This window comes from Phasianus colchicus, chromosome 4 (assembly GCF_987193195.1).
Source record: "Phasianus colchicus chromosome 4, bPhaCol1.hap1.1, whole genome shotgun sequence".
Taxonomy (NCBI): domain Eukaryota; kingdom Metazoa; phylum Chordata; class Aves; order Galliformes; family Phasianidae; genus Phasianus; species Phasianus colchicus.
In genome coordinates this window covers 12,999,680-13,071,768 of record NC_143439.1, presented here as the reverse complement: position 1 = coordinate 13,071,768, position 72,089 = coordinate 12,999,680, and the positions used below count along the sequence as shown (strand labels likewise).

Genomic DNA, 72,089 nt, shown 5'->3' with positions numbered 1-72,089 from the left:
CAAAACAACTCTTAGCAAGGAGGGATAAACAGATGAATGCTGTACCTTTTAGATCTCCACTTACCAAAACTTGACTTACTTCTTTTCATCCTCTGTCTTCTGCTGGAAGCAGTCATCTGAGGAATTGCCTGGGGACATGAGTTTCTTGTACAGTCATTGGCATCAGGAAGGATTGGCTACTTGATAAGCAGAACCACATGTGTGATTTAGGATCATAGCCAAGATGTGCTGCAGTAAAACCATGTTCAGTCTAGTGTAGATTCAAAGAATGATGGAGATGTTGGAAGGAACAGTAGATCAGGTCAGCTGTAGTTCCAGCTACTCAGAATTGGAAAACTCCAGGGATATGAAACTCCAAACTGTCTGCACCAATGTGGTCTCCACAGCTTTTGGGAGACCGTATCACTCTCCCGGAGTAAAATAATATTTTCCTTATATCCAGAGTAAGGAAAAATTTGTATCTGTCATCTGCATGAACTATGCCGAGTCTGAGGCTGATCCATCCGCAGACATTTTCATGTTTGTCAGTGGTTTCACCAGCTTCTGTCCTGATCAAGCCTGTGTACCAATTTTACCATACCTATTTTGGTAATCTGGAAACAGAAAATTTGAATTAGAGGCAATTCATTGAACTGGTCATAATACCGGCTTTGGTTTGTAGGAAAGATGAAGTTTGGGATTCTAAAATAGATTTCTAAAATGAGTATCTCCATCTATACATTTTGTGGGTTAGTAGAGGAAGACTGACTTTGTTATGCTTTAAATATTTTCATTTTTTCACTTGTAACATCCAATTTCATATTGTGTTTAAAAAAAAAAAAAAAAAACCTCATTGCTCACTATGTAATTCAGCAAAAGTAGCATAATTATATGCTTTTAAAGCTATGTATTGTACCTAAATGCTAGGACAAAGATTGCTTAAAATGCTGTTTATAAAGCAGTAGGGTTATTTTTTGGCTTCAGCGAAAGAACACTGAAGACAGTTAAACATGCAAAGATTTGAGTCTAAAGTAGTGAAAAGTTGTGTGACTTTAATTCTAGTAATGCATTAAATTCACAGCAATACCTAAAAGGTAATTGAATTTAGCCCTTAGTACTCCACTTATTTTTACCTTCTTTCAGTATTTGATGTTTTTGCAAATGTAATATCCCGGTGTCAGATTTGAGTTTTCCGACTTTTAACTCATAAATCTCATTATTTTGCATTCATTTAATATCTACAGTAATATTGTAAGTAGTTTAATGCTTACTGATAATAAATAACACAATAACTTAAAAGTTGATCAATATTGGACACTTCCATTATGCACAGCTTTTTTTGTGAATTAGGATATAGCATCCTTTACCGGATCTCTTAAAATTTAGGTACTACACCACAGAACTGGAAATGCAGACATCTTTGCAGCTGACAATAAAAGTAACAGGAATGAGGAGTCAGACAACTAAACTGCTAGCTTAAAAAAGTTGGGATTGATAAGATTTCAAGAATGATACTAATATTTTTCATACAATAGTATGAATACAGAAAGAAGTTAATTTAATGCAGTGGAATTGCATCTATATACCTGAACATTGGATCTTATCTTCAGGCTTTCTGGAACTCCAGAACATCATCTAGACATACCCCACTGTTGCTTTCAACCTTCAAAGGAAAATTAATTGAACACCACATAAATAACTTGGAGTTTATGTCGAAAGAAATAATGAACTTCTTCAGTTAGCATGTACATTAAGTTTTGCCTTTTTTTTTTATTTATTTTTTTGACAAATTAAGTAACATTTGTAAAAAAAATTGTAAAAAATATTTCATCTAAATAAACCACTACAAACATTCTCATATATGAGCAAGTAAGCTTTTGTCTGGTGTTTTTTTGTATGCTGCCAAGCTGTTGCAAACCTTTCTGGTGCAGGTTTATTTCAAGTCTGCTAAAAGTGTATAGTTTCTGAAACTTACTAAAATTTACTTACTAAAACTTCAGTTTACAGGGTGCTGTGTAAATATATGTAGTATACTTTAAAATATCTTTTCCTGTTGGTGACTGCATGTATATATCCAAACGTCAAGCAGAGACTGCAATGGAAAATTTGAATGGGATTGATGGGATTATGTCACTAACATCACAATGGTTATTGAATATACACGTATCAGGGAAGACAATTGAGACCAGAGATGACTTCAAAATGAAATTCCTATCAGTTCATTGCAGCTCTTTCTGGGAAGAGATCCTGTTATTTTGATCAGTACTGTCATTTGCAATACAAGCATATACTTTAGTGGACCCTTCTAAAGCTGTTTATACTTACATATTAAGATTCACAGTCTACTTTCCTTTAAAGCCCATTTAGGGAGTATCTGCTGAATGTGCAAGTCCTTATGCTTTTTACTGAACACTGCATTTCCATTTCTTTTTTTCTTTGGTTGAACTGATCATGTGTTGATATGAGCTCCTATAAGTAGTAGAAAAACCAGTCATGCTCTTTGTAAAGTTCAGCCATACAGGAACAAAGAGGAAAGAAATGATAAAAAAGGTTTTGCTAAATAGTTTTGAATCATTTCTATGTCTAATGAATGCTTTGCACTTCTTGAAAACCAAAGAAATGTCACTATATTCATTCCCATCCTAATGTTTGTGAAGAAAATGCTAGGCTTCACTCAAAAAATCAAATTTCCTTCTCCTCTCTCCCCCATGAATATAAATAATCTGCCCACCTCAAACAGGCGATGTCTGTTCTCTTAGAAAGTTGCCTAGAAGAATGTTTAGTTCCAAACCTTATTTATTTATTTATTTATTTATTTATTTATTTATTTATTTTCCCCCATGGAAGATAAGCACCTTCAAAAGTTAAGAGAAAATGCTTTAAACTCGTACTTTAAATGGGACATATTCATCCATTGTGCAAAAGTGTGCAGGTAGCTACAAGATAATTCTTCCTGGAAAACCTTCAATATTGCTGCCAATTCTTGCAATTAGTTGATCTGAAGAGTTCAGTTTCCCCGGAGTTCTCAGACCATGGCTACTACAGCTATCCCTCTGCTAATTCGTTGTTGAGTAGAGGCACTTTTTATATAGCATCTTAATGTTGAAGCCTTTTCTAAATATGAGAGCTATGTGCGCACATAATTCCTCTGCCTGAGACCTCTTAATCCTGTTTATCCCATCTGTTCAGAGAATCCTAATTATCTTCAGCAAAGTGGGAAACATCCTGCCCTTATTTTTGCTGAACTTGGTCCATTATACTTAAAAGAATTCAAGACCTTCTGGCCAAAGATTACCAGAATTAACTTGGCTTTTGAACCAGTAAGAATTGTCTTGATACCTAGGGCTTATTTGAACAGTAACTAATCTATTCACATGCTGTCTACTACATGTGAAAATACATGAAGGAATTGGAACTTGGGTCTTTTTCAAATTAAATTTTTTGCACAAGGTAGGAGTTGCATCTAAAAGTGGTGATATCTAATTCGTACAGATTACACAGGTGGCATTCAGGCATTCTGGAATGCATGATTACATCACTAGATTATCCTCTCCTTGACGTATTAAAGTATTAATTTACGTACATTATTTCTAGGTAGCATAGGCTTGTGATGTTCCTGCTACGCTGTGATTTTTTGTGAAGATTAAAAGAAAAAAATTGTGATGCAATCCTACACTAAGCCCTAAGAGAAACGGCAGAGAGCTTCTTTTCTCATCCTCCTTTAAAGCTTTGTGAAACAGCCTTTTTTTTTTTTTTTTTTTTTTTCATTGCTTATTACTGAGCTGCCATTATTTTACTTCACAGTACTAGATCTAAAGCAATGCTACTTAGAGAGTCTCTAGCAGTTAAGAACTAGGAGTAAAGATCAAGTCATAAACTGATAGTACATAATTTTAGGCAGGAATTGATAAAATTTTTATATACAAACTTCTAAATTTAATTTTCCCCAAAATAAGATTTTACAGCTTTAAACACACAACTTTACTTCAATTTATGGTTTTATATTTCATGTGATAGTCACTGACATATACTGCATTGTCTAAAAGTAGTACTAAATTCTGAGTTGCCACCATATTTGAGGCAGTCTTAATTTTATCCATCAGTAGAATGAGAAGAGAGAAATACACTTAAAAAAGGGGGAGAATAATACTTTACAAAATCAAGGCTCTAAGAAGGCAAAGGGAATTAGTTTGTTATTCTTTCTGCTCAGCTCACAGTTGACAACCTAGAGGAGTGAAAAGTCAGTCATTGAATATTGTGTCAACACATGTGTCTCAACATTATCCTGCTGTTTTTACATTCTCAGAAGTGGACCTGCTAGGGAAACTTATCGTTATATGAAAATCAGACTGATCTAATAATGGTGATTTGACTTCAAGGTGTTCTGTATAATTGGTTATCTTTTCTGTACATCTCTATGTAACTTCCTCTTTTAAGTGCTCAGTTTTCACTTGTGACATTTTTTGTGTTTGTTTGTTCTCTGAATGCTTTTATTTTTTTCTAAAAATAAACTGTTCTCAACATTCATGTCTTAGCATTTGGAATTAGCACACAGAAGAAGAACCCCTTGCATTTTCTGATAAATTACAGGCTATTTAAAAAATTCTATTTATTCATAACTTTAATATAGAGAAGTAAAACTAAAGAGAAGTGACTTCTCAGCTCTTTTTGATTGTTATGAGACTGTTTATACTGCCTTCAGTGGAAAAAGTTTTTCTCTCTCCAAAAATTTACCTAGGATCAGAGACCACTGTAAAAACTAACTGAAAGCTTCCCCACTGAGGCTAGTTGTGGCAGTTTATTACGTCCCTAGAAGCACTGTCAGAAAAAAAAATATATATTTTGATCATTGATGGAATTAGGCCTTCAAGCAGCCACTGTAACCACTGGTATAATAAATTAATACAAGGAATTCAGGCCAGTGTTAAAACTTAAAAGCAAATGGTTAAAAAAAAAAATCTCACTAAATATGCTTTTTGGATGTTCATTTGTTTGTTTTTGGAAAATTCATACCCCACGAAGTATTTTTCATTTTCTTAAATCAGGTGGGCACAGGCAAATGCTATCAACCAGAAACTCCCAGATTTTAATCCCAGTTTACACTCAAATTCCATCTGAAATCATCAAAGGCTATTCACTTTTCTCCCAGTACTTAAAGTCTCATTTCCTAAAAGGGGCATGTCAGGATGTTATTTAATGAAGAGAATTTTGCATCTAAATTAATTGCCTCTGCAGTGACATATTGAGAGAAAAATGTATTGAGAGCTTATAATGTATAGCAATAGCACATGTTTTAACATGTGATTAGCAGTCCAGGCAGTGCCTGGTGGCCCCTGGCTCATCATGTTTCCAAAGATGGTGTTGAAAGTATCCTCCCCCTCCTTTTCTGTGTGCTCCTGTTTCTCTCTAACACTGGAACCATCCCTTCAGTCTGTCTGGCAGTGAAGAGGGAGGGCTGTCTTCTCTCCCCAGCAACACTGCTGCTATGATGAGGGGTAGACTTCTTCATATGGTCCTGTCAGGACTGCAAAATTTCAGGCCTTAAGAGCTACCAAAATTGAATGTTCAGCCTAGCCTTGACTCAAGCTATTGTTTATTAAATTATTTTATTTATTAAATATTTTATTATATTAAAAGTTTTAAATCTAACTTCAGCAAATAGTGACTAAATGGTGCAGCTGATGCTATATTCTTTGAGTAGCAGGGGCCTTGTAGTTTGTGTCTTGAGAACATCAGCTAAAACAAGTTCTGTATCATTGATATCTTATACCTTTACTCTTTTTATTCTCAGTCTTTTAATGTGACGACTGCTGAACCCTCTTGTGTTGACCTATACCTAGTATAGGAGCATTATACTGAGTAGAAGAAGCAGGGGAATTCAGACACCTTCTTGAGAGTGTAACAAGATCGTAAGAAGACTCGAGGGTCCATTACCTCTGTACACTATTTGTATTCATTTACACTCATTAATGATAAAAATCCCTTTTTCCTTTTCAGTTTCTGGACTCCTAAAGCGGGCAACTTGTCTTGATTCAAAACAGAATTTCACTAAAGTCCTTCTTAAAAGATCACTAGAAATGTTCCTAAGTCAACTTATTGTCATTAAATATTTAAAAAAAAGATTCATTTTAAAAAGCCATGAGTTGGCCACCACTTCATTTAATTAACATTGATTTTGAAAGCACAATATAAATTTTAGTGCTTTTTTTAATCACTCTTTCTTTATATTCCAGTTGCACTAATTCTAAAAGCTTATATGATTATAATCACCATGCACAAAGTGAAAGGATTTTTTCCCATGCCTTCCATTCCTTAAATTGTTTTTAGATTTCCCAAGGGGCACATATTGTGTAAGATTATGATGATAAAGATTTTAAGGCAATTATGTTTCTTTAGTTGGAAGCTGAAGTTAATGTTTTTGAAGGCTGCATTCCCAAGAGCCCTGATAAAAACAGAAGCCATGATGCTTCCTTTTACATCTAAGTCAACCAACTGTCAGAAACAAGGCATAAAGGCAAGCCTGCCTTTGTGAACCACAAGTCAATTTTTCACTTAATATATCTGTTTTTGGCCAACTATAAGATGTCTATAACAAAACATTAACAAACACTGTAATTTGCTGGGGTCAGCCAGGTCTGCAGCTTTGTGACTCTGAACTCTTAAAGTATGCTATCAGTTTTCAAAACCTTATTAGGTTTAACCCATTTTGGCGCCAGTGGCTTCTCGGAATCACCAATACACCTCTAATCAGAAAACCACAAAGAAACCAATCTGCTGCTATCAGAAACCTCAGAACAATTTTGTGTATTAATATTTCAGAAAGCATGTAGGAACACATGCTCCCTGCTGAGCATTACAACCAGGCAAGCTACAGGAACGGCAGAGACTGATCGTCAGTAAACCTGGCCAGAAAAACTTTCTACTGTCTCGTCTGGCTGTGGGTTTGGTAACCAGAGAAGGAAAAATGAAATGGGTTATTTGGCTCACAATTAATAAATTCCCATTACTGTCAGGTGAGATAACACACGTAAGCTGCATCTCTTACAGGAATAAAAAATATCTAAAACAGAATCTAAGCTCTACAGTTTTGCACTATTACCCCATGGCTGATATTACAGATCCCTTATATTTGCTTTCTCTTCCCATCTCTGGAGAAAAGAAATTAATGTAGTATTTCTGACATTTTTCTCACACATAAATTGTGCATCCTCAATAGGGATTAAGTCATTAACCTCTGAATATTAATTTGCAAGCCACAGGAAAGAAAAAGGAGAAAAAAATGAGAATGTATTTTTGATGGCTGAGAAACAAGCCATCTTGCCTTCCTCCCATCCATTTTTGTGTTTTTCTTAGGGCAGCTGTCCATGCAGAGGATGGGAGACAGGTCCAAGGAGAGATGGGAGAGAGTGGGGTTCACCCCTTAGTTTTGTGGTCCAAGGAAGAACTAAACTTGATGTAGCTATCTTAGAAATGATACTTACCATTTTCAGGGATGGTGAGAGGTTTTCATGCTGCTGAAATGCCGCCAAGAAAGTCAGGCCTCACCCTTTTGATCACAGTAGCTATGGCAGCTGTGGTGCAGGCAGAGCATGGCCATCAGAAACATGGAGGGCACTGGTGGCTCCAGGATCTGCCCTTTCACTTCGGCCACTTATGCTACAGTGATTATATTCAAAAATAAAAAAAATATATGGAGTCAGTATTTCAATGCCTCTGTTGTATTTGATGAAATGCTCTGTGCTTCTGTGAAGCAGTGAGACAAAGTACCAGCTGTTACATGGCCCAGCTTTACCTTGATAGAAAATCAGCCCTCTGAAAGCTCTCAAACTAAGAAGTAAATTTAAAAACTGGAATAAAATAATGCATGTTGGAGGGTATACCTAATGCTTTAGCATTTAGCATTCTGTCATCTACCATTCTTATCTGCACTAGATGGTAGAAGTTAACTGTTACTTGTGCCTTCATATGTGAAACTATGAAATATATACATATATGTTTTTTTTTTCTTTTAATTTCCTCTAAGTCATTGGTTAGTGCAAGCTTTTGTTCTTTGAGACTCTAGTAACAAGCTATCAAAAGAAAATAACTGAGTTTTAGACAGAAGCATGCCTATTGGACTTCATAGGTTGTAGAATTATACAGATCAACAAAACAGTAAAGCTACAATTTACATTAGAATCTAAAAATTTAGCAGTTTATACTGAGGATTGTGCTGAGTCCATGGAATCTGAATTCAAGATGTCACTAGAAGTTGCTTAAGCTTATAAAGCTGTACTTTATTTATCTCTAGTGACACCAATGCTATTTTATCCTGGTTATCCTGGGCAAACAAAAAATGCATGTTATACTCTAAGAGCAGAAATTGATGATACTTATAATAGTTTATAATCCTAAACCTCCAGAGCAAGAGCAGTACTATCATATCAAAACCTAGATTTTTTTTTTTAGTAAATATCTAGTTGTGTCTGAAAGACACTATTCTGACTAGCAACAATCTTCCTTTATGCTTTCATATACGTGTTTTACCCCTCACTGTCTTTGTGCAAAGATGGTGATTATGCTTGCTCTTTGTCCTAATGTTCTTAGATCATGCTAAGTAGAAATGTTTTAAAAAGAGACAGTCTGCAGGAATAGTTTAAATTCTGAACTATTACCTAAAAGGTAGTAAGTTACCCTTCTCATCACAGCCCTTATCCAGTCATTTGATAATTTGTACACATTCTGTATGCTCTCAAAGCTCTAATCAATGACTTAGAGTTTATGTCAATCAATTCTTTGGGTATGCTAGTATGTCATCCACCAACAACAAATGATTTGAAAACATTCGTACTGTTTGATTTTCTTTATATCTTTCAGAGTGGTTTGAGAGTTTACTGGCCCTACAAAACCACTAATGCCAAAACACATCATTATAATGTAGCAGAACAACTATAAAATCATAGACTTTTTTAAGTTGGAAGGGTCATCTAGTTCAACTCCCCAGTAATGAATAGGGACACCTTCAGATCAGGTTGCTCAGAGTCTAGTCCAGACTGATCTTAAATGTTTCCTAGGATGGGTCTTCTGCCACCATTCTGGGCAACTTATTCCAGTGCCTTACCATCCTTATTGCAAAAAACTTGTTTCTTATATACAATCTAAATCTCCCCTCTTTCAGTTTGAAACCATTTCCCCTTCTCCTATCACAACAGACCCTGCTAAGGAGTCTGTCCCCTTCTTTCTTATACTCCCCCTCTGGATACTAAAAAAACAACGGAATACTTTGCACACCAGAAAACTGTGGAGACAGCACAAGGAGAGTACAAACCTTGCAGGTCAGAATATGGAGAGAAGTCCCTCTACCATGTACATACATAGGTGAAATGATTGCCTTTGGTCCTAGACAGAATTACTTTTGCCCATTTCTATGCTCAAAGACAAAAGAACACAAAGAGTAAATCTCTGCACATGTAGCATATTTGTACCAAATTCAGTACTTATACTGTCATTATTTATTGTTTATATTTATCAGTTGAAAAAAGGAAGTTATAAGAATTAAAGTTTTACAAAGAATTTTGAAGGAAAGTGAAGAAGATTTAATATTTATTTTATATCTATCAATCCATTCAGAATCTAGTTTGACAATGACTAAATGAGGAATTTTTAGGTACTAGCTGATGATGTAAAAATGCGTAAGTAATACAAAACTTCTGATAAAGAGTGGTGGCATTAAGGAGAGGAGGAGCAACTGTCTAATTAACTTCATTGTTTGTTTGTTTGTATATCTGAACACGGAAGAGAAACAGCTTATCCAAAGTGATTTCCTACTTTTCCTATTCTCAGATAAAAACCTGTTCTGGTAGAGAAAGAAATGTTTAGCAAAACATTTTTTTTAGATGCAATTACTGAACAAAGATTAGATGTAACTTTCAGGAAATATGATGAGAAAGCTGAACAAAGGGTGCCTACTTTAATATTTAAGAGCTTTGAATTGTCTGTCTTATTTCTAATAGCACATATAAAATATAAAATTGGATCTACCAGTGCCATCCTGATTAGTTAGAAAAGTAAGATACTGTAAAGGGAAAGAGAAAGTTAATCTTTAATTCCACAATTATTCCACAGTATTATGAAGATAGCCATCTTAATGTCAATCTGGTGAAAGAGATAAAGCTGTCTTACTGTATTGCGATCTTTGTTCTCCAGAGTGAGGCTGGGCTGGGTGTAGTGGACTATTGCTTCTCACTGAACAAAGCTGAACCACCTTCTAATCTTTCATGCATAGATTTTCATGACAAGATTATGGAAATCCCCAGATCATCCAGTTGTCCAAGGCTGGATCACAGAAATTCTAAGTAAAACACACAGGGAACATTACTAGCTATGATGATAATCACAAAACTCATTTCTTGTGTCAGTAATCCAAATATAAGCAAGTAAACCTTTTTTTTTTCTTTTTCTTTTTTTTTTTTAAACCTATCTAAGCTTCCTTATCCCATTTTTCTGTAGTGGGAGTGCAAGCATAGATTAAAAGATGAAAGAAATGATGAAATGTATGAAATCTCTGATACCTGTCTTCTGGACAGGTCAAATTAATATCTTGAGAGAAATCCTAGTCTCTATATCTAATCTGATCAGTATCAATAAAATAATTGTTCTTATGACATAGACTGCAGAATATGTGGCTGAGGGAAGAGCTCCAGGCAGCATTCCAGCCACCACCACCTCACAGTAATTTTGTATTTGTGTACACAGAAAATTATCCCGATTTGAAGGTAAGATAGAAATTAAGCCACTTTTTAAAATAGTCTTGAAGCAGACACTTTTTGCCACATAATAAAATACATTTTTCTCAGTTAAGGAAAACATTCACATTACTTTTTTAAGCTAGCTAGGAAAGTTCATTGTACTTCCATATGAATTCAGGCAAAATCTTGTTTTGTTGAATTAAAAACCTAGGCAAACTTGTCTTGTTACAATGTGGTAAATTCCTTTTTCCCGATCTTTTTTAACCCTCAAAGGTCAGCATTTAGATGATGCAGTCTGCAGAGGGAAAGCTCTCATTTTATTGCATAAGCCTTGGTCTTCTCTAGGAAATCTGATTCCCCTGTAACTGGGTTCTCTTTTTTTTGCTGCTGGCTTCATCTTCCTAGAACAAGAGCAAGTAATACTGTCTCTTCTGCCAAAGTTTCTAAGCCATGCTTTGATATGCATTCCAGTTTACTTATCTTTTTTTTTCCTGCTCTCTGCTTCCTTGAGTTTTGCCTGGTATCCATTTACTTCCCAAGATACACTGGGAACACTGCTTTTAAAGAAAGACAGAGACTTTTTTTCCCCACTGATTAAATACCCCTGCTGCCTCACTAACATGCTTCCAGCAGTGCAAAACTGATGGCAATCAGTGGAAATCTTGTAGAGTTTTGCAGTATTGTCATTTCTTCAGTTACATTTCTGGAAGCCACCTTTCCAACTTTGTATAGTGATTACAGAATGAGTTTGCATTTCATTACAAGAATCCTGAGAAACAAGTGCTGCTGCAATAATGTTTTGCTATGTCTTTGTGCAATGCAATTACTAGATAAAACACCAAATTTGTGGTTGTGTCTGCTGTTATTAGTGTCTTGTGTACTTACACAAGCTGAGTTGTAATTCATGGGGAAAAAAATAGATATCCTCAAAAAGCACTTTGCATGTGTGGATTTTATGGATATACTCTTGATTGAATGTCAGAACTATGTTGGTATCTGGTTATAGGGACAGAAGTTAGGAGATTAAAGGATTAGTTAGCTATAAACCTGCCTTTGTAGATATACTGAAATTGAAAGAACAGAAAAATAGGTAAGAGCTAGAGTTTTAGGTTCATAAAAACTTTAGTAGCTAATTACTTGATTTTGCATTTCTGGATTCTTATTATTGGTGTCAACAGGCACATCAAAAATCTCCATATATTTGGGAGCATGGAATTAATTATGCATACATACGAATATAAAAAAGTAAATATGCCATGAGTGTGTTGCAAAAATAATGCTTACAGAAACAGAATATCAGCTGCTTTTTATTGAGACTAAAAGATTTGTGGGTAAAAACCAGTCCTTCTACTTAACTCATTTCTAAAGGTGGCTTTTTTTTTTTTTTTTTCTCCTGTTTAAAGCTAAAAGGAAAGAAGCTATTATTTTGGTGTAATACATTCAAAAAAAAAAAAAATTTTTTTTAAATTTTTTCTATGAATGAGTTTATTTAATGTAAGGTTTAGTTCCAATAATTGCCTTTTACACAGTCAGAAAGCTAAGATTTCATACAGATATCTAATGTACAACTTCTATAATGATGAGATATTTTCATACCCCTAATAAGTAAAAGCAATTTCAAGTAATAGAGAAGCATTGTTTTTCTTTTCTTCCAGAATTTTCTATAAGCTGTCAAAAAGATTATTTTGAGTGTTTTAAATAACAGTAGGAGGCTAGAATTTAGAAAAGTTTTGAGCCATCTTTCTATATTAAGCCTAAAGCATTTGTCTGGATGGTTTTTGATCCTCAATCACACTTAAAGGTAATCATTTTTAAGTTTTCAAATCATATATCAATACTTAGAGGTAGATTGGAACTTCAAAAAAGTTTGAGACAGTAAACACCTACATACATCTCTAAATATGCAAGTTAACACTAGAAGCTAGAATGATCCTCACCCAACATTTTTTTTCAAATTCCTCCCTACTCTGTTCCTCCTTCCCATTTATTTTTATTTTTGTATAACTGTGAAGCCTTTTGATAGTGTAGATGTTAAGATTTTTACTTTGTAATTTTACTGTGTGAAATAGTTTCTTTATGTGATGCGTTTATGATGTGTTAATTTACTGAAAAATAGGATATTGTGTTAAAATTAATTTGCATTTGCAGCGCATATGATGTGACTGTACAGCATCTGCTAGCCTGCTTTTCATTGTTAATTACATGACCAACATTTTTTTTTCTGATTGGAAAATGTTTCAATCGGATATGCTGTTCATGATCGCTTCAAAACAAACACACACAAACAATCCCACAACAAACTCTCACAAATAACAAAACAAGTTTTCTTCCTAGATGCTTCTTTGTTAGTGCAATTTTTCTTAGTTGCATAAAAACCATGGCCAGCTGTTATTATTTTTCCTGTTGAAATATTCTTGCTCTAGAACAACAGCTTCATGCTTTGTTGAGGCTTCCTGCAATCTGTTGACTTTCATTCACATCAGGAGAAGTAGAGTTCTGTGCAATACTCCAACAAAATTATTCAGTATTATTCAGTATAACCTTAAAAGATAATGTAACTAAATTTAGTAGCTGGCAAAAGTCTGAATAATTGCTAATGGTATCCTGTCAGAGTGAATCAGAAGCTCAATACTGGACAGAGCAGTAAGTGTTACTCATTTTTAACATTGCCAGCAGAAATAGCAGAATAAATGGAAAGGTGCAGTGCTGTGAGTTATCCACTTAATTGGCACCTCGTAAAGCTGACCTTTACATTTCAAAAGTATAATGTATATCTTCTGTACACATCAAGAAGAGAAATCATGAAATTGACAGACTGGACTCCTCATTATAAAAAATATATAATCCATTTTACATTGACAAATAATTTCTGGAGATTTTGGAGACCATCAAAAATCCATTTTCACATTTGCAGACAAATGGCTAACACTTGAATGATCAGCTATTTAAGGTCACAGTTTAAAGCAGAGATCTCTACTTGTTCCAAATGAAATTTCATGTTTTAAAATGAATTTAAAGTTCAGCTATATGTGCAGTATCTGGAAATATAATCTTCTAAAAGAAACAAATTTGCATATATATATATTTACAAGCACATCTCGTGATGTTAAGTATCATAAAATTTGTCAATTTGATTAAATGTATGTATAACTATGTAATAACGTACACAGTCACATGTGCATTATTTAATGTTTTAGTTTAGGAAAGGAATGCTAGTTGTAAAATGCTGCCATGACATACTGAAAAACACATGGTGTGTTTACCTAGATCATACATCAGAACTTACTTTATAATTCATAAATATTGGGGTGAAATTTTGCTCTAGGCATATTTTGATGTTTGCTGCATATGTTTTTTGGAAGGATGTTCCAAATGCTAGTCTGTCGTATTATGCCATCTTGATTTCTTGACTTAATAATTACAACAGATTTTTGTAGGTGTACTGCCTACTGAAATAAAAAGTAGAATCTTTGTCAATACATTTAAATAAATACAAAGGAAGCATTAGCTGTGTTTAATCTCATTCTCAGTATTACACAAAATTGAACCAATGCTTTATTACGCTCTGACAGTAATATACAAAATAGTACCTAAAGCAGGAGAAGGTATAATTCACAGAATTTCAGTGTTCTTAGGAAGAATAAAGGTAAAGCTTAAGAGAATTAATTGCAACCTTGGTTGTAGAGCGCTTTGGATTATCTCTCCTGATCATTTGATTGAAAAAAAATTCTACAATGCTTTCTTAATACAAGATCAGAATAATTACGGCCAAGTAAATGCCTCAAAAATGTGTTTCTACTGAATGAAATAATATGTTAAATTGCCCTTGTCCATGCTAATACTTTCCTTTTGTTTTCCCCAGCTATTTTAATGAATTGCTTAGTAGGAAGAATGTTTGCAGAAAGAATTGCTTTTTCTTAACGGTTTTCAGTAATTGTTTTTGAAGTTATCAGTCTCAAAAAACAGCAGTCAAGAAATATCATAACAAAAAAAATTGCTTGGGCAGTCATATTATAGATCACAGTGTATGCCCAGTCCTAATTAAAGACATAATTAAAGATCTCTGGACACTACTTGAAATGATTTGATAAAAGTTATTCAAATATGCTAACTAAAACTGCCACCACGCATTGAATAGGGCAAAATGGGTTAGAGGTGAATGCTGTATTCATATGTAGGCAATTTAATAGAACATTTCCTTAATCAGTTTTCTGAATAAAAAAATAATTGGTAATCATGTTCCTCTGGGATTATGGAATGACACTAGATTTTCTTTTGAAGTTTGGAGGAAAATTACAGCTCAGGCCTGTAGTGGGCGTCATCACCTCATCTAGATGTGAAGCAGTTGCGGTTTGAGCAGAGGACAGAACTAGGTGGCTTCCATAAGGCTTTTAGCACCAAAAGTATGCTCTGATTTTATCATTACCAGCTCCCACTCCCATAATGCAAAATACTATTTGTGATTTTACGTTGTTCTTCTGAATCTGCTTTTTTTTTTTTTTTCCCTTGGTTATTGTCACATTCACTCATCTCCAGAATTAATATTCTTACTTGACTGGTCTGCTGGTGGGACTTGCAGAAACAGTTGAGCTATGTTGGGCTCCTTGGAAACCATTTGCTTTAACCATAGTGATTACTTTCTCTTAGTTTTAGTTGTTGAACAGCACTCTGTTTAAAGTAGTGCATGATATACACTGAGAGGAGTAATCATATAATTTTAACTGAAGTCATCTAATGTAATTGCTGAAGACAGGATTTCCTCTAGCTTATGGTCCTTCAACAGTCTCAGGACTGCCTGTATTGGAAACAGGGCTCAGAGACCTTGGCAGTCTGAAGCTCCCTCAGATACATTGCAGTCTTAGACAATACAGTATCTTGGGGTGGTGGTTGAGCTATCTGTAAATAAGATAAGTGCCAATATATCTTTTCAAAAGAATGCATCAGCCAGGTGGAAATGAAAAGAAAATGCTACTGTAGACACAACCTCCTGTTTAGGCATAATTCTATATAACACACTGTTTTACAGGCAGTTAATCTCAAAGACCTTATCTACACCAGAATAGTATTGCTTCCAAATTGTAATGTGCTGGCACAAGAACCTGTTTAATTTGTTGGCTAGTGTGAGTTAGTTAAGAGTTGAATGGGGTGAGGTGAGGTCCATCATTTCTGGTGTCCCTGGTGGAGAAGGGGGAGATGGACATGCAACACAAGGCAGTAGCTTTTAAATCCCTTTCCTTAAACAGAAAACTATCTGGCTATACTTTCAAAATTCTTTAAATCTGCAATCTGCAGTAGGGTAAGGAAAGCTAATACAATTTTAGCTGTCAGTGTCAAAGCAATAAATGTGCGTGACTTTCTTTGCCATGATGAAGTGAAAAAACAAGCAGGATAATTTTTGTTGTTGTATTCTATGGATGAGTCACTAGGCTAAGCACAAAACTAACCATTAGTAAGTAAGAATATGAAGGTTTCATTAAGAGATATTACTATTATAGTTCTTAAAACTTAATCAGTGGAATAGGGAAAAAAACTATCTATAAAGATGATGATACTCTTAAGAAATATTTCTTGACAATTTTTACAGTAGAACTTGATATTAAAGAGGACTTTTTTTTTAACAAGATGATATGCAGCCTGCTTAATCTTTTAATATTAAAAGGAATAAGACATCATATGAAAAAAGAGTTACTAAATTTCTCATAACCTCATATCTTATGTACACCTTTTCACAGCGTATACAAAACAGTGTTAGATCATAATTATCTCCTTGTGTGAAACAGTGCTTATGTTTTATCATTTACACTTTGTCTGGGTGTAAATTACAATCAGTCCCAAAATGTTCTCTCAGGACCAGATTACAGGAAGAAAGCTTGAGAATGAGGTCAGAAAAATAGTAAACTCTTAATTCATAATTTGAGTAGCAATGTTCTGCTTTTGTTGAGAACCATGGTTGTTGTTTTTTTTCCTCCCTTGACAGTGGGGGAAAAAAATGAAAGTGAGAAGCTTGCTTGAACTGCCTGAATGGGACTATAATCAAAAAAAGAAAGGGTTATTCATAGTTTCTTAGGTTCTGTCTGATACAGTTAGTTGACTTCACAGTTATGTCCCAGTAGTGCTTTACAATTACTCTTGCTTCACATTCTACATATGGAGGTACACGAGTACTCCACTGGCAACCCTATTTGAAACTGTAGTGAAATTGTATATGCCATAGGAGGTAACATGTTAGTCTCACTGAATACATCGAGCAGATCACACAGGCTGAAGACCCTTTTATTTTTTTAGTTCACCCAGGCCCTCTTAGAGTTCCCCATTGCTAGAGAAATGCTTAGGGACAAACTGCACTAAAATAACAATAATAATAATAATAATAATAATAATAATAATAATAATAAAAAAATGCTGTCTTAGGTTCATACTGTAGTTTTTTCCTCCCTCCCTCCCCCCCCAGCTTTCTCACATAATGCTATGAAAATAACCATCCTTATTACTGGAAGCACTCTGTTCTTTATTTTCATTTTGCTTTTTGCATCTTGATTTTTTTATTTTAAAAGCCTCTATTATTATTTTAAAAAGAGACTTCATAGCTAAAAGGTGTTATTAAAGATCTGTACCAAATTTTGTAGTTTGCTCAATGGTGCAGCTTGGTCGTGGGTATAATTTTTTGTTCGTGTGATCTTTGCAATAGAAGAAACTCTAATGCACAAGAAGTATCAAAAAGTTCAGCAACATGTTCATGAAGAGCATGAAGAGTAGTTCTAGTTTTGTGAATAAGACATAAGTGGAAGCTGTTCTAGTTTTTGAGGAATTAGTTGCAACTAAGGAGGAGGTCACCAGTTAAGACGAAAATGACTGTGAAACATTATATTCTGAGAAAAAAAAAATGAAAAAGGTAGAACTTTGGCAGTTAAAATAAAAAGGAAATAAACAGATCTGTGAAGGTACAAAGTTGGTACATGAAACCATTTAATGAGGAAACTATCCTGTTGAGAGTAAAGGAAAGCAGGATTGCTGGATGGCAATTTTGGAATGGGAACATACTGAAGGCATGATAATGGTCTGTTCTGATATTGAGAAGGAGATCAAAACACTAATTACGTATTTACCGGGGCCTTTCATTGACCTGAAAATTGAAATATAATTAGAGAAGGACATGAAAGGAGATATTTATAGGAATAGATGTAAAGCAGTGACATAAGCACATGTGAGCAAATTAAAGAATGACGAGGACTCTAGAAATATTCTGAAATTGCATTTGAAAATAGGGGAAGACAATGGAAGGTATATCTCTATTGTCTAACTAATTGAATAAAGAAGTACTGGGTGAAATAAATGAGCCTGAAGTTTTTAACGCCTTTGCATTCACATTTAAATTACTGGTAAATGTGTGTTCAGTGCAATCACTATTAACTATTAAGACAACAAAAATAAGAATAGGAAACAAGTAAATCTGGAGTAAAACAAGTTTCTTAGAGTAAATAAACTGCACATCTAAATCAGGATAAAGTGATAGAATGTACCAGCTAGCTCTGGACTCGTTGAGAATTTTTGAATACTTAGTACTTTAAAACGATCATTACAACCATAGAGCTCTAGATGAATGAGGGTAATGTAGCACATCTACACAAGCAGAGGAAGGAAGATTAAAATTTTGAACAAGTCAGACTAATGTTGATAACAAGGAAACTTTTTACTTGACAGTTTAAAAGCTTCTGAAAGTGAGAAGAAACAACCCAAACTATTCTGCCAAAAGCATTACGTTAAAGAACTCTAATTTATTTCTTGACATAACATTGGCTTTAATGGGCCTATTAGAGAAAAAAAGTTATGAACTATTGTAACTACAGTATAGCATTCTTATAAGCAAAAAGGGGAAATAGTATCTGTATTGAAGTTAAATGCACAGTGATAGAAAATTGTATTCCTACTGTAGTTCCTATCAGATAAATTGCTGAAAATATTAAATGGAACATAATGAGGGGAGCTTTTATTGTTGTTATTTTTTTTCCCCTTAACTTCCATTACATTGATTACAGATCAGATAAAGTGTCTGTCAACGGTTTATGGGCTGGTTCGGCCCAGTTCCATGACTAGCAGGGCGGAGGGATTCCGCAAAATCCACCCCTCCGGAAAAAGGGAACAGGGTACCCCAAAATAATTAAAAACAGCGGCAATGATCTGAGGAGAAACAAACTAATTTACTAAATATAGTATCGGAATGCAAGATAACACACTACAATATAATATAATTAAAATTGAACTAATAAATCAAATATAATGAGAGAATCCCTGAAAGGTGGATAGGCCTCATCACAATGCTGAGGTGAGATGCACAGTCCAGTTGAACAGCAGGGAGATGGGAGGAGAGCCGATGAGAAAGAGCAGGCGAAGAAGAGCAGACAAAAAAGAGCACATCAGGTGACCTTGCCAGGAGTTATATCTCCTCTGTGTGACCGCAAAGTCCCCCGGGGAATGTAGTTCTTCTCTTCCGGGAAGGTACCCAGAACTTGAGCATTAACAATTAAATTCCCAGTGCCCCACATGATGTTATGATGTGGAATACTGAAAACCAAAAATCACAAAACCAAGTATTTTCTATATGAATATAACCTATAATATGCTTGCCAATATTCATATGTAGAAGACTGAGTATGATATTGAGAAGTGTAGGACAGTCAGGCAACGATAATTTTTAAAGTTGGAAAATACTTGACTGAGTCTCTAATTCAAAAAATTTTGAGCATACTTTGGTAATTGATTCATTGACAAGCAATACTTAACCAGTGCAAGCATATGTAAACAAATCATTCAGCATATTAGAATCATCAGTGACAGTTGAAGGCTTTCTTTCCACTAAGCTTTTCCTTGGAACATGCCTTTTCTCACATTCTCTTTATTTTCAAGTTTGCTAATTTTACTCAGATAACAGCAACATTTGTTGCTGTGTACAGTATGTGGTAAATGTGTGGCTGTATGTTTTTCTTTAAGATGGATAGATCTCCATTTATATTTGCAATGAGTGAGTACTTCCTGGTTTGCAAATCAGGTATGTGCTTAATCAGTGTGAAAAAAATGCTAATCTATACTACTTCTTTGACCCTAATATGGTACAAGTATTTTAGAGTTTTATGGGAAGACAAATAATAGAATAAAAAGATAAACTAATATTTACAAACTGAAGTATTCCTTGTAAACTAACAAATTGTTTTAATGTCTACTCATTTTAAGTAGTATAATTATCAGTTCTCTTGTAGTTTTCTGATCTATGCTCCTATATAGCTGAACCAAAGAATTCTTTAGAATGGTAAACCTATAGCTATGATCTTCCAGCTTTCAAGCCTGCCTCGATTTTCCACACTCATTTATAGCTATGAAGTGTGTAACAGAGTATGATGACAGTGCCATCTATTAGGAAAAGAACACACTAGTAAAGATATTCACTAATATTTATTTTAGAATACAATACAGGAAATGTGGCTCACCCTTTCCAAAGGTCCATGAAGCATGAAGAAGAGTACATCTTCCAAACAAAAATGCTGCTCCCTTGGATGCTAACCATTTAATGAGGATGAGGGGATGGTCCCAGGGTGCATTGCTGCACCTGAACTCTATGGGTTAGCCACACCATCTCACCTGGTGCTCAGTGACTGCTTCAGGCCATGACCTACCAATTCCTATACAATAGCTTTCTTATAAATAATTAAGAAGCATGAGTAGAATTTAAATTTATTTGCCTGCCCTGATCTTCATGCTAGCCAGAAGCTGGAAGGTGGATCAACTTGACCGTATTCATCAGAGAAAAAAACACATTGAAAAAGCACAGTGGACAAAGATAAATATCATTTATTTCCTTTGATGAAATGACAGCCCCAAGTGTCTTGCTCTGTCCCTGAGAAGCTTCATGTAAACATTGAACAAGAAAGGCAACAGAGTGAAATGGTGGAAAACCTTACTCATGAGAATCCTCTGAGCAGATGAGCAATTGTCCAACATCACCCTCTGAGACCTCCTATAGAGGAGAGACCAGAGTCACTACACTGATACTTGGCCATCCTTTTCAGCATCTGCAAATGAGTCAACAAAACTTAATGGTTCGTGTTAACAAAGGTTGCTGACAAATCTAGAATAATCAGTGTGGAAACTTGACCTCTGTATTTTGCCAAGAAGAGATCACAGACCAATTAAGCCAGTTCAGTCTTCGTACCTTACCTAGGCTGAAAGCCAGATTGCAAAGGGTCATGAAAGTCAAAGATGCCAGATGGTGTAACAGCTGTCAAACATAAACTTCTCAGTCACCTTCTTCACTATTGCAGTTTAGACACACGATGGCAATTGATAAAATTAGCAATACAAAGCTCTCATCTCAAATGCAGGTGTCTAACCAATAATTAGAAGAATGCTGGCATTTAGCTATTTTGTTGTACCGATGGGAAAAATAAAGTTGATAATGCTTCTGACTATTTGATTTTACATAGGAAGAATAATTTCATCCTGCCTCATTTTAGTACACCTATCAAAATTAAAATATCCAGAATTCTTGGAATTTAGCCATAGATTTCTTAGTACTAACAATGCATTTTTTTTTTCTATTGATACTGCAATCTTGAGTTAGAAGTCTGCATTTTTTTTTTCAGACTCAAATAATTTTGTCAATTTGGAGAATACCTGCTAGATGCTGTTTTAATTTTAGCAGTTCAGCTGGACAAAACAAAATCACATCTGTAATAGTAGAAAACAAATTAATCAATCATATCAATCATATGTATCACTATTTTGATGAATTCATTTGTCCATAAAATTACATTTGAGAAATAGTTTAAAAATACTTATTCATCACCAGTTTTCAAAACACAGAAATGCACACAGTTACTCTAATTTCTTATTCCATGACAGTGAAAAGTGAACTTCTTAAAAACAGAAATGTGATAAAAGCACATTTCTTCTGCCTGCCACTGCGATAAATAGTGAAGAACTGATGAAATTGGAATGGCTGTATTCCAGGTTGTTTTAGCCCACTGCAGTTTAAAGAGTTCTGGCCTGGAAATGTCTTTGTATTGTAGGTAAATAAAGCTAGACTGCTGCACATGCTCCAAAAATTTACAGTTCTATCTTATAGATGTTTAAGGTCATGTAGGATGTAGACACTTAAGCTGTAATTCCTAAAGTTTAAACCTCTTTAAATCTGCTGAGAGAGCTAATCCATTAGGCCTTGAGATCCTCAAGTCAAAGCTAATACTCACCAGAAGCACTGACATAAACCCAAAACAAAGCAAGGGATTTTCCCAGCTCTTGGAAAGTAACCTATTTAATAGAAAACCTGTTGAAGAACAAGAAAGCTGGGCTCCAGAATTTCCCTAGTATGAAGGAGAATGTACTGACCTCATCTATCTCCTTATGAAGATGCCCAAATTGCACAGCTTACGAAACTGCAAATTGAATCATCCTCCATTTTCTGCTGGTATGAGCAACTGAGTAGAAAGAAGTAGAAAGAAGTAGGTTGCGGTTTGAGCAGTAGTAATGAGCTAGGGAAAATCAGGTGCTGTCAGCATCATCACATCATCCTGGTGATCCCATCACAGCTTTGGAATTACTGTGAGTTTTACAGTTAAACAGTTAAAGCACACAAGCAAAATTTATAGTGTGAGCCTGAAGCCAGGAGGTGGCTACATTCAAACTTGGTATCAGTCTGATGACCTACTAAGGTGTTAAACTTACATAAAGGCCTTTTCTTACAAAGGCCTCTCAAGTTCTTTGAATTTCAGAGTAAGTTCTGTTCCTTTACAGTTACTTTACCATAGTTTGAGGATCTCTTTTGGAATACATTACTTGTACTCACAAATTTTCCAACAGCCAGCACAGAAATGGAGACACTATCAGACTACACTCCCCTAATCATTTTAGACTTAGTTGATACATAGATACAGTTTTAAGTTAAGAAAACTCTACTCAGTAAGCCATATTTTAAATAGGAATTCTATTTGTTTCTAGGTGTAGATGTGCAGAAATCACACTCAAAAATCAAAAATTCTCAGACAGGAAAAGGAAGGAGAAAAGACATTTGCTTTGCTATTTGGAGTGGTAAAGAAATGTGAGGTGACCATCACTTACTGATAAATGGAATTTTATTTTATTTTTTCCTCTAAACTTCCTTCTAGACTTTGCATTATCACAGTGATTAGGTGAACTGCAGGTATGTTCTTCCTTTTCTCCAGCTATCAATGCTATCCTTACAATAATAAAAAAGTGATTCACCCCGATGATGTAGAAAGCTTTAATGTACTTCTTTTCTTTTACTATCCCATGGAGCTAACAGATATCAGAGAGGGGCAAGAGATGACAGCTTTTGCACGCATGTTTTCAGCATTGCCTGTGTTCAAAAGAAAAATCACGGTGGGATTCTTTTTTATGTGATAATCTTTTGTTGCATCGATTGAGAAAGGGAGTAATCACTTGGGAATAGCTGCTTTATACAAGTTCAAAAGACTCCCAAAAGAGAAGAAAGTCACGCTTCTCTGCATAATACAACAAATGCCAGAAAAGGTGGGTCATTCTTACTGTGAGTCATAGGACACAAGAGGCCAAATTTAACCCTTGTTTAAATCCACTGTAGTGACTGAAGTTATCAGAGGAAACTAGGCTATCATCAATGAACAATAAATAAAACATTAAGACAGCTCTTTAAATAGGTGCAGTTTCATGTCAGTATTCAAAAAGGCTATCAAAAGGCTGTTGACTAGCCAAGCATTGCTTACTATTCTTTGTCCTCAACTGAGTGTTAATTAGCTGATGCTGTCTATTTTCTTTCTGTTCTGTAAAAGTAATTGGTTTCTTATAGGCTGGAGGGTATTACTAGTCCTAACTTAGGGTATCCAGCCTGTTTGTGGAAAGGCTAAGTGCAGTGACAGGCAATACATAAGGTCTCTTGTCCTTACTTTTCTGAGAAGAATAGATACTCTTACAAATCTGATGTTACTGTTGCTAGCTTCTAAGGCCTACATCAAGGTTGACCTGAAATTGAAAGAATTAAACAAGTAAATGATCAATATGCGTAGATCAGAATGGAAACCCAAAGGCAGTAAAGAGGAGAGCACAGCTATATATTCATGGAGATACTGTGTCCCAAGTCTTCTGTAAAAGCATAGGTGAGGTCTTGTAGATTTTGTTACAGCTCCTGTTCTTATGATAAGATTTTCAGAAAATGTAGTAGTTGCTTAATTAATATTTCAGTTGGAAGCACTCTGGTTTTGTCACTGATTCCAAAGTAAACAGAGGTTTCAAAAAAACCCAAGTGTTTCTAAAAACAGTCATTGTACGAACTTTAGGATCTGATCTTATGGTAGAATTAAATAGTGCAACAAGATGGCATGCCAATACACTACTGGAGAAAGCATGCTTTTAAAAATGATGCATTTAAAACAAAATAAATCCCTTTGTATTTCCATTTCTGTTTAAATAGTTGTTCTCCTATCAAGTCTTTAAAAAAAAAATGATTCAAACCACAAGTAAAATTCAGTAATTACTTTCAGCATTTTCTCACTAGACTTGTAAGTGAAGTCTTATATGTGAAGCATGAAGATTATCTGAGATAATCAGTCTTTCTCCAGGAGATCCGCTATAGCCTCTCTTTGTGCTAGCAGAAAAAAAGATGAGAATGTATTTAGCAGCAAGGCTCAATCATCTGCCTTCAGACCTGCCATATATCCTTATTGTTGTATTATTGTAGTTTGAGATAGAACCTTTCCACTTTGGCAACGTAATGGACTCACAAGTGCTACCAGCCTCACACTGGCCAAAGAATTCTAGTGAAAGATTTTTTGTGTTACATTTTTCTTCTACTCTTTTGAGAGGAAACATACTTTTTTTCTAGTTGTCTTAATTAGTCTTTTAGGAACTTCTGCTTTTTTTCCCTACAAATAGAAGAATGTTACATGTATTCATGCATGTAGCTCCGAATCTTTTCTCAAGTATTTAGTTTTAAGTTACTGTATCACTTTAAATGTCTTGCTTATTATGTTTACCTGCCACATTTGCTTTAATACACAGGGTTAGTAGCTATTAATCTGAAACTGCTGAATAGACATTAATTGTAGTGAATCAAATTCTTTCCTATTAGAATTTTGAGAAGGATATCCTTATTATGCTTGACTATTTAAATAATATTTACACTAGTTGCCATTTATTTGTTAATTTTATACTTTCAAAAAATGAATATGTCCAGGGAAAAATTTTGAACAAGGAAAGTTTCCTCAAGTGGAAGTATTGTGTCTTTTTATTTATTCTGTTGTAATATTCTGTCTGCTGGCTTACTTGAATTCTGAATGTAAAGACATAAATGCATATTGTAACCTCCCCTCATCGTTTACTAATGTACCCTATCAAAGGGTCTCCAATTTTGACTGCAATTTTCAACCCAGCTGGTTGTGGAGCATCCACAGGGAGCACAATGAAGCCACTACAGTGAGAACATTCCAAACTCCCTGTGGATTAAATGCAGTCTCCCTTGATTCCTGGCTTTTACTCTGAGTTGTATAGTACTTTTTGTATTATACAAATGCACTATAAATTCATCCCAAAAGCAGTGTTGTTAGCGTTGTTTTTATTTGCTTGTTTGGCATCTCAGACTTTAAGTGCTGTCTTCATTCTTCAAAGCAGAGCTTTTTTTTTTTTTTTTTTTTTTTTTTTACTTTTGGAAAGTTACATTCTGGTTTTGGACAAACTTACTATAAATGACAACTGATCGTTTATGATACTGTGGTTATCCATAATACAGACTGGTGTCCACTGTTCTCTAGTGATCAGGCGGTAAAACAGCAGATTGCTACTCCTTTCTTGTTTGTACCACATTTCTTCCTATCTGGTGATTATAAAATTTATTTCCCTAGCTCAATAACCATCATTTAAAGCAGTAAATTATTTATCAACATTAGTGTTCTTCTGACTAACTGTATGATGGTTTCTTCCTCTTTTTACATATGGGAAAGTAAATTGTAGTTAAACAATCTTCTTTAAGACCATAAACTGTGCTGTTGTTTCTTACTAAATATAAAATTAGAAAGTTTCTTTTACATTATTAGTATGTGTGAAATTCATTCAGATTAATACTCTGCGCATGCACATATCATACAGGCCAGTTACTATATGCTCAGAGACATTACATTCATTTTGCAGTATGTTGCTCCTATGACAACAGTTAATCACTGGAGATTGTTCTGTGCTTCTCTGGAGCTGAGGTTGTTTACAATGAGCAATGGGAAAGCTCTAATCCTCCCTCAGCACTCTCCATCTGCAGAAGCAGATGACTGTTCATTTCAGAAATTTGTCCTGATACAGGGCAGAGAGCACATCTGCTTAATCACCCAAATGGCCCATTTTTATAAATGCATGCTTTCTTTTATAACTATCATGTACATATACAAATACAGCCACAAACTCCACTGTAGTTTCAGTGATTGATTTCATTATTTTAATGGGTGATAATCCACATTATGGAATAATGTGGATTTTTTAGGATAAAGCTTTTAAAAACAACTTTATTAGAATATGCTACTTAGAATGGTAAGAGAGAACAACAGAATTGTTATTATTTTGTGTGTGAATGTATACATATTAAAGTATCTGAACTGACACCATCTAGCAACAGTTGATGGTAAAACATAAGCAAGGGAAGAATTATATACAGCATATGTTCTTACTCAAACAAGAGAACAGTACAGGTGGAATTCTTTGAGATTACTGCCAAAAAATCCAGTACCCAACATACTTTCAGTACTTCAGTGCTCAAAAGAAACCTTTTTTTTTTTTTTTTTTCTTTCTTTCCTTCTTTCTTTCTTTTCTTTTTTTTTTTTTTCCCTTAAAGTAAGAGTAGTATAATTTTATGCACATTTAATAAAGCTATAAAGTTTTTCAGCAGCCAGTACAGATTTTTTTCCCAGTGAGCAGATATTGGGAAAACTTACCAAAAGGTATCAGTATGTATTTCTGAAAGAATTCTGAAAGATTTTCCATGGACAAACATTCCTATACAGTGTAGTTTTCAAATTTTAGGATATTATTAAAGTACATCATAATTCCCCTACTGACAACATAGCCTCTCTCCCTGTTGTAGTTAAAGTGAGATTCACTTGACTGCTTGAATTTGAGGCTATATAGGAAACAGTTTGTATGTTGTGAACAATTTTTTCTTTCCAAGTATGATCCCACCTTTTTTTAAGGAGAGTGTGGGAGCTTACCAAGAAGTTGAATTTCATAGGCAAGGAAGAAAAATGATGATGAGAAAAAAGATGAAGCATTAATAAATCTTCAGACATATCAGATATCTGATAGTCAAGTACCTGTTCTGACATCCCAAGTGAAGCTCTTAAATGATTAACATGGTTTCCCTTCTTCCCCAGCGGATGTTATATCAAAGCTGACTTATTTTGACTGAAATGTTTCATTTTTTGGAAACTTGACATTTTTCCAACAGTCATAGTTTCATTAACACTTTTCCATTAGGAAAAATGATTCACTGAAGAGCTTAAGTGTGAGTATCATAGTATCTGTCCTGCAGCACTCAGAAGGAAGGCATAAAAACTGCATGTAAGTTCCTGGAATCTAGCATAATTACCATCACTCTGCAGGTATTCTGTGTGATGTAAAATGATGTAAAAATACAACACAATTAATATTTATAACTCTCTGATATATCATATTAATTTGATCATTCACTTTTAAAGAGCTAAATTAAAATCAGTGTTGAAACACTGTTTAAAACATCCATATTTATGTGTCTGATAACAAAAGCCCTGGATAACGATTTCATGTACCAACTTGTAGACCATATTTTTCTTCAGATCCCACACTTCCCTCTCAATTTGTCAGCCAAGTTATTCATCTTTGTATTGTGCTCTTTTGAATATTTACATGGAAAATCATAAGTATAGGAAAGTGCTTTATAGAAGTGCAGCTGAAACTGTGGAAAATGCCCAAGAGCAAGCTGCAATTCTTATTCATCCCACTTCAATCTGTAGCAGATGTACAAAACTTATTATGTCAGTGTGAGACCATCTGACATGGCCACTGAAATGACGTAGAGGCTTGACTTCATTCATTAGATGTAACCGCAATTTAGATTCAGGTGATATTACAGACTAATAGCACTCATTCTCCATCAGATATACTCAAAGGAATGTGGAAAGTACAAGATGAAACTGTCAGAACAAAATGAAGAAAAGTGAGAGAAAACATAATGGAGAATGGAAAAGTAATCGAAAAAACAAGGGGATGCCAGGTAATTGGCCAGGTAAATGGCATCAGAAAGCAAAAGGGTATGAAAAAGAAACAGAGAAGAGTAATCAAGATGATGAAGGAAGCATATGTTAAGACGTAAGACATCAAGTACAAATGTTTAAACATTACCTGTGTGTTCTGTCAGATATATCCAAAGGGGAATGTTTTATGCAGTCATATTTTCAAGTTTATGACTTAGCAATTACATAGCCTGACTGGCTCAGAAAAGTGAATTAATATACAGTATTTAAACTATGTTGAGCTGCTATCTCATCTGCCAGGTGTTAGGCATTTCATAGTAGCTTGAGGACCCTATTTGTATGTATTATATGGCTTAAATATTGTACAGATGTGAATACAATCACATCATTTTAAATGTGCACATTCAATGAGGCATCTGCGTTTTTCACAAACATCATAATTATATAAAAGAGGGAATTGTGAATGAATTCTTGGGTCTATGATTTTAACATAAATATGTCGTAAATATTGTTAGCTTTCTATTAAAGGGGACATGGGCTAAATAAAATGAGTATTGAGAAGAGCTGTAATTTCCAAGCATTTAGTGTTAAGTATCTGATCAACATGGGAAATTCGATCAAAATCTCAATAGTACAAAATGAATAGCTTTCTCTTTTTTTTTTTTTTTTTTTTTCCCATCACAAAAAAAACCACATTTCATTCTATTAAAAAAAAAAAAAAAAAAAAAAAGAGAGAGAGATCAAACATACCTTAATCCTAACCCTGATTCCTAAGAAATGTCTTTCAATGTCATGTTTTTACCAAAATTGAATTGAATACAATTCTAACTTAGATAGCTTTAAAGGATAAAAGTCTGTACAGTAAACTAGCTCGAGGAAATAAGGATGCTTGAGGATGTTGTGACAAGCTTCTCTAAACAGTTTTTTTTACACATGCATATGACTTCACACACTCAAGGCATATAGTTTTTGATACTGCAGCATGCTTAAATTCCGATGATAGGACCTCACATCTCATGATCACTTTGTCATACATAAATACCTTTTCTACTGTTATTTTCATATAGAAAGGTGTACCAGTGATGAGGGAAAATATAAAAGTTTCTGTAGTAAAATCTTAGTAACTAGTAATTTCAAGCTGGCTACAGATGAGATGCTGCACAAATTAGCAGTTATCATGGTTGTTTCTATTTAATATCGTCTTGAAATGTCTTCAATAACCATTAGTCATTTTTCTTTCAATATTATTACTATTTTTCAACATCAGTTTACACCAGATGTTTGCTCTTGTATGTACCTAGATCTATGTGATTATAGTAGTGGCTTCCTGGGAACTATAAGATTTTTCTAAGAAATAGACTTCTCTTGTAGTTAAAAGAAGAAAAGCATTATTTTGGTTTTGTGCGATCTATTAATCTTATTTACTCTATTTAGTCTGTCAAAATCTTTTAGAGATATCTCCATGACAAGTGAAACGTGTCCCATGAACCATAACAGTGAGATTCATGTGCTGAGTTATTTTGTGGTAACGTTGATTCTTTTGTAAGTTCAGCTAATACAGCTTCACAGGTCAGCTGTGGGTTGTAATTGTAATTGTAAAACAGAAAGCAACAAGGAAAATGTTAGCAGCTGTATGTGAAACATACAACACAGTAAGATCACTCATAAATAACTATAGTTTCAACTACTTTGTGTACTGTTTCATCTATAAAGGCACTATTAGCTGTTAGTTTAAATGTAGCTGTGTGAATGTATCTAGATAAGTGTTTTTATAGAAATAAAAGTTTTACGGATAAATAGATGTCTGTACACATGCAGTTACCTCAGATGATGCAAGTTTAATCAACAAACAGCAAACTTAACATACTTTGAATGAAGATGAAAGAAGGTATTGCAGGTGTAGAAAAGAAAATTTGTCTTTTGGCAAACAAAGGATTATATTAAATTAATCAAGAAAAATTACAGCATTTTAATGACTAGAACATGGTATCAGGGAAAGTCTTCCTAGTTTCATAGAAGTAGTTCTGTTTCTCATCTGTGATTTGCTTTTCAAGACTGAACATGAGATTTCCAATAGAAATGAGCTATGTATCATGTTGGAGAAGTTCTCAACTCCAGCAAGGTGTATCTTAAGATTGTTGTGGTTTAGTTTCAGTAGTTCTTAAAGATTAGTTTTATTAGCTGTTTGTAGAGAAGCATTGCAACAGTGCCTGCAGACTTTTGTCTCCATGGTGTGGTGAACCTATAATGTGGGTTGCTTAACAGTAAGAGCTTTAATATGATAAGTAGAAATTTCAGTGCTAGCGCTTCAGGGTGGGAAGACTTAGGCTTCATTACAGTGAGAAAAAAGGGGAGTACAATCCCTACCATGATGTACAAGCATGCCTGCTTCTAAAATATTTTGTACCCTTCAAGCTGTTGGAACACACAAAGTGTCACTCCCTGAGTGCTTTCAAAACAGGACTGCAGATGTGGTTTCTGCATGGCTTCTCAGACAAAGGGAAGATGCAGGCTAACCACACAATATGCAGGTAGGTGCATATCACTGAGTAGATGCGCTGGGCCTTCTCTAGGGCCTGCCAAGCGTCCAGGTCAGCAATGTCTTCCCGCATGCCTGAAATTACTGTACTCTGCCAGGATGACTGATCGCTGTGATGCTGGGGCTTTCTGCTTCATACAAAGCTTCTCAGCTTGTGCTGGAAACAGAAATTAAACCATTAAAACAACAACAACAAAACAAAGCTCTACCTTCAGGCACAGCATGGTCTAGAATTTGTAGGCTGGAGTCATAGCTACGCCATTCTAGCAGGCTATCTTGCTGAGCTTTAGATGATGAACTGTAGGGTGACATGAAAACATCTGATGTTAAGTCACAGAACCACTCTGGAGGCAGAATTATCTGGCTGCAGAGATGAGAATTGCCACTGCACTTTACTTTGGGCATTCTACCCTGAGGGCAGAGGCACATGTCATTTCCAACATGACAGTTCTCCTGAGACTGCCTTGCATGCCTGCAGTGCCTCACAGTCTTGCCATGGAAGCTGTTTCAATCGTGGAGATTTTCCAGTAGTACAGTAGGAAATACTCAGCAGAAGAATGTTTTCTTGATTCTTTTAAACTGTGTGGACATACGTATTCATACCACTATATGCTTCCAATTTTCAATGCTTTCATACTTTTGTATAAAATAATGGTGGATATTTTTATTATTACTTTTTTACTTTCTGTAATTAAACTCTAGATAGCGCTGTTTCAGGGGCTCTTAAGAAAACATCAAATGCAAATTGTAGTAGTGAGTAAAAGTATATAAGTACAGAACGTATTTTTTCAAGATTTAAGTGAAACTGTTTTTGCCAAAGCCATTATTTAAATTTACTTTATCAAAAGACTAAACGGTGGATGAAACTTGTTTGGTTTCCTGCATATTTATGTAGGCTGCACTAAATCACAGAATGTTATCAGGTGTTTTTCAGCATACACATCCAAAGCAGTGTCAGATATGAACATGAATTTACAATTTGATTTCTCTCTTAGAAATTGCTTTTTTTTTCTTCATTAGGCTTTGCTAGTAGAGGATTGATCCATTGTTAGATATGAGGTATCACCTTAGCATTACATGCTGTCAAGATATCCTTTTGCTGCTATATTATTCTGTAGTACTGCCTATCCAGTGGGCTTTTGCTGAGGCTTTTTAGCAGAGAGTACATTATGAATTATATGAGAAAATGTATTAGAATTCAACAAAAGTATTCTGAACTAGTGTTTTGTGTATTTCTAAAATTCCTTAAAAATTCTGGAGAAATGATGCAATAGAGTTATATCAATATATGACCAATATTTCTACAGGAACCAAATCGCATAACATAAAATTATATTTACATATTCAAATAACTAGTCCTAAATTAGTGAGTGGTCTGAAGTACATAGCCTTTGTACTCTGCTCAAGGTAACAATTGTGTTTCCAAACGATACTTTAGGAAGCCAAGAACCAATCTACTGCAGTGTTTTCCTGGCTTCATTGTTTGTGGTAATATGATTAGCATGATAAGGGAGAAGCAAATGGCTGCTGCGCTCACTTTTTGTCTGTTATGAATTCCTGTGCTGATTCCCCTGGTGCTCAGTTCTGCTGGAGTCCAAGCTGATTTTTAGGACTGAAGCTGCTCTTTTTAATCTGTAGATGCAAAGTACACTGTTCCACGGCATAGGGGTCCTTTTCCACTGAGATGCATCCAGTATGTTTTTAAATTGAGGAGTTCTTATGCGTTCAGAATGCGTATAAGTCAAGTAAGATTTGAAGCTAGATGGCTCTGATGCCTTCTAAATAATCATGAATCTTTAGCCATTTCTGTATATTGGAACACAGAGAAAACATCATCCCCAACACTATGGGTTAAATCCTTACTGTTAACAGCAACATTATTAAGGGTCAGGGCTTCTGGATTTTTTGTTTGTTTGTTTTGGTTGGTTGTATTGTCATTTGTGGTTTTCTTTTTCCCTTAACCTTTGTGGCATCTCATCTTGACCCCAAAGAAATGGGCAAATTTCTGATTTCTTACTTAAGCAAACTGACATTTCATATACATACCGATGGCTTGTTTTAAAATGCTACAATATTCATAAGAAAACTTTATCTATTGGTCTTGAGAAAGAGAGTTGTAAATCTTCCAATATAGATATTGGTAAAATCCATTCAAGCCCTGACAAACTGTGAAGGTAAAGTTGAAGTTCAGCCTTAGGAATTGACTGCAGACTTTATCTGCTATTCATAATGTTCAGCTAATCCTAAAGAAAAGAAAGGTAAATGTAATATGACGTAGGTAATGTCCCCTAACACTTAAAAATTCTACAAAGCATTAATGACATATTCTTGCATAATCTTTACAGTGATTTAAAGATCACAGATATTAGAAGTAAATTGATTTAAATCTTGTCAATGTGTCCTTCCATAGTTATCACTCAGAAAAGAAGTTTGCTTTTAACAAATTTCCCATTTCATTAACAATTTTAACTTGCTCAAAAAAGGAATTTTTATCGTTTTTTTTTCCAGGTAACATTTCTGATTGAACATTGCTGTATGATTACTTGATTGCTTGAATTTATATTCTCCTAAATTCATCTGATGTTGCAGAATTTTATACAACTTGTACCATGCCTAAACTTATAATCTATCAATGTCTTACATGTGTTTGAATACAACCAAAACTTTATCTGATTTATGTAGTTCTTTGCATCATATGCTAGCATTAAAGAGTTGTGAAGATTTTTTTTTAAGTTTTAAAGTTCTGAGTAGAACTTAAGTAACGATTCTATCAGTCACCTTTATTCATTGTCTGTTATTGCTATGTTCCTAAAAAAAAAAAAAAAGAAAAAAAGAAAAGAAAAGAAAAAAGAAAGGAAAAATAAAGTAAAAAAGTGAAACAAATAATTTAAACTAAGAGAGAGATAAACCCTTTCTATAAATGTTTGATTACCAAAGCCGTTTTTCCACATATTTGTAACTTATTTAAAAAAATTCAGCAGATATTTGTAATAACTAGAGGTCTCCTTTCTACAGTGAAGTTTTATTTAATTTTGCATTTGGATCAAATGAGGTAAAGATGTGACGCCGCAGTACTTCTTTGTAACTACGGTACAAGAAATGAGGTACTGAAACTAACAGAAACTACTGCTTGAATTAGTCCTTTTAAGTATTAAAGCTGAGAAAAAAATCTTAGTGCTTTTGTTTCAGTGCTTAGCTACATTCTATTCATCCATACTACTTACTTATAAATTTCAGTCATATATTTGGAACACATTACATTTCAGGCAAAAAACTTAAGAGCAAGTTTTGAGCAATATGCTTTTTATTTTAATTAAAAATGATAAGCCATGTATCTGCATTTTTATCTACTAAGAATGAAAGTGAAGAGTAGCATTAAGGTGTCCTGTAAGACAGAACTAAAAAAACCATAGAAAATCCTGCATATATTATTTCAAATCTGATTTACAGCTTGAAGGGTTATTATTATTATTACTTCTGTGAAGGGAAATAAAAGAGATTTATTTTTCGTGCCCTAAATCTTTCCTCTTCATCCGCTTAACATCAGTGTGGCAACCAAAGGGAAGAATCTTTTCATTACTTGGTGATCAGATTGTACTGCTTTTAAACAAATTGACCAAGCCAGATTCGCAAGAATTTTGGCACTTGGTACACTGAGCTAACACAAATTTGTCATTGTTAGCTGTATGATCAGAAACTATATAGATGCTGTGTAGAATACAGAGAAGCTTGGCTGTAAGATTATCATGTTGAAAAAGATAATCAGAGAAAAACAGAAAGCGCTCACCATTGTTATAGGCTCACAGAAAACTCCACAAGGAGCAATCTCCAGAGAAAGAGATCCTTCTTCAGTGGCAGTCAGCCCTTAAATGGGTTTAGGAGAGGTGCAGCCAGGCTCCACCCCTTCTGAATTGCCCTCACCTGTGCTCCCACAGCTGACTCAGTGCTCACCTCAGGTGATCAGTCAGGGTCTCAGTCCATGATTCAGCAGTTCCCATACATTTGCCTAACCTGCACATAGGAGACAACAAAGATATTAGTTTGACTTAATTGTCTTTATAATGCCATCTCATGTAAATACTGTAAGAATAGTTAAAACAGTTACTAACACCTGTGAAAATTTAGAAAAAGTGGTCTTTGAAAACATACTTGCTGTTGCTTTTCACATGTGTTTTGTACTACCATAATCTGAGAAAAATTCTAAGAAGATATATCAGCCATTCATTTATTTATTTTCATATTTTGATTGAATTGCAATTAGCTCTGGTAAAGGTATGCCTACTTATCTAAGATCTGAACTGCCATTTTAAATGAAGAAAGATTGCAGGAACCAATATACTTGAAAGAAACTAAAGATCTTGCCATGGGTGTATGTAGCACAATAAATAACATCCATTCACCAGAATGATCTGTTTCTTACCAGAAAGTTTTCTCTGTGCTTTACTGTAGTGCAAGGTTAAACCTTAAGTACAGCATCCCATTTGGTTTGGAGTAATAATTCCATATGCCTAGTTCCTCTAGCAAGTAAACTATTCTGGAGGATATATAGAATGTAATAACTGCTTATACTAATGAAGTATGGAAAATGGTTTCTATCACCCTGAAGGGGAAAAAACTTATTGTGCCTTCCAGCTTTGTGGTAGCCTGACTTTGTTTTTTCTGATACTGTCATACTTCTGCATTTCTTCAATTTGTCTATGTAATCTTCTTGCTTGTCTACTGTAACTACCAATATTTTCTACATATGCCATTGCACTTTTTACACACCATAATTTAGAATGTGACCAGAAAATACAAGAGAGACAATGGGATCATTTAATGAAATTGTTGAGATGCTAGCCATTATTATACAGCTTATGAACCTGTATCATCTGAGTTTATCCTCCAGCCTTAAAATCTCTGTATAAGAAATGATAACATCCACTAACATGCAAATAAAAATTCATTGAATATCTGAAATTTTTTAAGCTTAATTTGGCATTTCAGTAGATAGCTACATAAATGAGAGGTTTGTTTCTCTGAAGTGACCAGATGACAAGACTAAATTCTCTTTTTAAAGGTCAGACATATAAATGGTAAACTTCAGAAAATATTTTAGATATGGTCATTTCTCTTATCATCTCTATATTTGAAATGATAGAAGAAAAAAGTTAGCTTAGGGAATCTGCACTGGAACAGATGTTGAATCCCAAACAACAAGAGAAAAGTGAAATTCCCTGGTTTTACAAGGCATTTTACAAGTAGACAATAACACAATGGAAGCAATAGTAGAATATGCCAAAACCACACAATTCAGAGAGAGATCATTATAAAAGTAATCTTCTATTTTTGTGATAATCAAATGCTTAACCAGGCAAGATGAGTTTCTGCATGTCTGCTGATATCAGCATATTCATCCCAATTTTCACATACATATTAAGATAGAAGCTAGAAGGTGATCGTGATTTACATAAAAGCATATTGTTTATTTCTAAACAAGTTATAGGAAATAGCACTCCAGAAAAGGAAATTTCAACTCAAACTTGAGTTGAAAAGAAGGACTGAAGATTATTTATATCTATTTAATACTGAAACATAATTGTAAGACAATGAACTAACGCTCTTATTCAAGTAAGCAAAATCAAGAAAGATGAAAAGGCATCATGAGTATGAGAGGCTGAGGTATAACATCAGCTGAAATCATCTCTTGCATCAAGTCTGCCTGATCTTTTGAAAGAAGTCCAAGCTACCAGTCTATCGTATATCTTGAAGAGATGAAAGAAAAAATAAAACATAGGTTGTAAGGTTCATGTTTCATCCCAACATGAAGGTATGATATAGGGCACAGATCCAGATTTGAAGGGAAGAACTTCTGTATACGATGGGCCTAGCGGTCGTGACTTTTCTTGTGGGCTTTTTTTGGAGTCCTTGGTGTTAGATATACTAACTGACTGGCATAGTTGATTTGATACTTACCTAATTCTTCCTTCACATTTCTTCAGTCTTGTCAATTGCCTTAAGGAGACTGTAGCTAGATAAGTACTCATATGATGTTAGCATGCGAAACTAGAAATACTGAATGCACTAAATAAAAATTGGTCAGGAGAAATTTAATTTTTATTAATTAGTGTCAACTTCCCATTATTGTTCATAGTCAAAATACAGGAATTATTTTTAGATCTTTTTAGAGCAGTAGGACAAATGCATCATAATGCTAATCAGTAGGCACCACTACCATCTCACAATGGATGCAGGAGAAGCAAGGTAAAGCATTGGTCAGTTAAAAAAAAAAAGAGAGAGAGATAAATATAGTCCATAGAGATGCTTCCAAACTTGCTTCTGAACTTCTGTCTTCTAGTTATATTGATACTTGATAAAACACTCTGGAAACTTTTCAACATGAGTATTTTGAAATTTGTCCTATTCCATTGAAGAAGAAAAGCACAGAAAATATAGAAAAGGACTAAAGAAAAAAAAAAAAAAGGTTATAGAAAATCATGTTCCCTTGCACTTTTTCAAAATAATGTTGTTGAGGTACACTAAGATTTAGAAAACAGCAAGTCTTCCTCACATAAATTCAAAATGATAAACTCTTATAGTCAGTCATTGAAAGAACATTATGTAATTCAGATGGCATCCCTTTATTATGGTGTTTAGCTAATGGGCTGGAGCTTTTATGACTAATCATTCATTGAGGGATTTAGCTATAAAATAGAATGGGCACAAAATCCTTCTTTAATCTTCCTTCTTTCACTAAAATTGTGACCAGTATAGGATATGAAGTTAATATAGTGATCTTTATAATGGTTTTGTGAAAGTCATTTTAGTAATATGAGTTATACAAATCCACTTTCTAGTCTTCAGGATGGTAAATTATATATTTTAAAACAATGAAGAAAAATCACCTCACTGCACACTAACCTGAGTAATATAAGAGTGGCCAGGATTTACACATACTGCTCTTACAAAATAAAATCCTTACATTTAAAATAAAAACTATAGAATATTTTCATGGAATATGTAATGTCCCTCTTAGATATCCATAAATACAAAAAAAAAAAAAAAAAAAAAAAGCTTTTTTGATTTCAGAAAATGTGGTTGCTCAATTATAATGATTATTGTGTTTTCTGTAGTTTTTTTTTTTGTTTTTTTTTTTTGTTTTTTGTTTTTGTTTTTGTTTTTTTGTTGTTTTTTTTTAGAAATTTAATATTTATATGTATGCTTTTCATCTGTTAAATGAAAGGACAATCCCGGTACTAGTCTCAGGAATGACAAAACTGAATTTTCAAGCATATTGTAAGAGAAATATATAATTGTAGTTTTGACAATGTTGGCTGTGATCATGGAAAGATTGAATTTTTCCACAAGATAGTTATCAGGGAAGTAAGATTAACCTTTATTCATGTCAGTAAGCTAAATCAAAAGCAGGTGAACTCAGTTTTAAATGTCTTTTTTTTTTTTTTTATGTCTTATTTTATGTCATACTGTTTTTGTCTGCTCTTCATTATGCATTTTTTTTCCAGTCATTTTGATAACTGAAGGCAAAACCAAATCTAATGTTTTATATAAGTAAAAAGCAAAGCTAATTTTCTAAAGCTTGACAATGTTATCCTAGATTTTCTGACAGAAATGCACAAAAATTTTTTGTTTTCAGTGAGAAACCACAGAGTAAGTGATTCATTTAACATGAACATGAACATCAAAACTACAAGTTTCTTAAAGTTATGATTTTCAACATGCATTCTCATTTTAGTCCACTCAATGTTTTATTCCACTCAACATTTGATTCTTTACAGAAGTCATACTGCAGAGACACTGTTTATTTCATAACTATTAATTGTTTAGGCATACTTGTTTGGGAAGCAAACTGACCTGCATAATGTGGGGAAAAAAAAGAACAAAAATCTCCAACTCATCTACACAAAAGTATAGGTCAGTCTGCAGTAAAATAGGATAAAGGTACATCTTGAGATTTTTCCTTCGAAAATCACTATTATTTAGCACATACATGGATCCTCTCTCTTAGCACATGAAATGCTTGGATACTGTCATTTCTATTCAGTTCTCATGTAATCATATTCCTTGTTGTTTTGACTGTCATTTTGCTCCATCAGCAGCTTGTTTGTTTCAAGGAGGCTACTCATGTAATAAGCTGTATTTCATGAGTAGAGCCACAAGAATCCTTGTTTAATGTAACTGACACTCTTTATTTATAAATGTCAGTACTGTAATGAAGTATTTAACAAACTTAAGTTGATGCAGCATTTGTTTAATAAACAATGCACTGTTCCTCTCCACATAGATCACCTGCATCATAAATACATGGAAATGTTCTTCTAGCATAAAAGCAAGCAAAGCAAACTTTGTGTTTAACTTGCTTAAATCATATGAAGATGCAGTGTAATACTCAAAATGCTTTGAAAACCTACCATTATCTCACTAAGGCTTCTAGCATGCCTGGATGCCTTTGTTAGTATCTAAGAAATGTTGAACAAAAAAAAGTTCAATAATGCTGTTTTACACAATCAAATAATTTAGTCGATTTTTTTTTTTTTTCCTGTTGGATGTATATTTTAACTTGGCAGAGACTGAAACTCTTCTCACTCAAATGTAGAAAAAAAAAATCATAGTGAAATAATTGAGATTCAGCAGCCTAAACAAATAGAGCTTTTAAAGAAGTAGATCAGACTTTTGACAGTAAATGTAAAAGTCAGGTGGTCCAAAGCTTCAATTTTCCATACTTCTGCACTGTGCAGGAGAATGGACTATAGGAACTTTGTACATTCATATTTGAAAAAAAAAAAAAGTGGGAGGGTAAATTGTTGCCTTATTCACAGTTCTAGTATTGTAACAGTCTCAGGGTTTTTTTTTGAGCATGCTACACACAGTATTGAGAAATACCCAAGTTAGATTGGTCTGCAATAGAGCTATGAATATTCATGCGTTTGAGTATGTATTTTACATATAGTATAATTTGGAATAGAATTATAGGGTGAAGAAAAAGTTGTGAGAACAACAATGCACGGTGCCAATCTCTGAGGGTGAAAAGCAGTAGAAATATAAAATGGAACAACAAAAAAAAAGACTCTAACTTGGAAAATCGTTAAAAGAATCCTTTCAGTAATAGACTTGCATACAAATAGCAAAGTAACGTAGTGAGTATTTGGCAGAAGAAAAAAATCACAGAAATTGAGTAATTTGAAGTCAGATATAGTTCTCTAGTAACAAAGAGTAAAAAATGGAATATAAGAGCCTTAGAAGAACATAAATATTACTTTAGGGAGTTTCTTTGTAAATGTTTCTAGGAGCAAAGATTGATACGTTTCTGCAAACATACCATTGTAATGACAAAGAAAAGTGTTTAGTACTGTGTGTGCACAGTTGCTGTAACTAGGTACAAAAGTTCAAGGCCAAACTATATCAGTTTATTTTGATCTTATGTACAAGGGCTGCTCCAAAAGTAATGCTCCCTATTTTTTTTAATGTCGGCATCTGATGTCACAGTAAGATGTTGGTGATATGGCAGTAAAGGTTTGGCCTTCCTGACAATAATCTATTACATTTTGTTGCTGCATAGCAGATGGCAACAGGGGGGCAAAATTGATGTTATGGAGGCGTGTATGAAGCAAAGGTGTGTCACCGAATTCCTCTTTTTGGAATAAATGTCACCCATTGACATACACATTGACATACACATTGACATTCATTGGTACTTGCTGAATTCTTGTAGGGACCAAACAGTGCATGTGAGCACAGAGAGGTGGTAGGTGATATGTTTAAGCAGTGCCAATACAGACATGGAGGACAACCTACATTCTGGATGCCCAGACTTCTTATGAACACAGCATTCAGGCTCTTGTTCATTGCTGGTAAAATACATAGCTAATGCTTGTGACTATATTTAAAAATAGTATTTTTCAGCTGAGAATGTGATCTATCAAATAGCATGATGTTTTCCTCTTTATATCAATTGTAGTTTCGATAGAAATTAATAGAAAACATTAGTTTCAGAGAGGCTTACATATACTGTGAACAGTTCTTTCAAGAGTCTATTCAAGAAGTGCCTAGAATAACTTGTGTTTGATTAAAGCATCATTTTTAGTTTTATTTTAAAATACAGAGAGATAGAAAACAAATTACTTTTGGTAGCTTCTTTTTTCCCCAAGTGTTCTGTTCAGATTCGTAGGGTTTCTGTTTCCAGCTTGAGTTGTGTTATACCTTTTTTTGCCCAAGACTTTTAGAATCCCCTATTTTCTCTCTTTGAAAGTGCTCATACATTGCTGACGAGTTACTTCTCAGATTTTCTTTGATGTACTGAGCAGACACATCTCTAACCAGTTTTACAAGCAGCTCTCTGAATGTACTGAGGCTGTCTTGTATAATGGCTGTACTCAATATTTGCCATGCCACCATTTTTGAGTTCATCACCCAGATTTATTTATTTATTTTAAACTTCTTAGTGCCTTTTTAGTTTCATAAACTAATCTCTAGCTTCAACTTTCTAGGTATCATGTTTCTATTTGTATTTGACTAATGTCTTTTGCCTGAATACTGCTTCTGGCATATATCTGTTAGTCTGTTCTGAATTCAAAATAGAGTTTAGCAATATTGGCTAGTGCTAACACTATATTTGATTTTAATTCCTTTTTTTTTTTTTTTTTTTGGCCAAGAAATATAAGTTAGTAAATCAAAATCTGACAAAAATATTTCATATCTTATATCATTACCTGCGGAAATGAAATATGCTGTTTCGTCCAAGAGGAAATAGGGGTTTAATTAGAGTGGACTATTTATACTTGAAAAAGGATTTTCAAAATTATTCTTCATCTTTGAAGATCCCCAGAGTTCCATGTGCTGTATTTCTACATGTTATTTTACTATCACCAGCACATTTTTGTCAGCATCATAAAGATACCAGAACATTTCATAGTTACAGTGAAAATTGAGTGAATATTTGGAACTTCAAAAACAAGGAAGTCACAGTCAGAACATGGGTTCCGATCATGAGCTCATCTCTTCTCGTACTGTCTCTTTAACTTTGTCCACTAAATAAATAAAAGGAACAGAGCAAAGTAGAATAATTCTTTCGTGATATGTCTGGCAGTTTCCTGGGGATTTGCATTCTAGATCATTGTGCCTGGTATATTCTGAAAGATTCATCATGTCTTTTCAAGGAACCTTAAACACACAACTGTTGTGTTCAGTTTGGTATTCCTTGGCTGTACGTTTTATCAGTTCACAGTTAAGCTTGCTGGGTTTCTTTGGACTGTTTAAAAAGCAAAAGGTGGAGATAACTATGCCTTCTATTCCTATTCAGGATTAAAAAGATTTGACCTTATTCAATAATGCTTTTACCTATAATCTCAAGTCACACTTCATTTGCAACTAATACTTCATTTACACCTTTGTGGGTTTTTTATTTTAGTGGAGAGGCAGGAGGAGGTTGTCTCTCCTTCCATGACTTGTGTAGCTTTTAAGATATAAAAAATGTTACAGATGCTGAGGGGAAAATAGAATTTGCATAGTAAACATAAAAGAAATACTTTGGTTATTTTCTTCGTGGTCTAGTAAAGCAAAACGAATCTTGGGCACCCACTGTCTCCTTACTGTATTATGCTTGAACAACCTCAGGAGTTGTGTGGAAGAATTACTTAGGGAACAAAGAAAATAAGCGCTTAAGGAGGCAAGCAGATGTATGGTATTTGCAGAGAAACCTCTTGTTGCAAATTTAGCCTCAGTCTTCCTTCACACTTTGAATTGCAGGCAATAAAAAGAGTCAATAAAGGAGTTTACCTGAAGGCATCTTCCAGCAGTTTTGACAGTTTGACCACTTGCTTCACAATGATGAGAATAGTCCTACTTAAGATTAACTGAAATTACCCCCAAATCACCATAGTTGAGATCAAAACAGCAGTTGTGGTGGTAGCAAATCTCCCTGGCTGCACAACTGTCATGAACTGTCCTTTAGTGCTGTTTAAAAGTGGATTGTTTTTTTTTTTTTTTTTTTTTAAATAATTTTTCAATCAGTGTAGCGAGGCAGTGAAGTAAGTTATCTGGATATCAAGCTGCTAGCTCCTGGTTGGATATGTACTTACTACTAAATATTCTCAGTAGTCTGTACTACAGAGTTGTTTGTAAATGGAATGTATAGAACTCCAAGAACAAACAAACAACAACAATAAAAAAAACAACACCAAGAGCTGACAACTGAATAATCTACTTTTGCATATTTTGGATTCAGTAGGTTTTGTGAATGTTAAGTTTGATCTAGTTATATTCTAAAAGTGTTTTCCGTCACTAATGGATTTTATTTTGAGTGTTTCCATAAGCTAGACGCAGTGTAGAAGCAAAAATCAGACGAATTATTATTCCTAAGTAATGTTATATTCTCCGTACATCTCATCTATCTATTCTAGTGCTATAGAGGAAACAAACTCTAACTGGAATTTTAAGATTACATTTCTCAGTTTATATTTTTAAGAAAAGAGGGATATCCTATTCAATTTAAATGGGCTTCCTTACAAAAAGTTTTAATACTTTGTTTTCTGTTCATTTCCAGTAAGAAAAAAAAACATTTTAGTACTTGTTGTTGATATTGTAAATACTTCACCGATTTTAAAGAAACATAAAATGCCTTCGGTTGGAAGCAATAATCTAAAGACCATCTATTTCCAACTGCCCTACCGTGAGCACCCACTAGATCAGGCAAACCAGGACCCCATCCAACCTCTCCTTGAATACCAGGATAGAATATACACAACTTCTCTGGGCAACCAGTTCCAGTGCCTCAGGATGCTGCAACTGAAGAATCCATTGGAAAAAGAAGAAAAAAGCCATTTTCTTTCACACAAAAACAGTATTTTTAGTTCAATTCTTCAAAGCTGAAGTGATAGTTATTCATGCTAAATTAATATTTTTACAGGGGAATTCTCACTAAAACATGTAATATTACAACATTTTGCTGGTCTACTATTTCTTCATTTAATTTCACATTGACTTTTAAAACATGTTTTGGTGACACTTCATTTCACTCATGTTACAGTTATCTTCTTAATCTGGTTTGTAAATAAAATGGTTGACATTGTTTTGATGTCTTGGAGAAAAAAAACATGCTATTTCTTGACTAGAAGAAATGAAATTATACAAGTCTGAGAGCAGATATATGTAAGCCTAAGATATTTTTTTTCAGAAGTGTTTAGTCTATTTACAGTTACACTGGCATTTTCCACCATTTTTTTTCTCAGTTATAAGTCATTTCTTCACAAAAGACTACATACACAATATTCATCAGAATATCATTCTGTTATTGAATAACACTGGTTATTCCAAGCCTTGTGGTATAACCTCATTGATTTGCCCACTTATTTAAAAAAAATAAAATTTTCTTAGCAGTTTAGATCCAGTTTCTCTGCTGGCAGAGAAATATTCTGTAACATATTATGTAACATATTATGTATCTTCAATGTGTTAAACATAGCTCTATATAGAAAAATGATGGCTAATAACCAATTCTAAATTTTCCAAAAAAAGAATGATGGACACAATACTGTTTAAAAAACAAACAAACAAAAAACTTACCCATCCCAAAGTCCAGGGCTCACCAAATACTCCAAAAGAAGGAATCTCCAGGTAAACTCAAAAAGTCAGAAGGATCACAAGACCCCACTTTCACAATCAGTATTCTTCTGGCAGCCAGCCTTTAAATGAGGTTTAGGGAGAGGTGAAACCATGTTCTACTCCTGGTTGCAGGTGGGAGGAATTGCTTTCACCTGCTCTCCCAGAGCTGGCTGTGTCCCTTCTCCAGGTGCTCAACCATTGTTTCTGGCATGACTTAGCAATTCCCATACAAACTTGTATAATTTTGTCTAATATGGAGAATGTAAAGCAAGGAAATTAGATCATTCTCTCTTCCTGCTTATGAGGAAATTACTGCATACCATCATCTATCTGCTAATTTAGTCTTGGAGAAAGTATGTCTCCCATATTATCTTACTGGATCTAAATTTCACTGATTACATTTTTTGCCAATATTCAGCAGTAGCTTGGGGATATATACATATACAATGCTATTTGCAAAATACTTTATTTTTTGGCCTATATTTATAGCAACATTGTGAAACTTTCAAAGGATTTACCATAATGTTTAAATTCAATAAGTTGACTCAAAGCACATACAAGAAAAAATAAAATTGGATATATTTAAGATTATTAGAATAAGTGTGTAGATGATTTGTCAGCTAGAGAGAAATCCTGGCTGCACTGAATTGAAGATATAGCCAAGGAGCTTGCTGTGTGCCAAGACACTGTGACTTTACTATCTTGAAGTCAGGCTTCATAGTCTTCATAACTGACATGGACAACTTAACTTGCCCTTATCTGTGGGTTCAGTGGCATGGCAGCAATTACATCAAGAGTGCAAAAATTGTGCCAAACAGGACAGTTAGCAAATGCATCAACAACCTGGAAAAAAACAGATTACAGGGAGAAACAGGCCTTAGAGAAAAGTGTGGCTCATCTGGAAGTAGAAGTGGGGCAGGAAATGATGAATGAAGTTCCTTAAAATATTAGTTGGGATAAAAATGAAATTTTAACCATCTGGTTTTCATGCACTGGCAGGCACTGTTTTTCTTCCTAGTAACGGAAAAGATCCCAAAAGACTGGAAGGGAGAGAATGATAGAACAAATGCATATCATGTCCAAGTCTTGGGAAATCTGGTGTGTGATTAAAAATTCTCTTTTATGTTGCAACATTCAGAAAAGCTGGATCCTTGTAAAGATGACGTGAAACGTGGATTCTCTTTAGGGAATCCATTTTGGAGCAGTATGTAAGAGGTTTGTAATAGCATAAAATTATAAAAACATAGAATATCCTGAGTTGGAAAGGACTCACAAAGATCATTCAGTGCAACTCCTGGTTTCATACAGGACCACCAAAATTCAAATCTTACATCTGAAAATGTTCAAATGCTTATTTAACTCTGGCATCTCGATGCCATGACCATTGCCCTGGGGAGCCTATTCCAGCCTGACCACCCTCTGGTGAGGAATCTTATCCTAACAGCTACCTGACCCTCTCCTGTTCTCTCAGGTCCTGTTGCAGTCACCAGAAAGCAGAGATTAGAGCTTCCCTTGTGAGGAGATGTAGACTGCCACGAGGCCTCCACTCAACCTCCTCTGCTCTGGGCTGAACAAACCAAGGAACCTCAGCTGCTCCTCACATGTCCTATCCTCTAGACTCTCCACCAGCTTTCTAACTAGCTTCCTTTTTGTACTTGAATGTACTGTTACTGCAGTTAGATGCAATTAAGCTTACAGTGCACGTGTATGCACATATATATATATGCAGAAAGACATATACACGGCTATAATTAAAAGACACAGTCTGCATTTTGCGTTCATACTTTCCTGCCTCCTTCATCAGATAGGAAGGTCTAGGTCAATTAACTCTCAGTAATCACAAGTATGTATTAATGAAAATGCTATTTAAATAAAAGAGCTGATGCTTAAGGCAGTTCTTAACTAGAAGTCACAAATTGCTGTCTTTGCTAATAGATTTCATATGACCTTGAGCAAATGGTACTTATCCCTGGTGATCAGTGCTTAACTTTACATACAGTCTTCCTAATGATATTTAACTGGACTAATTTCATAATCGGTATGAAGCTAATTTTGGGGTAACAGTTTATCTGTTAATGAGAGTAAACAATCGCTTGTAAAAAATAATTTAAAAAAAAGAAAAAAAATCTTTTTTTACTATTCTGATAAGATGAAGTACATAAATACTTAATGCACTCTGCTTTTCATCTGTGAAGTTTAAAAAAAAAAAGTACTTATTTCTTTATTTTCTCCAGTCAGGTTTCATTCCTGCTATTAGTATCAGCCAAATATATCCCTAAGCAATAGGTCCTACTGAAGTCAAGCAGAGCCTGACAGAGCCAGTTATTAATCTGTGACAGATTACATCTGGGAGAGCAACTAGTTAATTAGGTGTTTAAGTATAGATATTACTCCAATGGAACCGCATCTGCATCACAGATGTGTCTGCAGTAGTTGTGCCATGATGAAAATAACATGTCAAAAAAATAAGAATTTGTATGATATTAGAAGGGATCTGTTCTACATTTTGTAAGAAATCACTAGGATGTTATCTTGGAAATTTTTTGCACTGAGTTAATAGAAAAATATATTAAAATTTGCATCTCAGTTGAAGCTTTCCAAGTATGGTAATGCTTACCAGGAGGAAAGAATAGGGTCTTGCAAGGTTCAAAATTTCATTTATCTATCTATCTATCTATCTATCTATCTATCTATCTATCTATCTATCTATCTATCTATTTGTTTTTAATTGAACTAAGTTCTGTATTATCTAGAACACTCCTGGAAAAAAAAGAAAAAAAAAAAACTTTTGGGAAGGCAATTTCTTCAGGGGACATGCAATGATTTTTTTTAGTCTGGAGCAGTAGTTAATTTTGTTATATCCCTGAGGAGGTTGATTTGATGAAGTAGTTCTCAGAGGCAGTTGTAAACCTATTTTGTTTATGACACTACTCATTCTTTCCAAGTTTCCTAAAGCAAGCCTTTTTGACCTGTACAGTTGTTCATTCTTTCATGTGGATCTTGAAGAGATTTGTAATGCACAGTCTATATTTCAGAGGTATGAGGAGTTGTCAGCTTGTAGATGAGAAAACATAATAATTCTTCATTCAGTAATGTATGGTACACACCCAGCTCCCAGAGAGATGCAGCTAAAACCATGAAGTAGAAATGAAGTATTTATGATCAAGCTAAAGAGCAACTCCATAAAATACACCTGGTGCATAAAAACTAGTAATATTGGTGTAAATGCTTGAAGAAAAAAATATTTTTCAGAGACTGTTCAGCTGTGGGAAATAATATTAAAAGGAGAAAGTGGCAGAGAACAAACTCTTAATGAGTAACCAAATGAATTAAATAAAGAAAAATCCACTTTTTCAAAGTCTTAGCATTAGATTCTCTAATACCAAGAGAAAAAGGTCAATAATAAGATTTAGACATCTCACCATGATAGAGTAAATTGTTTGAAATATGGCAAATGTAATAATTTACTTTAGTTGTACACAAAATAAAGATAAAATATTAAACTAAATGCCTCAGCATGACATGGAGAACCTTGTTCCTGTAACAGCACTGGAATATGTGAAAGGGAATTATATTGTGAATAAAAGACTAGCTGTATGTTACAAAATAATAGATACGTGTTAATGAACACAAATTGTATATTATAAGATTTTCTATTTGATAGTGCCTTTATAAGGTTTTTCACTACTTAGCAGGATATGCTACAGGCTTACAACAAGTAATTAGATTTCCTAGATTTATTTCCAGCCCATTGTTTTCCCAGGGCTGTGCATTACTTTATAATGCATTGCTTTGCCCTATAACTCTTATCTTGAGAAGATGTAATTATTTTAGTTTGGTGCTACACTGGGGGACCAATATTCTCTGCCTTGCATCTTTTCTGTTACAATTTAATGCAACATTACATGACAGACTTGTGGCTTTTGTTAACTTCTATCAGCTTTCAAACGATATGTTCTGACAGCCTAGACAATATGTTTTCATTTCTGAGACTTTTTTCTAAGTGTTTAAATCATTTTTATAGACTATGGCTATTGATTTTTTGGTGATATTGGTAGTATCTTTTGTAAGTTTCATTTAAAAAAGAAAAAAATTAATACATGCAAGAGTAGCTGAGGCAATCCAGGCAGTTCTGGTTAGCAGCAGCTGTAAAAAGAGTGCCTGTTACATAAAAAATTCTCAATATTTCCAAGTCCAAAGATCAGTTGAAGAGTCCCAAGGGAATCCCTACATGAGAAGAGGAAGAAATTGAGTAAAAACAATTCATAAAATACATCGGTCTGTGCGACTTTTCCAGTTCTTGAATTCCGTTGATACAATTATGGTCTTTAGTGCTGTCTATAAAAATAAATGAGTTTGAGGCTTCATGTGGCATAAATAATTAAAAGTTACTTTTATAGCTCCCCGAATCCTAAAATGGATTTAAGTAGGTTGTAGGCTTGAAAGAGTGCTGTGGTAATAAGTGAAGAATAGATTCCTTCTTTTTTTTTTTTTTTGGGGGGGGGGGGGTGGGAGGCGGGGAGAGGAGGGTAGGAGGGGGAGAAGAATATAGTTATGAAATGATTAATGAGAAAAATACACATGTGAAATGAACTTCAGTTCACCACTACAGTTGTTAATGTTAATTTTTCTCTGAATTTACTTTCTAGGTAACTGTCTATGTATGTCAAACTGGTTCTAATTTATCATATTTTAGAAATCAACAATTCTTCATCATTTGTTGACTTTTCAGAAAACTCTGAGTCATTAAATGCAATAACTGATCTTTGTTCCTATAGTTTTTTTTTTTCCCCCTAAATAATAATAATTACACCACAAAGCTAATTCTCCTAAATGTATGTCAGTCTCTGTAGTATAACTTCACGCTTCCAGTAGTGTAAAACCTAGCATTATTGAATCTAATGGTACAATTCCTGTCATATCAGTTTTATAGGAACTTCACCCCAGGTGACTATTAAAGGGAAGTCTGAATTCAGGATTAACATATTGACTTTCAAAGTGCCTCCTGAATAAATTTCTGACTTAGTAACCTGTATCTGCTATGGCAGATTTCCAAATTCTTTTCTGGGAATTTACTGCTATTCAGTAAGACTTTGAAAAAATAAAAAGCCTTTGAGATCTTTTTTCCACCTGAATGCATTAAAGGCTTTAACGTCATGATATTAGCATTTTCTGTGTGTGTTCTTTGCCTTTGAATCTCCTAGAAAGCCAATGTGAATTCATCAGAATTGTATCATGTATTTCTTTCATTAATCTTCTTTTCCTCCTTAGTTATCATGCAGGAGCACATCAGTTTTAATGTTATATGACAGTCTTCTGGGGAATCTACATTCAAGCGGTATTTTTTGAATTATTCTTTTATTGCATCCACATTTTGAAAAACCTATTGTAGATCTCCAAGAAACCACAGTAGGCCGGTATTATTAGATACATATACAAGACTCCAACTTGGCTTTTCTTCTAAGTAATGGAGAAATAAATTTGTTATATTCAGTTTAAAGATAAAAATGGTTTGGAAGCACTAATAGAAGATAATTTTTTTTTTCTGTATTCCCAGAGGTTGCATTAATTTTTTGTGATACGTTGTATAATGCATAATTTGGGAAGTGGTGACGAAATTATTTAGAATCAGCTAAAAACTTAGATAAATGAGAAATGAAACACTGAGATCCCATGGTTCTTTCCAGAAAATGGTGAATGTTAAATGGTTTCATCTGCCTTTTTTTTTTTTTTTTTCTTTTTTTCCCCATAACAAATTTTACCTTTCATTCTCAATGTCAGCCAGTTTATTCCAACCCTTTGGCCTTACAGTCTTGCAGTTCAGTGCAGTACAGCTAGCAAATTCTTCCTTGGCTATGCTTCAGTAGAGGATGAAGCAATAGCTTCATTCCCTGTTCTTAAAGAGATTAGAGACTATTTGAAAAGTAAATTGAAATTCAAGCATCTCTATGTTTTTGTTAGAATATATTGTATTTTCTAGTGTAACGCTAAATAACTAATCACCATCAGCAATAGATTGTAGTTGGAGCCACTTAGACTGAGTGCGCTGTAATGTGCATCTTGTACCAAAAGGGTCAGTCAGTCTTTGTAGACATTGGAACCGGTTAGTTTAACATTTCATAGGATGAGTTAGATTCTCATCATTTACATCTTTTAATCATTGACAAGTTCAACAAGAAGAGGAACTGAAGTCAGTAGTGCTCACTAGCCTGGAAGTAATATGCTAAAGGTTATATTCATTATGACACACTATGTCAAAAGGCTGGAAGTTATAAAATGTCAACTAACTGTGTGTAAGGTTATGACAAAATTAATTAGGGCAAAGAACGCTGGTCATGGCTCACTGCGAATGGCATTGCTGAATGAGTTTTGACAATCACAGACATAAAGATGACAAAGTGTGAATCTATCAACTAACACTTTATCATCCCCAAATTTCTTCTACTCATCCTTGATATGGATTTGGATAGTGTACGATCTGTAAATCTCCTTCCAGGAAAGTTCACCTAATAAGTGAAGCTGAACAAAAGTTGAACTATTTTCTGATGCCTTTTGAAGATTAAATAGCACTTGGATTTAGACAATGATACCAAATTATAAAATTATACATATAAACATATAAGCTTTGACATGAACCATCATTAGCATTGTGTTTAAATTAGAAGTAGTATCTTTTGGGGAAAAAAAATGATGTTTTTATTTAAAATAAAACGAGAAGTGCATAACTGGAAGAAAAATCAATATATTTCTATGATTCTGATTAAAAGGTATTTTTTGCACATACCAAATTTCTGATATAGTACATAGATGAATTTCAATTAAAAATTAATTTTCAGTAGCAGGTAAGATTTTCAGCTGTTTTTCTCAATTTAGAATTAATGAAGAAGTAAAGGTATTTATAAACCAAATATATCTAGACTTACATCTCATTAATATTCAAAACTTTTGTTTTATTTAAAAAAAAATAATCTTGATCTGTATTTCATCTTAAGTCTGAGTGTATATTTTTAGCACTCAACCTTATAAGAGTAAATATCCTCCTAACTCTAATGCAAATAAATCCAGATTTGACAGCTTCTGCAGATAACATAATATTTATAATACTGATTTAAGTACTTAAGTCTGATAAGGTAATTAAGTGCAAAAGATTAAAACGTGAACATTATGTTTTAAAAGAAAAGCTAAAAGTTGCTAAATACCACATGTGCTTTTACGTGAATAAAAGAAGAAATGAGATAAAGTAATATTCTAAACAACAACAACAACAAAAATGCTGTAGAAGAAAACAGAATATATTAATGATGAAAATAACTACTAAAGGTGCTGGGAAAAATTCTTGTATATTAATATTTAATTTTTCAACAAATATAGCAAAAACAATCAACAAAAATTATATGACCAGAAGGATCTTTGCATATGATAACATTTGAAAATGCAAGTAGAAAGTTACAGATATTTTTAAATTATTATTCTGTTAATATTTGAACCAATCTTATAAAGTTGTTATGAACAAATTTCTCTTTAACATTTAAGTAGCCTTGAAGCTGTGCCTAAACAGTGGCCAGATCACTCAAGACTAGGTTTTTTTCAGTTTGAACAAATTCAACAGGTTTTCATTTGAGAGGTTTGGCTCAAGCATAAAATTGATATTTTATTTTCCTACTTGGAACAAGAAAAACTTGACTTAATATTTTCCTTTTTGTAATCAGTTCATATTGATAAAAATATTACTTATTACTTAATTAAGATTTTAGGAAGATCCTATATTTCTATATATAGAGATCATATGTTTCTGCATATGTGAAATTAAATATATGTGTAAGTAAAGGTGTAATCTGTACAAAGAAAGCTCTTCCTTCAAATTTTAAAAGTAGAGATAACAATAGCTCAGTATAACAAGCTTTAATTAACTAACGTCAACTAGACAACATCAAGCTAGAATGTTAATGTTTGTTAAATCATTCAGATCATCATATCCCAGAACAAAAGACAAAGAAGAATAATGACGTTGTGTATTTTTCTCATTAAAATAGAACACCTAAATAGCATTTCAAACGACCCTAGTGTTTTACTTCCACTTTACAAATGTTGAGAATTCTGGAATGTTTATCACTGGATCTTTCTGCCAGCAGGACCTTGCATATCATGTGCCTATTCCGATGAGGACACTTTTTAAATAAATAAAATCAACATAAAGAAAAGGCTTTTTCAAGGTTTCTAAATACATTGTTGCTGACATAGAACCTTAAGGAATTTACAGTGGAATATTGAAACCAGGTAGCCTACATGTCACTGTATTCAGCTACAGTAGTTGAGAATAAAATTACTATTCATAATGGAAGTACTTTATCACAGTTCTTGCAAAAAACTCTCATGAACTTCGAGACCTTGAAAACTAATATGCCAGAAACAATAGTGAAGAGATGGGAAGTGAGAAAAGGTAATTACTGAACTGTTGTTGAATAAAAACCCTTGTGGGTCTCTATCTGGGAATATATATATATATGTATGTATATACACACAGAGAATCTGCTAGTTATAGAGCTATCAGAAAAATGCATTTCAGACTAGAAGGAATATATTTTGTGATTTCAGAGAAACTGTAAACTTTTATAAAACTGTATCAGGAGTTTTATTAAAATAAATAAAAATGTAAAGCTATTCCAGATAAACACTTTCTTTCCCCAGGGGAAATTACTCAGCGTTCACTAAAGCTGGGACTGAAGAAAAGAGTAGGGAGGAAGATATGGTATTAAAAATAGAATTATAAAAAAAGGGTTAAGGAAAAGATGGGATCAACATCCAACACACCGGATTCTTTGACTGGCAGTAATCTGAACTCTTTGGTTATAAAATTAATAAAAGCAAGGTTGTACAACCTTGAGAGAACAAAATAATAGTTTTAGTTGGAATTGGTCACCCTCTGGTTAAAGAACCATCTTCTCTTTTCTGATGCTAATTTTGCAGCCGTTTCCTTATTTTCTGAGTTCTTAGGTATCCTATGTACAATCCAGAAGTATTTTTTTATTTCATATTCTTGAGGAAGGGAATACCCAGGATATGGGAGCTGTGAAATTGTGAAATGGAAAGAAGTTCAGAGGTAATTCTCAGTGGAGAAGGAAAATGGATTGGTTTTGCTGTAGAAGACAAGCTGTGTGCAGGTATAAATACCTTTTATAAAAACCTTTTGCCTTGGCCACAAACACCAGGTAACGTTCCCTCCTCTTCCACCTAATAGGTATTTTTTAGCGTTTGTTGTTTTGTCAAGACCAAGATGTGATTTCACATTTTTAGCATTTTGTAATAGGGATCAAGAATCTGCTTGATTTTTTTTCAGAGTTCTATGCATAAATTCACATATAGGATACATTTTCTTCCACTCTGAAACTCAAATGTGTGTGCATGTTTAGGATAGAATGTAAGAAGTATTATCAGGAAGCCATGGATTAAGAAGGCATCCTTTGATGTTTCAAATCTATAGTTTTTCTATTTGATGTTGGTTGCACACCAGGGAAGAATTCCAGTTCTGCATATTTTCTTCCCTATCATCACCTTGCTGCAGTTCAAAGGTTCTTCTGTTCTGTTAAGCAGCAGCGTTGTGGTACATTAAATTTGTACCTTTGCAAATATGAAAGTTGCATGATTTTGTTAGAGAAAAACCCAGAAATATAATTGCTTAGATATTATTAAATTCTACCTTGAAATCCTGTTGGCCTAAGATGAAAATCTTGAAAAATGGAAATACTGATGCACAGGGCTTCAGAAAGCTTTTCAGATGGTTACAGCTTCTGTCTTTGCGCATTGGTATGTTAAATGAGGAAAGAGTAAGTGCAGAATTTCAGAAAATATCGCCATCTTTATAAATCCCAACATATTTATTAATCTTCACGGTTTTAATCAGTGCTTGGGAAGAAAAAGAGATCCTTGCTTCACTTCAGAATACAGATACTCTCCAATTACATTTCAAGTACAAAGCATTCATGCACACCACCATACTAAAATTATTTGTTGCACATGTCAGAAACAAACAAAAAAGAAAAGACACTCTGATCCATTTGCTGCCTTGAAATGCCCTCTAATTTAACCATTACTGAATTATATTTGATAGTAGCTCCATCAAATAAGCCACTTTGGAAATAAAGAATGTTTGTGCAAATTAACGGTTCTGCCACTTGTACATCATTCATCTAAATAAAAAATACAGGCACTGAATTTCAGCAGATTACTGAGTGCATTATTATATGAATATTTGTATTCTTTTTAGTTAACTCCTGTTTGAGAAAGATGTTTTTGTATCTGAATATTGTGAATATCTTTATACTTTCTCTAATAAAGCTTTAAATTAGATCTGCTGGAATACAACCAATATTTTAATGAAGCAACTGATTTCTCAGTAAGATTGGTAGGACTAGGAGGGCTGTGTGAACACTTGTAATTGATAGTTGTCTGGAATCCGTGCTACAGCTACTGTCAAGTTGATTAAAGAACATAGGAATGTGTAATAAAATATCTTAAAGATCTTTTCTCAGTTACTCTTTAATAAGTAGACGTGTTCTTGGATATTTGCATGAATTAAATGTTGCTAAAAATGTTAAATAAAGTTACTTTTATTTGTTGTTGTTGTTGTTGTCTAGGCTTTGTACAGGGCAAAGAGCAGTTATTCAAAGACTAACCTTATTGTTTCAGGTTGGCTTGTGATACTCAACATCAGTGTTTGCACTTTTTGCAGGGGTACGTTATCTGCAGCTGATGTTGACTTGAACAATTTTGGGGTAGGGATGCTCAGCTTCTGCATGATTGAGATCAGACAGAGTTACAGGGGTAAGGTTAGAGAAGTTAATGAAACACTGTGTCGAAGCTGGGCGGAAATTTTTTTTTTTTTTTTTTTTTTTTTGTCTGTTTGTTTGTTTTAACCACAATTTAGAGAACATCTCAAATATTTAACCTTATCAAAGAAACACTCCATACTGATTTATTTGTCTTTGACCCGATACAGTTCTTTCTAGTTTGCTTCTTTTGCTTTCTCAAATGCTATCAGAACAGACCAAAACCAAGCAAATAGTTCTGTGCTTGATTTACTGATAACATGTGAAATGTTTCTATCTATATTTTAGTAAATGATATTTTTTCAGGTATTCCAAGTATTGTGTGTGTGCATGCATGTGCTCTATATGTCTATATCAATACAGCTCTGAAAATACACAAAGATCCATTACAAGGGATCCATTACTGCCAAGTACATTTCCTTTGCAAATATTGATCTAACTGGAAAATTTAGTAACCACAATGCAAACAGTCAATTCTGTATCTCAAACTCAGATAAAGTAACAATATGGCTGAGTTTGTTTTTATACCTCAGGCATTTAGATTGCTTGCCAAAAGTAAAATTAGAAAGTACCAAGGGTTAAAGAGAATATTGCTATTTTAATTAGGAACAGTAAAGTATAATTAAGAATTGTTTTAGAAACGTACGTGTATAGACAAAGGATTTTTGTTTGTTTAATAAAATGATTAATGGAGTTTTGTAGATAGTACACTCAGAGCTATTAAATAATTGAATTTATATGCAGCATAAATACTGGGTTGCCATGACATTATAGATCTCTCAAAGAGGCTGTTGGTACCAAAACTGCTACTATTAAGAATGTGTGCTCTAAATAGAGATTACATTACTGTTTTTCAGATGACAACAATGAATTTTTAGAACCTTTTAAATTAGTTTCTTAACACTTCTAACAGTAAAACGTCAAATACGAGTAAATTAAATTTAACAAAATGAGTTAGAAATGTGTGTATGCACACAAACACTAATAAGGAAGAGCAAGGTTACAAGACGCTCTGACTATTGCTTACAAAGAACTAAAGAATAGACTCATAAATTGTCTTATTAAAAAGCAATTTTTTTCATTTCCTTCAGTGGAATTAAAACTTGGGCTGAGCAGGCATTCCTCTGGGAAAAAAAATAACTGTGAAGTCTCCCTGAAGGCATGAAATCGAAGAACTGAAGCTTTATGGCTTTAACTTAATATCTCTCTTGTCTTAGAAATCAAATCTTTTTGAAATCCTTTAATGACAGGTTGCAAATGATTAAATAGCAATGATGCAGGACTTATTTATTTTTTAATTTAAGCCCAAACAAATCTCAAATCTCAAAAAATAAAAATAAAATAAAAATTAAAAAAGGCATCTTACAACTTCCAAAATTCTGTGTGCCTGTGTAGCACTAGACTTAACATACTGATGAACCCATAACATTTATAGTCTTGAGAATGTCAGAATTGATTCAAGGATGACCATTTATTTGCCTTTGGACAGAAGAAAGAGTAGTTTTCTATAGCAAACCTCTTAAGCTTTATTGTTATCATATTTCCATTTCAGCGCTCTCTTTCCTGAATTCCTTAATGCTGGTGACTGTGCCACAGGCACAGACATTCCCCTCAACCATTTTGTCTGGTAGCTGTATAGGGAATATCACCAGCCAGCATGCTACAAATTCCTTTCATGAGCTATATGTTCTTGTGACAGGTTTCAAAAAAGGTGAGCTTTCTGTCTTCATCTCTCTAGCAACCATCAGTTACCACCTGTGCCGACTTCTGTTTTTCAGTACAAATTACAATGCTGTAACCAATAGGCCATTACCAGAAGTAAGGTCTGCTCCCAAGCAGTGCACCCTTTGAGTATGGCAGCTCTTGGCTGACTCCTTTTGGTCTATATTTGCTTATGAAAAATTTCTGTCTCAAAGTAGCACAGAATGTTGCAAATTGGTAACAGTGTAGCAAAGCCCATTGAAAGACTCTATAGGAGGAGAGTAGAATTTTGTTTTAAAACAAAGCTCACATCCCACACTGCTAGACCCATGTACCCTCCAGCAAGTTGCAGTCCCCTGGCTACCACACAGCTGCATGCCTGCTCACACCTGGGAGCCTGTCCAGATTTGTCCCTTAGACATGAAGAAGTACTGAGGATGCTTGTGAGCTAACTAGCTCTTTCCTCCCAGCCTTGTTGAGGATGTCTATGAGTGTGGGGATCCTCTCTGTTCCCCACAAAGGATCATACCGTCCTGCAAACCATCAGGATTTCCTTGCTGTTTGCCTACCTAGCTGTCTGGAGGAGCCACACTTGAGTGGTTCAACAAAGTAGCTTAGAAGGACCTTACAATTTTTAAGAAAATGTTATTGGATGACCACCATTTAGGGGCATCATCATGAAAGTTTCTACTGGACTTGACCTTCAGTAGTTCTTGTATTAAATTCCTTAAGCTGGAAGCTAGAACTAAAATGATTCTTCCACTGAAGTCATTTCTTTCTTAAGTGGCAGTTTAATAGGAACTTTGACAGAGCCTGCCATTATGAGTACATCTCCTTGGAGAGATTCATTTTGGACAGACAAATCACAACAGCTACAGCTGAAGTCTTTGTGCTCTGACTGAGAGTTAATCTAAAAGGAGGCTTTTAATTCTATTTTTTTTTTTTTTTTTTTCCCCTTGGAAGATCTATCCCTATAAGACATGTACTCATTCATTGTCCTAGACACACAGGAAGACAGTGAAGATGCAAGGGCTATAATTTAATTATTCTTCAGCTGTACAAACTCTTCTGGGAAGGATCCAGCACTAATTCAAACAAGGCAGGTCATGATTCTTCTCTGGTGGAAGTCTGGATTGCTTCCTGATTAATGTTATTGTCCACTTGTTGAAGAAGTGGCCTGGTACCAAAAGCCTTGCATTCCACCAGAGTGCTGGCACTTTTAATTATTGATGCAAACTCCTCCTGTGTTAGGATGGAGAAGAGCAAGGGAAGGTAGAGGAAGAGCACTATGGCCTGAGGAGTAGATATGTTGTCTTGAGAAAATGAAAAATTAAACCAGAACACTTTCTGAAAAACAGTCACTTGTCACTATCTTATTAGAATGCTTAGCAATGTTTCACAACAAGTAAAAAACAAAAGCCACTCTATATCAACTTTGCTCCAGGGAGATTAAACCATAACTGAAACTAAAATCAAGATCGAATCATATCTCATTGGCAGCCTGTGGCCCATAAGCAGAAAATAGACATCTCCTTACCTGTCTACTTTTTCTCTCATTGTAGCAGAGCAACTAACTGCTCGGTTTATGTTTACTCCAAATAAATAAGTTACTTTGCTACTGTAGTTTCCACACCCTTAGAACTGCTTCTGTCTGAACTTTTCACTGAAGCAACTCCAACAGTGGCTGGTTTGCTTGGAGTTTGAACTGTTAACTCATATAAAATACATGAAAATGCTGGGTTTTGTGGTTGTTTTATTACTATTCTTCTTATTATTATAGTTCTTGTAAAGGATAATGGAAGCTGGAGCTGACAGTTATTTTGAAAGAGACGTGCAAAAATTTGCCATAGCTTTGTTGAATTAAACAGAAATTTCTGTATGAATTCAACACTCATTAACATTTGTAGGATTTGGGCATTTTATATTGTCTTGCATTGCATGACACCTCTTACATCTTTGTGAAGAAACACTCTCTTTCCTAAATTGACATAAAAACCTTTCCTTTACAGAAAACATTAGAAAGGAAAAGTGGTATTTCCATTTGAAACAAAGTTTTAATTTAAGTAAGAAATGAAAAAGCTGTCATCCATTCATTTAATGGAACTGAGTGGAATTCCTATAATGAGAGTATTTGCTTTCTACAGAATTTTAGCTAAGGAAATATTTTGGTTCATGAGAGATAACATCTGGTCAGCTCTAAGAAGTTTGTCTCACTTCAAAAATGTCTTTTTATAGGAGAGGCTCAAAGGCAGATATTTCCATTGGCAACTGGCTCTAAACAGGGGATAATGGATTCGTCTATCAAGGGAAATAGTATACACATTTCATCTTTTGCTTGACAAAGTTATAAGGATTTCATGTATATATGAAAAGAGCATACAGATTACCCCTGGTTTAATTTTATTTTTTATTTTTTGTAGTTTATCTTTTTTTGCCCCCCAACAGTAGCCTTATTAGTGTTTTGTAGATTTAGCCTCTAACACTGATGCAAAATTTAGTAACTATGCAATTGATTGTAATAAAAATCCTAGCAGTCCTTTTTGTAGCAGTTGTTTTTTGAGGACATTATTTCATTTATTCCTCCACTTGTGCTAAAATGCCTAAGTTAATATTAGTAGTCTCACAGAGAGTCTTGTCACATATCTACCAATGCCCATTGCTGGAACACTTAGGCTGGTGATTGCAGAGACAGGTACAACAGATTCAATTTTAACTCAGTTTCATCCATTGCAATTTAGTTTTCCATTTAGTGATCTTGTTTTTATTTAAAGGTAGCTCATCTGAAGAATATCAAATTATCTGTCAATTAGATAAATTACAATGATCCTAAAAATTGTCTTGCTATTGAAAAGTATGATTTTTGATTTATCTTATGCTTTGCTCTTTTTGGTGAATGTTACTTTCAGCAGTGATTTGGTTTCGTCACATCACAATTTCCCCCCCCCCATTTTGCAGGATTTCTATAATCCAACACAATTGTAATTCAGTCCTCTTTCTTGTTGTCATTGGTTTTCTAGATTTTTTTTTTCCTCCCCCACTCACTGTCACTGTATTGGTGTTGCAAAATGGAGTCCCTTCTGGTATCTATAATAGCAGAATCTTTTTCCCAAGCAGAAAAATCTGTACCCATACATGGAATATATAGAGATACAAATTCAGGGAAAACATTAGCAAGAATGTTATTAAAATTGCAAAGCAAAGCACTTAAAATGTAGGAAATGCCAAAATGAAGATTTTTCATTCAAGCTTAATTGGCTTCTCCATGTACATTATCTTCCTTAATTAGATGATTGCTCTTTATTTTTCACTTTCATAGGACATGCATAGGGCGTGCTGCACTCCTTAGCATGCAGATATTCACAATTTGGTCAGAATCACCCAGTAGGCATGAAGCCTGATGCCAATAGAGAAATTAAGAGCTACACTTTTACATACAGATGTCTCCCACCTGTTGAAGAGTCTTGCAGTTCTGTGAGGAGTTGAGAAATTCAGTGGGGATCCTGGTGTATTATCTGGGGACTCTCGCCAGCAAGGCTGGATGCACACAGAGGCAGGCATTTTTGACAGAAGGTTATTTATTTCACCTACTTCAAGGTGTGTCAAGGTTGATAAAATGACACTCGCCACCAGGGAACAACAAGCAAACAAATCCAGTAGAGAATTTCTAATCCATTTAATACATTTTAGAAGTGTAGAACTGAGATACCGAAAATGAGATTGGCAATTTTGGATACAGAAGTTAGTAAGCCACAGAACATGACTTCACAGAAGTGAAACTGATGTTTAAAGAGCTGCCTTCTTTTGTCTTCCAGCCTAAGTGTGAATAGTCTGCGGTTCCACCAAATCTCTACCTCTCAAAGTAAGCATCCTGAAAAATGAATTAATGCAGCCCTATAAGAACTTGGATTCATATACTTGCTTATTATTAACTAGCAATTTCGTGGGTTGAAGTCTAGTTACCTAATACAGTGTTTGGATGTATTAATATTTTCAGCACAGAAGTTAACAGCACAGAAGTCTTCCTGTAGGAAATTACTGACACGAGATTATCCTATTTTCCTTTGTGTACATTTGTTAATATTGCAGAAGTAAAAATATTTTTCCACCAAAAACCAAGAACTATTTCCTAGTTAATGAGGGAATGCAGTGACTCTTGAACCTTGTTATAATCCAAAATCTGGAACAGACATTTGCTGTCTTTGGTTAATATCTCTCTTACTATTACCTGACTGCTCATACTCATGACCTCATCCTGCCTCTGATTTCTGTTGCCTTCCTTTGTTCCTGTCAACACTGTGTTATGATTCCAGATCCATCCTTTCCCTACTTCATTCCTTACTTAAATTTGCACAAATATATAGATTCTTAATAAAACCTTGATTTGCAGTGAAAGAAAATTTGCTAAAATTCAATAGGAATCGATAAAATCTTCATTGTAATTTTCTTCTTCACTAATAATTTTTTAAGCAATATTCAAATGCTGTTTTCCAGTTCTAATCCATATTCATCAGTTTTCATACTAGAACTATTGATTTTTGAGATTTTTATTTATATTCTATTGGCCTCTTTCTGCTCTTCCTGAAGCTAACTTACAAAAACATAACTATGGAAATACATGATAAACATATGTAAGCATCTTTTTGAAGAGTACCTTATTTGCATTGTCCCTTTTAACACAGGGAAAAAAATCCTATGTAATTTTTATGTTTACTAAACGGTACAAGGTGAATAAGGCTTCTATGTAAAAATGGTTTGCTATAAGGCCTTTATAATACCAGAGATACATACCTACTATTCTAGAGTTTCCAAATATCTTTTAGTCATGGCACATGCTGCATTGTAAAGTAGTATCTCATAAATATATTCTTCTGCAGTGTGTTTCAGAATACCTATCAATCTCCCATTGATAACAAGAAAACTTTGAAGTACCCTTCAGTAGAGGATGAAGAGAGGAAAAGTAAGTAGGTTTGGAGAGGTTGTTTTTTTTTTTTTTCTCCTTCTTCCAGAATAGCTTTTATAACTGATATCTCAGATACAGGGGACTCATTATATTGATGAATACTGCAATTAACCTGAAGTATTTTGGAAATACACATACTTATGCAAAGCAGATGAAATTTGCTTACACATATTATTCTTAATTGAACATTAAAATTACAAGTATTTCTAGTATACATGTGTAGAGAAAGACAATAGCAGATAAACAGTTCTAAATTCCCCAAAAAAGAATGATAGTCATAAACCAGTTAAAGAAAGAAATATATGCTTACCCATCCTAAGGATCAGGGTCTTGTCAGGTATTCAAAAACAAACAAGCAAGCAAGCAAAAACAACAACAACAAAAAAACCACTCTTATGGCAGCCAGCCTTTAATGAGGTTTGGGGAGGGGTGGAACCAGGTTCCATTCCTTCTAGTCACACAGGTGAATTTCTTTTACATGTGGTCCCTGGGCTGGCTGTGTCCCTTCCTCAGGTGCTCAATCATTGGTTCAGGCTATGACTTAGCAATTCCCATATAGTGTGTAAATTCACATTTGGATAGTGCTGAAGCCTTCTTTCAGTCAGTATATATTACTAATTAATTTGAAGTGAGACTTTAATCCATAAATACATAATTAATGTAACAATAAAATACATCTAACTTTTAAAAATTATGCATTGCCATGTTTTGCAAGTAAGTATTAAACATATGTGTAGAAATGAAGAAGTTTTAGATGCATGAATTTGCGTGCATATGTGTTTTTTTGTGTCAGGATAGAGCATTAGATAATTCTGAATGAAAATGTCCTAATCAATCCTAAATTGAGGACTACATACAGGAAATAAAGACCAAAGATATGTGCTCTATATTTTTCATTTTTCTAAAATCTCAGTAATGATCTAGCTTTATCAGGAATACTTGCCTTTGCTCAAAAAGCCTGCCCTTAGAGCTTTGTGAAATCTCACATCATCATCTTTGTTTACTTCCCCTCCCATACCACCCAAAGAAATTAATAAAGATGATTTTCTGGATTGTAGAGTGTGAACCTGCTTTAGGTTTGCAGATTCTTTTCTGCACCTGTTTTTCTTTCCTCAAGCAAAGCAGTAGTTTACTGTTTATAGCTGTGTGGTATATATGTTGCTTCTGCAAGGGAGGATTAGTAAAACCAGTTGATATTGCTTTTTGTTGGTAGGTTTTTTGGTCTTTGTTATTCTTGTATCTACTTTGAGCTTGTGCCAGAAGTACACAATGGCGTTACATGCTTGTCAGACAAACTACTATAGTAATTTGTGAAACAGTTCTAAGCAGGATTATCAAACTAGGACTCGTGACTAAATCTTTAACTACTGTTTTACTCGTATTAGCTGGAAAAATCAGGAATTATGCTTTATGAGAGTGGATTCAATTCTGGTGAGATGAATCCTGGTGTTTACTTCAGAAGGTTCACTGCCTTTTTATAAGTAGCCGTTCAACATATTTGAAGCATTTAAAATCATTTCCTTCCCTTTAGAAATACACTTTGCTGCTGAATTCTCTTATTCAGAAGTAAGTCAATTTATGTAAATGACTATTCTGTATGGTAGAGATAAAACAAACAAACAAACAGATTCGTACATTTCTGACTGAATTTCTAAATGAAATAACTGGAATAGTTATACTGGAAAACAGAGAAAAATAATACATGCTTACCTTTTAATTCTTTAAGTTTCACTGTAAGATCCTGCTTAAAATTGCAGGAGTAAATTTCACACCTCTAAAGTTTTAAATCATGTTATTGCTTCTAAAAATATCAACTATTTGAGCTGATTTCCATTTAAATAAATATGACTCTTGGGCAGCCCTTGCAAATGTAATTACAATGCAATATTGCAAACACATAGTACCAGACAGCTTTTTTTAAGTCAAGAGTTCCATCTTGTTTCTCTTAAATATAGTTCTGTGGCACATCCTTTAAAGGTGAAAGTGACTGATCTGAAGTCTTGCGAGAAAGTACCTAATTATTATTAATGATTTTTTTTTTTTTTTCCCAGAACTCTACCATGTATTTGAGTGTGTGTTTTCAAGGATTTCAAGAACAAACAAGAGTGTTTGTTTCAAAAGTTATAAAGAAACATGCAAACTGGCTTGGAAAGAGGTTCGGAACTAACAATAACAGATTAGTGGCAGTACTCTGCTAAGCATATTAGTTTGCCCTGAAAATGAGGGGAGATAATTAATTCAAACATAGTGTTGTACTAGCAAAACACACTAAATCTAGAAGCCAAGATGTGACATCTACCCAGTCCCAGTGCTATGACATAAGAAATTATAAAGATAGTGTTGACTTGTGACTAGATATATGTAGTACAATAGTCCTGTCCTAAAGATTAGAGATATGCTGCACCTAAGCATTCACACTCTTTAGGTTTTTAGCTTTTATCCTCTTTCTTGGGTGCTGCTTAACCAATTCTTCATCAGTCTTTCTGTTGCTGATGTTTCATTATCGCAAGTTTATCTGCCTAACTGATTTTTATTCAGAAATGCTCTTCCTTGCTCTCTTTTGAAAGACAGAGAAGTAAAAAGCTAGAGCAGTTCCTATTTCAGCACATGGGTAGGAGTTGTCCTGTGCTCTGAGAAATTCATGCATACTCACTGTTCTAGTCCAGAATATGTCTGATGACACACCGAGGATTCATTTCTCTTATTTTTCCATTTTATTTCCTCATAAGACTTAAAATGTGTTCTCAAAATCATCTTTTTCCAATGAGAATATCCTTTTTCACTAATTATTTGCTGCCTTTTATGTGTAATTGATACATGTAATTTCAATGTGCACTTGAAAACCATAAACATAATCAATAAACTCTGAACATGGTCAGATAAATACAATAGAATTAATTTTTACCATCTCTTCTGAATTTGATTTGATTTCTTTTTTTCAGTACTTGCTGAAAGAGAAGTATCTTTTTAAACACCTCAGTTTTCAGGCCTTATAACTTAAGAAGGTAGAGGCATCTGAACTTATAAGATCTACATAACAAAAAAGCTGTATTTCAAAAAACCTTAGCAATTGTTTGTCAAATGTCAAATGTCCAGATGGGGTCTCGTGACAATATAGTAGAGGGGCAGAATCACCTCCCCACCTGCTCGTCGCCCTTCTCTTGATGCAATTCAGGATACAGTTGGTCTTCTGGGCTGAATGTGCATGTTGCCGGCTCATGTTGAATCTTTCATTACCTGACACCCCCAAATTCTTCTCCTCAGGACTTCTCTCAAGTCATTCTCTGTCCAGCCTGTACTTGTGCTTGGGATTGCCCTGACCCAGGTGCAGGGCCTTGTACCTGGCTTTGTTGAACTGCATGAGGTTGGCATGGGCCCACCTCTTTAGCCTGTCCAAGTTCCTCTGGATAGCATCCCTTCCCTTTAGCATTGTCAGCTGCACCAACTGCAGCTTGATGTCATATGCAAGCTTTTTGAGGTACCCTTGATCCCACTGTCCATGTTGTCTAAAAGGATGTTAAATAACACTGGTCCCAGCACCAATCCCTGAGGAATAACACATATCACTGGTCTCCACTTGGACATTGAGCAATTGACTACAACTCTCTGAGTGCAACCATCTGGCCAGTTTCTTATCCAGTGAGTGGTCCATCTGTCAAACCCATTTTTCTCCATTTGGTGGTCAGTATGTTGTGCAGGATGGTGTCAAATAATGCATAAGTACAGGTAGGTGACGTCAGTTGTTCTTCCTTTAACCACTGATGCTGTAACTTCACCATAAAAGCTCAAGTTTGTCAGGCATGATTTGCCCTTGGTGAGGCCATGTTGGTTACCACCAATCACCTTATCTTTATTGTCCATGTTCCATAGTAGGGCCTTCAGGATGACCTACTCCACAATCTTGCCAGGCACAGAGGATATCATTTTGTCTAAACCACAGCTGGAAGAGATAAGTTTACTAGAGAAAAGAAATATCATTATTAAATCAGCTGATAAAATTTGGGAACAAATTGCAGAAATTTTTTCAGGCACACTAACTCATTTCCCTTATCCATGACATTGAAAGTATGTAGTGATAACGTTTTCTGAATCAGAAAATAGCCTACATGATCTCTTTATTTGTAATAAGCCAGGTCTGTTGTTGTTGTTATTGTTTGCTTTATCCTGTTATCTTGAACCCTTAAGATCATATGTTGTATATTTTATTCTCTTTTAGCAGGTTTTTTGATTTATGAAAGCAACAAGTGGCTTCTGTAATAAAAGGGTTTGATCATACTAAAACATATAGTCAGTGATACAAGTTTTATGTGTACAAACTGGTTTAAGTTAACTATTCAAATTACTGAATGCAGAAAGGACAAATATGCCCCTTTTATTTAGCCCGGAGCAATACTGAAACATGCAAATTTACTCAAAGGAATCTAGTCATAGCATAGCAAAGATTTCAGATGAACTTCCATTTATCTAGTCGTATCATCTTTCCCCACCATGAATCAAGAATAGTAATGAAAATAAATGTCACTTTCTTTTTTGACACAAAGTGAACACTGACTGCCCCATCCACTGCTGAAAAGACTGCAAGAGAGTAAGGCCATTAAGTACATCTTGGGTAAGATATCATATCTTCAAAATTATATTGTTGCTGCTGCCTAATCCTTGAAATGATTAAAACTACAGGAATGATTCTATGATTATTTGGCCTCCTCCAAAATACACATAAAAATAAAATATTCTGTCTTTAAAAATACTAAGAATTTGCTGTAATTAGTGAGCACAGTTTACCTGAAAAGCTGTTTTGTTTTGCTTTTTTGCCAATCCATCTGGAAAAAACTGAATCAAATGTTAATAATAATCATTACATCTAATTGTATTATTCTACTGTAATATAATGACTGTGCTGTTCAGATAGCATAGTGAGCAAAGATTTCAGACCATGAAAGAAAATTGTGTAGAATCTATCAAAACTATAAAGATAGGTCTTATTTTAGTCTTATGTGTTCCTCAAGTCCACATTTTGCATGACTAGGAAGAAAACTACTTAGAATCAGCCAGCAGCCTGTCTAGTGTTGTCTGGCTCCTCCCATGGAAAATGAACAATACCTGCAACAAGTTAGATGAAATGTGGGAAATAAGAGATATCACAATTCAGGTTAGAAGTAGTAACTATTATGAGAGTTTTGTCATAAACCAAAACACATGAAGAAAAGATCAAGTAATCTTTCAGCTAAAAATAGAATATTAAAAAAGCTAAGAACATCTTCACTAAAAATAATCTACAGTCTTAAATCTGAGAGACCTGTGAGACAGAAGAACTTATGTGATATTAGCTTTAATCAGTATCTCTGAGATATTTACTCAAGGAAAACTTGCAGAATTAGTGTAGTGCGAATGCAACTGAAGATGGAACACTGCAAAGTCACTATGATACTGTTCTACTGCCTAAGAGGAAAAAAGTTTTCTTCTTTCTCACTATGCATTATGGTTGTCAGAGCAGTTTAATAGGGTCTATTTCAGTACTCGGTAAATGAATTTATGAGGTATTAATGTGCTCGTGGCACGTAGGTGGGAGAACATGCTTATGCAATATATAACAACTCAGATTCCTAAGATCAGGCTGATATTACTTCATTCTTGTTTTCTGATGGAGATGAAAAATTCCTACAGATAGAACACCTCTGGTGAGGATAGGCTGTTATGTGCTGTCATTTTCTGCTTGCTAATTTTTTTTTTTTTTTAATGTACATGAATGTCCAAAAGTATTCACACAGTAATAGTCCTTTTGTGGTATCACATTCATAAGAGAACAGCTGAAGTCAGATGAGAGCAACATCTTTACTGCTCATTTTATGCCAATTTATGATGTGTTTAGCAGTAGAGACCAGTATCTTATGTCTTAAATGCTTATGGGAACAAGGCTAAGCTTATGATTTGCTGTTATTATTTACAGTTTCCTATTTTATTTCAGGCAAGTGTGCAAGGAAGAGTAAATTAACTGGAAGGGCACAACGGAAGGAAGCCCTGTGGCAATACAGCCATCACCACTAGCAAAAAAGCTCAGGATCCTGGCAAAAGTGAGCAGCTGCAGGGAGCCCATGGGCAGGGCAGAGAGTGCTCTGTTGTAGGTGCAGCATCTATGCAAGGGATGTCTGCCTAGTCATGCTGAGCAGATTCTGCTGAACATGTGGAGATCTGACAATTTTAACCCAGACTAAAATGTGCACCCACCTGTGATGTCTAGGAAACTGTAACGTAAGTATTTTAACAAACAGTAGAATCCATGATATAAATTTTGCTCGGAAGGATTTATCTTCACAGTTAATGAGAAACTTCTTACTGCCTACTTCTGCTTTTATTTATTTATTTATTTATTCAGATAATGTTAGATACAAATAGTGGAAAATATGAAAGAGCATGTGAAATATGTCATGATAGAACTATCATCTATCCTCTTATGTTAAGACTTCAAAACAAAATTTCAAGATATGTAGTGGGAGCAAGCATGCAAGACTACAGATGCTATTTTTGCTTGTTTCCCTTTGTACGTATTCCTTCAGTTAAGCTTTGAGCTTTGTCAACAAACAACAGTAAATTGCAGGCTTTCTATTTCTATTGCTTAATACTATTTACTGCTTGAATAGCTTTTTTTTTTTTTTTTTTTTTTTTCCTGAAGAAAAAAAACACATAAAAAGCCCCAAAGCAACAGTAACAAAACAACTAAGCAACACCAACAAAAGAAACCCCTAAATCCCAACAACAACAACAAAACAAAAAACAAAATCCAAACACCAAAACTTTGTTTCCCAACACAGATTGTTACCTTTCTTACTTTTTCCAAAAACTGTTATTGACTAGTACAGGTGGGATCTGAAATACATTTTTTAATTCTGCAGGAATGCCGTGCAAATGCTTACTACCACTTTGAGCTATGTATACTTAATATTGGTTCTATTAATAATGGTTTGGAAATAACAGTGCTATAGCAAGTAAAGCCATAAATGCTAGCTTAATAATTATATGGTACCATTTAGGTTATGGGTTTTATGGTATCTGCAGTTATAATGTTATGAAGAATTACACAGCTCCTTAATTGCACAATCTTTTAAATTATGCAGTCCTTGAACACATTTTTTTTTCTAATGCTTCATACAGAAATTAATTTTATATTCCCATAGTTCTGGAAACCAAAGTGTCTTGAAATGTTTTTTTGGTAATGGACAAGTTCTGAGATCTTTTAATTAATTTATTTATTTATTTATTTTAATGTTTCTTTCATAACTAACTTCTGATAATAGTTACATGCAAGATTATTCTTAGGCTTAGCTTTCATTCTAAGCTTTCTACTGCTGAGGAATCACACACTATTTTTGTGGAGAAAAGGAGGGAGTGAATGAATTGCTACTACCTAGGTAACAGCATGTTATACTAGATACATATCTGTGGCTTTCCAAACAGTAGGCAACTTCTTGGGTTAGAAATCTAGGATTCAATTCTTGCACAATACGGCCTCTAAGGGGAGATCTCTTCTTCACAAGTGTATTTCATGGGCTTAAGTTCAATGAATGCTTAACTTCTTTTACATTTAATGACCAAAATCCAACAGGGTAGTAAGCCCAAGAGTGCACAAATATCTTGTTTCAGTGGTTACTATTTTTCCATGCTGGGAATTCCAGTAGATTTGGAGAGTGAATGAACATTCACTGGTGCACTGACACTGTTAAGGCAGTACAAAGTGTTGTAAATATAAGCCAATAGTGCCATGGAGAAAGTACACCAGCATTATTTGGAGGGTTCCTGCCTTGAGATGTCATCTGATCTATTATGGCCTTCATTAACAAAAAACAAAAAGGCTTCTTTTTCCTCTGATATTTAGATGGCAAGTGTTTATAGTTCATAGATCACCAAGTGTAGACTTAAGTTGAAAAAAACCAACAGAGTTTATACATTATATGTGTTTTCAGGTATGAAGTGTAGGCTCTAATGTGTATAAGAAGTATGTATATTTGTTTGCTTTTCTAAAAATTGTTACCTGTGATTGTTATAGTACTGTTCCATGGTATGTCAGTTTTGTATAGGTAATTGCCATTAGAAGCATAAAAAGAGACAAAGATGACAAGAAGTCAGCCTAGGAATGAGCTCATGCACCTTTCTGGGGAAGAAAATTACCATTAATCAAAAAAATCTGCATTATATTGAAAAATGTATTCTGCATTGCAAAGCAATTAAATGTTCATTGTCTGTTGGCATATATTTTTGGGTACAATACAAATGTTATTTGCATCTAAAGGGAGTCTGAAAAATGCTTTATTTCCAATGTGTGAAAGGGAAAAGGAAGGTGGACAATATATTTTATGTAGTATTTTTTTTAGAAATTTCCCAATAAAATATTATTGTATTACATGAATTCTCCTAAGATTCTCTTCCTCTTTCCCTCATTATCAGCTATGCATTCAAATGCTTACATTATGTGTAATTTTATTACTGGAATAGTGACATGGAGGAAAATCTACATTTTCCTTGGGAAAAGAAGCTAAATACTAGTAATAAAACTCAGGTTTTATACTTCATTAAGATTGGATGATGATTTACTTAGTCTGTAGGTGATGGAGGAGAAAAATCACTGAAGGTAAACTCAAGCTTGAAGAAAGGCATTGACAAGAGGAAAAAGAGAAAAGATTGCAGAATAATGATGTCTAGATTGACTTTCCTCCATTTTAACAGTTATGACCACCATACATTCTCAGTTACAGTACACAGTGGATGAAGGAAAATCCTTTTGCTCTGAGTTCATTGATCTGTAATCTCAGAGTAATTTATTCACAGCCTAAATGAGTATTTTCTTGGGTTTAAAATCCTCCCTGCTATCTCACTTCTGTGTTGTTTTTCTTTGTAGAAATATGAACCAAGATTTTTAAAAAGTTGTGGCTATAAGAAATGCCTTCGAGTGAGAAAACAGCAGCAGATGTCTGATCATTCCATGGTAACCTTATTGTTATTCATTCTAAATCTTTTCTTAATGTAATTTAACATAAATAATTCAGAAGATGTAAAAAATTTAAAATGCCATTTGACAGAGATAAATTTGTAAAGTATTTGAAAATGGTATCAGGATTTTGCTAGCTGAAATATGCGTTTGCTGTAAGTATAGAGATTTTACATATGAAAAGAAAAACACACTAATATTTTCGTTGTTTGTATGTATCAATATAAACACAGAAATCATTTTCCTGTCCCAAACTGGAATATATAACTATTATAATCTAAGATTCTAAGTCAATACTGCATGTAACAAGGGTTACTACCTTCAAGAAATCACATTAAATTAAAGTGACTTTCTGTAGGTAACAATGCAACATGCATTAGAGGATCAGATTAAAACTACGATCAGAAATCAAGCAAATTGATGATATTTTCTCTAACAAACAATTTTTTTTTTGTAAAATAAATAATGAATGATGTAACCAGTATGTGTAAGGGATATCCTTTAAAACTAATAGTAAACTTTTTCATCTTAAATTCCCCATTTATTTTCAGGATGTTTCTTTCTTTCACTGTAAAATTTTGTTAGTAATATTTTCTAAATACTGAATGTAAATACTTGTCCTCTGGGCTAGAAATAACAGGCTTGGTTTAGAAGACTGCAATGAGATTTGTATTAAGAGATAGGCTAGAGTTCAATTATACTTTCTGACTTTATTGATAGTATCTTTGCAGTTATTTATGTTGGTTGTTAAAGTGTTTACATTGATTTATATGTTTCAGTCCTTTATAAAACCCGTTTGTTTTTTTTTTGTTTTTTTTTTCCTCGGTGAGATACTGAAGGACTTCTCAAAGAGATGAAGATTACTTTCATTTTTCTGCTTTTATCTTCCTCTACAAAAGCCAGTAATTTAAATGTAGTATTAGGAATTCTGTCATTAGTTCTATGAACTCTTTATATAGATGTTTTCTCCTAAATCTGTTAGACTTTTCATGAAAGATAGTACAATGTGTTACCTGAGTAAGTCTGCTATGTTGACATCCATAGAGGTCTAAAGAGAATGTCTGGGAAAGGTTGGCTGTGGACTTCAGGGTCTGCTCTCAATCTTTGTATTTTGCCATAATTTAGGTATCCAAGTCTTTTCCTGAATTTCATTGTTTCTGTATTTGGGAAAGAGGAATAAATGTTTCTGTATATGTCAGAATGAATAAATAACCATTGAGAGTTCAAATGCTTTCTTGCAACAATGTTCTATTTGTTACCTAAACCTTGATTATTCACAACAGTGGATGATAGGGGATAGGGATATCCTCCAAAACAGTGGAGGATAGGGAGTAAGGATAGGGTAAACTCAATGTGTTTTTACCAGTTTATACCAAATCTTGATGTACACATTCTCCAACATTGCTGTGTCTGCTGAACTCAGCTGTGGAGATCAGACAGCACTAGTAGTTTTGTAACAAATCTTTGGTGTCAGCCTTTCCTGTCCTATTGCTCTGAACAGCCTAAAAGGAGGTGATACATTAGGTACTAGA

The 72,089-nt window shown here is 34.2% G+C and overlaps 1 long non-coding RNA gene across 1 annotated transcript; it reads right to left on the bottom strand.

Annotated features, from left to right (window-relative positions):
• Positions 1–29,854: 29,854 nt before the first annotated feature.
• Positions 29,855–44,137, bottom strand: LOC149918064 (uncharacterized). The gene is made up of 3 exons (XR_016466347.1): positions 44,052–44,137; positions 34,446–34,505; positions 29,855–30,651 (listed from the first exon to the last, which is right to left on the bottom strand). It is a non-coding gene; the product is annotated as an uncharacterized LOC149918064 (long non-coding RNA).
• Positions 44,138–72,089: the final 27,952 nt, after the last annotated feature.